This window comes from Marmota monax, unplaced genomic scaffold (assembly GCF_021218885.2).
Source record: "Marmota monax isolate L192 unplaced genomic scaffold, Marmota_monax_Labrador192_F-V1.1 WCK01_AAM20220418_F8-fsc00066, whole genome shotgun sequence".
Taxonomy (NCBI): Eukaryota; Metazoa; Chordata; class Mammalia; order Rodentia; family Sciuridae; genus Marmota; species Marmota monax.
In genome coordinates, this window is record NW_026692805.1 from 3,498,585 (window position 1) to 3,570,673 (window position 72,089).

General features: G+C 40.5%; 1 long non-coding RNA gene across 1 annotated transcript; it reads left to right on the forward strand.

Moving 5' to 3' along the window:
- Positions 1-709: 709 nt before the first annotated feature.
- Positions 710-25,771, forward strand: LOC131424316 (uncharacterized). The gene is made up of 4 exons (XR_009227095.1): positions 710-795; positions 15,902-16,035; positions 19,874-21,566; positions 22,981-25,771. It is a non-coding gene; the product is annotated as an uncharacterized LOC131424316 (long non-coding RNA).
- The last annotated feature ends 46,318 nt before the right edge of the window (positions 25,772-72,089 follow it).

Sequence of the window (72,089 nt, forward strand, 5' to 3'; positions counted from 1 at the left end):
GTTTTCCCATGCATGACTTTTGATTCCACAATTATAGTTCTAAGAGTCTGTGTACATGTGAAAAGATCCTTATAAAAAGATCAAGATGTCAATTTTAGTATAGTAGGAGAGGGGAAAAAATAGCAATGTAAATGTCAATAGGAAATGATTAAATAAAATAAAGAGTGCACAGAGTGAAATTTAATGTGCTATGCAGCTATTAAAATAATGAAACAAACTAATATGGAATTATAGAATATGAAATCATAGCTCCAAAATATGCTTTTTGATTAAAAATAAAAACTAAATAGAACCACTGTAAGAAAAAAGTCTGCTTGAGAGAATAAGTGCAAGAATTTTACAATCAGACTGCTGGGGATCAAATCCTGGCTCTATAGCTTTTCAGCTATTTGACTTGGAACCAACCACTTAACCTCTGTATGCCTCAGTTTCCTATCTGTTGTGGTTTGACTTGAGGTGACCCCAAAAGCTCATGTGCAAGATAATGCAAAAAGGTTCAGAGGAAAAATGATTGGGTTATGAGAGCTTTAACTCAATTAGTGAATTAATAATCTTATGGGATTAACTGAGTGGTAACTGGAGGTGGGTAGGGTGTGGTTGCAGGAGGTGGGTCCCTGGGAGCATGGCTTTCGGGTATATATTTTGTATTTTGTATCTAGTGAGCGGAGTCTCTCTCTGCTTGCTGATCATCGTATGAACTTCTTCCCTCCACCAGACTCTTCCACCATGATGTTCTGCCTCACCTTGAGCTCCGAGGGAGGAGCTGGCTGTCTATGGATTGAGACCTCTGAAATTGTAAGCTCCCAAATAAACTTTTCCTTTTCTAAATTGGTTTGGTCAAGTCTTTTAGGCACAGCAGTGAAAAAACTAACTAAAGCACTATCTGTATACTGGGTGTGTTGGTCAACTTTGTATTGCCATGACAACTACCTGAGGGGACAAAACTTGGAGGAGAAAAGATTTTTTTTGGCTTCAGATGACTCCATCCATGACTGACTGGCTCCATTGCTCAAGGCCTGGGGTGAGACTGAACAGCATGGCAGGAAAGCTGCTCAGCTCATGGCAGCCATGAAGCAGGGAGAGAGAAGAGATGGAGACAGAGAGACCAGAGAAAAGAAAAACCATTCCAGGGCACATCCCCAGTGACAGTGAGCTACCTCTTTTGACTGGAGTCTCACCTCCTCGTAGTCCATTCAGCCATCAATACATTAACCAACCACTGAGGTGAGAGTACTCGTGATCCAATCACTTTCCAAAGGCCCCACCTCTGAACCTGAAACTTCAGGAGACATTCAGATCCAAACCATAAAGATAGATATGCACATAGAACTTAATAGGGTTGTTGGGAGACTAAAATGAGAAATTCATATAAAGGACTTAAAACAGTACCTGATGCTGAGCAAACAACCCCAAAAGGTTATTTATTAACTGCACATATAGTAGATCCCGTTTAAGAAAATGAAAAATGTGTGTGGTATGTATTCCCATAAATTTGGGTATATGCACTTAAAAGAAGCTATATAATATTTTATCTTTAGACAGGTGTTACTGACCTAATATTTTTAAAGGTACATTTTAAAAGGCCACTTTCTTTGCTGTACAAAGAGGAATAACTTCAAAAGCTGTCAATCTGGCTTTGGGATGCAGCCTGCCTGATTCAGGGTCTCCATCAGGTGTCTGAAAACAAAGTCTCTTTCCTTCCTTCCAAGCTCTGCCTTCAGCAGCTCAGCTGTATCTAATCTGTGACAGGGACGTTATAAAGGGCCAACAGGATTAGGAAGTAGGAGTTTTGCCTTCTCTCTTCCCAGCCTCCTCTTCTCCAGCCTGCCCCCCTTCTGTGTCTTGCTGCCTTCAAATCTATTTCTTTTCCATCAGAAAACCTTTCTTGGTAAAGATTTCAATAGACAAGTTTACATAGAGTTTCATTTGGCTGATAAAGTGTTATATTTGTTTTTCAGCAGTGTTGAGCTTTGTCCATGGATGAAAGAGAAGACTTACACCCAAAAGACTTTTTTTCTGTTACTTTAACAGAGTGCTAGGGACAGGGAGAAACATTACTTGGGAGAAACCTCAGTTCAAAAGTAACCTGAGTGGAGCAAACTGGCTCCAGCAGCTCGGGAGGCTGAGGCAGGAGGATCACAAGTTCAAAGCTAGCCTCAGCAACTTAGTGAGGCCCTAAGCAACTCAAGGAGACCCTGTCTGTAAAGAAAATACAAAGAGGGATAGGGATGTGGCTCAGTAACTTTTAAGAAAAAGAAATTTAGTTGGCTCACAGTTCTGGAGGTTGAGAAGCTTAAGAGTACGGTGCTGGCATCTGCTTATCTTTTGGTGAGCGTCTTCTTGCTACTTCATAACAAAGCAGAGGACAAGAGAAAAAGGAAGAAGCCAAATTTACTTTTATAACCACCCCTCTCCTTTGTGGTGGTAGTGATCAAACCCAGAGCCTCATGCATGCTAGGCAAGTGCTATACCACTGAGCTACACTCCAAACCCCAACCCACTCTCTTGAGGATGAATCCACTCCTATGGGAGCTAACTTGCTCTTGAGAACAGGGCATTAGCCCAATCATGAGGGTGGAGCCTTCAGCATCCACACTCCCCCCTCTTTAGGCCCCACTTCCCAACACTACAGCATTTATGAAAATATATACATTTATCCAAGTTCTTTGATAAATCAGGATACCACCAACATGGCAGGAGAGGCTAGCAGTTAGTTGTACATGGAAAAGAGAGTGTGATTAAGGAAATATAGGAAAAAATGGTACTTTTAACTTTGTCTTATAAGATGGATAACAAGAAGTGAACAAAAAACTGTTACACAATGTGAGGAAAGGTCATTGTGTATGTGAAATTGATCAGGTGCCGAAAGATAAATACGCCATGTTCTCATATGTGGAGGTTTTAAAAACTGTGTTATTAGAGAGCAAAATAGGGTCTGGGAAGAGTGGAAGGAAGTGGGAGAAAGAATAGTTGATAGGCTCAGGGGGGTAGTTGGATAGGAAGAATAACTTCTAATATTCTATAGCACAGTAAGGTAACTGTGGTTGACAATAATTGGTTGTATATTTCAAAACAGGCAGTCCAGAGGATTTTGAATGTTCCCAACACAAAGATAAATGTTTAAAGATAATGGATATGTCAATTACCTTTATTTAATCATCATGTATTATATACATGTATTGAAATTTCATACTGTGCCCCATAAATATGTATAATTGTGTGTCAATTAAAATTTTTAAATATTAAGAAGAGCATGGTGGCACACATCTGTAATTCCAGCTACTCTGAAATCTGAGGCAAGAAGATCACTAGTTTGAGGCCAGCCTGGGCAACTTATGAGACCCTGTCTGGGGGTGGGTTCAATCCCTAGTACCAATATAACAGGGTTTTAGGCTGTCAGAGAAAGAAACATGGAAGTTTTTTAAACAAGTGAATGTCTAGATCAATATGGCATTTGAAAAAATGAGTCAAACAATAGGAAAATTTGTTAATTGCTAGTGGGAATTCAAAGTGGGATACCCACATTTCCAATGGGGAGAAATACAATTTTTCTTATCCTTCGTAAGTTCATGGTTAAGACAGTCCCCTATATCCAAAGACAGATTAACAAGAGAAAAACAGGCAAGTTTATTAATATGTGCAATGCACATTACATGGGAGACCTGAGTGGAACAAAGTGGCAATTCCAGCAGCTTGGGAGGCTGAGGAAGCAGGATCACAAGTTCAGCAACTTAGTGAGGCCCTAAGCAATTCAAGGAGACCCTGTCTGTAAAGAAAATATAAAAAGGGATAGGGATGTGGCTCAGTGGTTCAGCACTCCTGGGTTCAATCCCCAGTACCAAAAAAAAAAAAAAAAAAAAAAGTAACCTGATGCAATGGCTTAGTGTCCTGGCTTATAAAGGATCTTGAAGAAGAAAGCAATACATTTTGTAAAAGTGACAGGTGGGAAGAAATTAGTGTTAGTCAGCTTTCCAGTACTGGAACAAATACCTGAGATAAATCAATTTCATATGAGAAGGTTTATTTTGGCTCATGGTTTTGGAGGCTACAATCTGGGGTCAGTTGGCCCCATGGCTTTAGGCAAGTGGTGAGGCAGTGTATCATGGCTGGAGTGCGTGGTGGGACAAGCTGCTCATCTCAGAGCACCCAGGAAGCCGAAGAATGGGAGAGAGACCAGGGTCCCACAGACTCTTTCAAGTGCCCTCTGTGACCTAAAATCTTAGCCCCATCTCTTAAAGGTTCCATTGCCTGCCCATAGCTCCATGGACTGGGGACCAATGTTCCACCCCATGGAGAACATTCTAGACCAAACTACAGCAAGTGCCCAGGTTACCAAAAGGACAACTGAAAAGGAGTAAAGTCTGCTCCCAGATTCCGGTAGCACTGCTGTCCTTGAGCTGATACCCAGTGTTACAAACAAGATTTGCATCTTATCTTTAGGTGGGGAAGAGGGGGAAAAGGTGTTTGTGAATCTTTGTCCTGATTCTAGGCAAACAAGGAGAAGGCAGAGAGATCTCCACATACTGATTGTCTTCAGCTCATCGTTCCTTTATATTTTGGGAGAAATACTTTTGGTTTTCTTCAATACATTTGCCTAAACTCGTTGAATGCACAACACAAAGAGGAAACCCAAATGTAAACTATGGACTTAATAATAATAATATATCAATATTGGATCATCAAAAAAGCAATAAAAATATATATAAATTAGTCAAATTGGCTGGGACAAAGCAGCAGAGGTTGGAGACAGGAAGCACACAGAGAGCAGGTAGTGAGGTACTTGGAAGTGAAGTGGGCAAGTCTTGAAATATAGCGTTGAAATGGAGCTTGCAATGGAGGAATGGATGTAAGAACAATCTGGAGAACTTTCAATAAATGTAGATTCCCTAGGGATTAGGCCTTGGAGCCTGTGTTTTTCTTAAAATAATTCCAGCTGATTCCTATGATCAGCCTCAATTCAGAATTTCTGGTTTTGGGGTTCTTCAAGGTGTTCCCGACTTGGGATTCTTTGACTTGGCTGTTCAGTCCTAAGACTAGTGGAAAAGTCACCTCAAAGGCAAGGAGCTTGCACTGGTCTCCTGAAAGCACTTGCAAGTAGTGTGCCATTTCGAACAGATTTCTTCAATTTTTAGATAAGGACATTGAGTCAATGAAAGATTTATCTAAAATTACTCTGCATTACAGCCAGTGGGATCTACCTTCCCTTGTCACTCAAGCTTGTACCTCTGGGTGGATCTGCCTACCCTTCATGCATCCTCCTCCTCCCTAGGCTTTTGGCCCCCAGTGCGCTGTGATGACTCATGAGTATGTGAGTCAATGACTCACTGTCTATAATTCCCTTGCTACAGGTGTCCTGTGTCTAATGCCAGGATCTCTCACCTGTGCCGTTTAGACTCTTGCTACTCAAATGTGGTCTAGTGGCCAGTAGCATCAATGTCACCTGAGAACTTGTTAGAAATTCAGACTCTCATGCCTCACCCACCTAACAGATCCGTATACTTGTAAGATCTCCAGGTGATTTGTGTGCATTCTAGAACTCTGGATCTCCCCTGCACCTGCCAGCCTCACCTGCTTTTCTTTTTCAGCTTTGCTTTGCATGCCTGTGGGCTTCATTGGCAACTTTCAGGCTTGTCCCGGGTCTCTGGACATCCATCTCTGTGCCAACAACCTCATTATCACCAGCATTTCTCTGATAATCTGCCTGTAAAGACCCACATGGTTGGTGAGCTGGCAGGAAAAATAGCCAAGAATCATTACAGGAGAAAACAGGTCTATTATTTCATGCTTCAGCAGTGTTTGTTTTGATCTTTTCTTTCTCCCTTCCTTCTTCTCTTCTCTCTCTTCCCTCCCTCCTCCCCTCCCCTCCCCTCCCTCCCTCCCTCCCTCCCTTCCTTCCTTCCTTCCTCCCTCCCTTCCTTCCTTCCCTCCTTCTCTCCTTCCCTCTTCCCTTTTTATTTACTTTTGCAGTGGTGTCTGTACCCATAACATCAACATTACAGGGGACTTTGTGAGTAATGCAGATTTTCAGAACCCAGCCCAGTCCCATCAAATCAGAAGCTCAGGGGAGGGCCAGCAGTCTGTATGTTAACAAGCAACGTCTTCCTTGCCATTCAGGAGTGGCAGTGTATGGAATGCCTCTCTGTAAGAGACAGGCCATTTCAGGTGAAGCCACCAGCTTTCTTAAAGTGTCACAATTGTTATATTGACTCCCATCTGTCCCCATGAGTTTATTGACTTGGAAAACAAAAATACAAGATACATGAATGACGAATGACTATTGAACTAGCAGATCGTAATACCTCTGGTAGGCTTTTGGTTCTTTGGTATTAGAATGAAGAAAAGGGTTTCCAACATCTGATCATTGATCTGAGAGGATGAGGAGCAATTTCAGTCCATTGTGTGAATCCGGCTCCCTTTGCCTAAATAGCAGGCAATTCTGTCTTCCAGATAATTACAGGCCCTCCTTCCCATGCAGAACTCACCCCATGCGGTGGCAAAATGATCATCAAGCTGAACATTCTGAGAAAAATAAATATTAGATTCAGAAGCAATTTTTCTATGCAAAATAAATTTTTTGTTTCAAAAATATGTGTCCTTCCAATAACTTCAGGCACCATTTTTGTAAGTCAGAGATGAATGGACAGTGAGAATTTTAAAAGTAGCTCAACACTTTAACTATATAAACAGCAAAGTTTCAAGGTTAATGTAATCAAGGTGATATTACAGTCCAAGTCTATTGTCATAAATAAATGGGGAGGAATGGTTGGGCCCCAGAAATGAAACTTTGGGGTGGTTAATTAATTAAGGCCTCTTTTTACAGACAGAAATCTATGCCAGTGTCCTGGGATATGGAGGAGACAATTAGTAGAGGCAATAGCAGAGGAAAGGGTCAGTTTAGACTCTCTCCTCTGAAACCAGGGAGGCCCCATGCTTTCTGTTGAAGGAATTTACTCTTATCTAGCATAAACTCTTCATGCAAGGCGTGTACTTGGATACAACCTTGTGCCTCTGTGGCCATTTAGCTACCATGACCAATCGCTGGGCCCCCAGGCCTTCCACAACCCATATGTCTTTCTGCCTCCAGAGGCTAATTCCTAGGCATCCCTCCAGTCTTCAGGTAAACTCAAGGATTCTTTGACCTCCCAGACTAGTTGATCCCTTTGCTCAGTTTTCTCATGGTGCCCCTTGTCCCCACTTCCTAATGCAGAACAGGTTGCATTATCTATAATTTACTGCAGAGTCGTTCTGCAGAGACAGTGCAAAATTACTGATATTGGTTACTATAAAGGTGGCCTCTTAGGCACGTAAGGTCATCTCACCAGCAGAAAGACCTGGTCCAAAGTTGACCACTACAAGTGCTTCTCTTGCCTATTCTTGATCAACTTTCCACCCTTCCAATGAGCATATAAAGACTTGAAATTGGATTTTCAAGGTGGAAAACAGTTGAATGCGAGCAGTAAGTACTCATTAGAGGGAATTAGAGGAGGTCAAAATATGTGGATGGGAAAAGATATTCTCACCCTGTAAAAGGGAGACCTGCGGCACTTAATGCTTATAAGCTTGACCCCAGTGGTCTTGTTTGTGACCTTTGTTCAAAGAGGATTTGTATTGCCTGATGCCAACAGAATTCTGTTGAAGGAATTTACTCTTATCTAGCATAAACTTTTCATGCAAGAGGGGTACTTGGATACACAAACTGGGCCTTCATCAAACTTTTAAATCACTTATCTAAACTATTTTGGGCTTGTGAGCTAAAAAAAAAATTGTTAATAAGTGTCTCAGTGTGGGGCCAATTGTGGTGTAAGGCTTGCTTTTATTATAACCTGACAGAGAGGTAGAGGGCATAGCAGCTCTTTAATCACTTTGAATTTCTTCAAGACTGCAATTAGCCTAGTGAAAAGGACCCAAGGGCTACGAAAGACCTGATTGTGATTATTCGCCTTAAGTCTGGTTGTTCCTGGTCAATTGTCAGTTCCAAAGGACAAGAACTGCTTACTAAAACAAGTCATGGGAGAAATGTTCATTCTGGGTGGATGGATGGCCAAAGTGATAGGGCTTGCCTGAATATTTACAAGAAGGTAGCCCAGGAGCATGCCAAAGAATATATAAACAGACATGCAAAGAATAAGTGTGAGAATGTATTTGCCAAGAGAATATGATTTTTAAGTGAAATTTCACAAAAAGAAGGATTTTTAGGATAGCAACACAGCAAGAACTTTTATGTGCTGATTTTCTTATTGACATGGGTTTTTGGTTTTGTTATTTTTGAGTTTTGATACTTATTTTCCATTCTTGAAAGTGCTCTGCTTCCATAATAATTGGAGATTGTGTGCTACTCTGGGGTAGGGTACAGTGATTTTTAATATTTTAATTTTTTAATATTTATTTTATAGTTGTAGTTGGACACAATACCTTTATTTCACTCATTTATTTTTTATGTGGTGCTGAGGATCGAACCCAGGGTCCCGCGCATGTGAGACGAGCACTCTACTGCTGAACCACAACCCCAGCCCAATATTTTAATTTTAAATTATTGAATTTATTGGAAAATTATCTACATCTTGGTTTCTGTTGTTTTTGAATGCTCGTGTAGGAGCAGGAACAAATAATGCATGTATAAGAGAAAACATTTTTTTAATAGAAAAAAGTACACCATGAACAGATGTGTGATAATTATCTGTAGATTAAACTGAGAAAAGCCAGGTTTCTTCCTTCTGGTGGTTATTGTCTTTATCTATCATCAGGAAAAGAGCCTGCAATAACCAAAAGCCCTTTACACTGATTACCGATCCTTCTGGAGGCACAACTTGTTTCATCCTGTGGATCGCTTTCTTTGGATCAACTAAGGATTGAAGTCTAATCACTGTTGCTGCAGATCCCACTCACAGCTCTGCTGTACAGCATGGAGCCAGTGGCCACAGGTTGTCATGGAACACTTGAATGTGACCAGTGTGAGTGAAAATGCACTCACAGTGCTGGGTTTCTAAGATTTGATATCAAAATGGAAAGTAAAATCTCTCCATTGTAATGCTTATATTAATCACGCAAATAATTACTGAACAAAGGCTTTAAGGATTTCTTAGCTTTCATACTAATGAAGTCAGCAAATTCTAGGAGAAAATCATAACTGACTTCATATTAGGTACTTAAGACACCTGAATTAGAGTAGTCCTTTGGTTTTGATTGACTGAAACAGAAGAGCTTCGTCACTCATATTAGACAAACATTACCATAAGCAGTGGTCTCTTGTTCCATCTTGAGTCACTATGGTCTGGGGTTGTGACCCTGAGGTGGTATTGGGGGTCCCAGGTATTTTCCCCTCAAGTTGAGTGGATTGATAGTTGGTGCTCATACCAGGAGATGGAGCCGTATATTTCTCCCTCTGTGGGTTGAGAGGCAGGTGTTTAGCTAGGTATTGCCAGTGCCCTCTCTCATCTGGGCTGCCCCTTGGTGATTTGGTACTCTTTCAGGTCTTACAGGCCTAGGCCTGATCTGGCCATCATACTAGCCTTAGAAATAGAAATTGCTTTATAAAAGAGTATACTTTGTACCCCCTACCCTTGTCCCAACTCTTAATTTGGAATAACGTCTTTGTGTGTGTGTGTGTGTGTGTGACTGTGTGTGTGTGTGTGTGTGTGTATGTGTGTACTGGGAATGGAACCCAAGATTTTGCACATACTAGACCAATGCTCTACCACCAAGCTACACTCCAGCCCAATGGCTGTCCCATAGCAAATAGAAAAGTTTAAAGAATGGTACAATGAATGCACTATACTCTCTTACATTTTGTACATGTCTCTCTTCTCTCTGTTCTCATACCATTTGTAAACTGAAAAGACTATTGTCCTCATTTCTCAGCGTTACAGTATGTGTCTCACAGTAGCAAGGACGTTCTCCTATGTGATCAAAATAGCAAGATCACCACCAAGAAATTTAATTTTAATAATATCAGTACTAACTAATATTAAATCCACATTCAGAATTTTCAGTAGTTAATTAATGTTATTTACAAGCTGACATTCTCTTTAAGTTTTCTTAAATATGGAGCAATAAATCCTTGCCTTTTTTTTTTTTTGGTTGGCTTTTGTCTATTGGATGGACACTAAAATAGGCCACTTTTGCATATTTATTTTTTTGGGGGGGTAGACAAAGCTGGGGATCAAACCCAGGGCCTTGGGCATGCTAGGCAAGTATACTACCACTAAGCTACATCCCCAGCCCTGGATTATTTTGAACTGAAGGCAGTTGAGAAACAGCAGATACAGGAAGCTATCTGCACATTCCCTTTTTGCCTAAAACCAGGGCATAGATTTCCCATGAGAAATACACCCTGCCAATACCCAGAAAAGGAGAATATCCTATCATCAAAGAGGAGGAACGATGTTGAGATGAAACTGCACAAATAAACCTTAGTAAAATAAGCCTTAGTTTCCCTATATATTTTGCAGTCACTTTCCCACAATTTGCCACCCTTTCCCCAAATCCTCTTTTTCTTGTCTTGTCACATCTCCAGAATGTTTCACTCTTCATTGCAATGGTTTATAAGTTCCCCAGTCAAACTGCCTCTCTGGGTTTTTCACTTCTATGAAGCCCCCATGCCATATAAAAATATTAATGTCAAACAGCATTTATATGTTTTTTCATCTTGTTTATCTATCTCTTTTCAGTCCGACTCTCAGGACCCAACCAAAAAACCTAAGAAGAAAAGTCTTTCCTCCCCTAATGACTTTTTTTTTTTTTTTTGAGGAGCTTAGGCTAATTTTTCTCATGGAATATCCACATTCTGGAATTGTCTGATGTTCTCTGATGATGAGGCCTTGTTAAACATTTTTGGCGACAATACTACATGGGTGAATGTGTGTCCTTCCCACTGCGTCTCATCAGAAGATGCATGAAGTCAGTTTGTGAGCATTGTGTGAATTATGTGCTTGAAAGAATCCCAATTGGGAGATAACTCTTAATAGTTTCACCTGCCTGGCCCAGATGCCATGAATAAAGCACCTGAGAGGTCTACATTTGTCTAGTTATTTATTAATAAAATATAACTTAGATGCACAGAGAATAATAGAAAAGAATATGTTCTTTTGGGGATCCTGCCAGTCATGCAAAGAGATTCACCTCTCTCTCTGCCTGTTCCCTTGGGCTGCTAATGAGATGTTAATATTATGTTAATCACCCTCTTGCTGCCTCTCTAGCTCATATTTATGAAATATTCCTCCTAACAAAGCTCTGCCTACACAACTCTGGCCAGGGCTTTCTCTCTTCCCTAGGGAGACATTTTCTTCCTGAACACATGTGGAGTTGAACTTTTCTTCTGTCTTCATTCTGCTTAGTAAGCAGACCCTGACGAACTCCACACCTGCATCTGATTCACTCTACAACCTGAGCCAAAGGGTAAAGAAACTGGTGTTTGAGAGAATGGGTGGGCTGGGTGTAGCCTGGGAGCCCAGAGGACCACTCAGTGATTCTCTTTTCTGCCTCTTTTTCTATGAAGTGAGGTAACTAGGAGGTTTCATAAAGCTCAATATTTCAGACCAACCCATAATGATGCTCACTGTTCATTAATTGATACATACATTCTAGTTAATATCCACTGAGAGTCCATCCTTGTTACCTTGTTACTTCTCTTTTAGTTGAAACACACACACACACACACACACACACCCTTAACTTCTTGTTAGGATCCCAATAAAATGGACTTTGGAACAAAAGAAAAAACAAAACGGCAGATTGTTTGCTTCTCAAATTTAATACTGAACATTTGTTATACTAAAAGCATTCTTATACTGTTCACAAAGAGAGTAGCTATTGCTTAAATAAGCAGACCATTAGTTTGAGAACAGAGTCATCAACATAAGACCAAATATCTGTGTCCTTGCGATTAGTGGACAGGGGCTCTGCGTGCATGCCTATAAACCTTGCCAATTAAGTGTACATTTTCTCAGCTGCCCCAAAATGCTGTCATCAGGGAGCTTGTTAACTTAGAGTTAACATTACTAACACATTTCTCTGATCATATTTGTTTTTCTATGAACTAACATTTAGGTCACATTCTCCCTCCCTTTTTCAAGCTGGGAATGAGCAATGATATTTCTGATGGGGTCACTTGTTGACTAAGAACTAGAGTAATGATTTCCCACATAGCAACTAGCAGTTAGGCCAGGAGGCTGCACATCTCTGTGTGAACATGTCTTTTCTTACTCAAGGGGTACTAAATAAGCTAATGTTTATTGACTGATCATATATTACATTATGAACACTGCTTTTATAGACAGCTTTCTTTATTCTCCATATTTTGAGGTAGATAGCAAATAAGAGGCCAAAAGTATAAATAATTTCCATAGGCAGATGAATGAATAAACAGAATGTGGCAAACACATACCACAGCATACTTTTCAACCCTAAAAAGGGAGGAAATTATGGCATTTGCTACAACATTGGTGAACCTTGAAGATCTTAGGCTAAGTGAAATAAGCCATCACAAAAGAACAAGTAGTATATGATTCTTCTTATGTGATATTTCTAGACTGTTGAATTTATACATACAGAAAGCAAAATGGTGTTCTCCAGGGTCTGGGGGAGAGGGTGATGGAGTTATTATTCAATGAGCACAGATTTCAGTGTGGGAATGTGACAAAGCTTTAGAGTTAGATGGTGGTGATGGTTGCACAACAAGGTGAATATATTCAGTGACACAGAATTGTACACTTAAAATAATAAAAATTACATTTACATTACATTTATTTTGCCACAATAAAAATGTAAACATATTGTTATGTGAGAAGTTGATATTACAAAGAGGTTTGTTTATTTGATAAGTCTGGGAATTCCCATCCAAAAGTGTCTATTTTGGATAGCTCACTATCTGAGCATTTAGCCTTTTGATTTATAATGGTGGAGTTGGTTTCATCTCAACTATGCAAACTTTTATATATGAAACTTTTATATAAAAGTCCTGTACAAAGGAAGTTTCTGTTTTCTATTCACAGCCATATATATTTAATTTGTCTCTAGAGTAATGGGGTAACTTTCTGAGCTCTCTTGAATGTTTATCTCCTGGGTTTATTTTCACTTCCTCCTTAAAAATTCTTGAGGTAAAAGGTTCCAGTCTGTGTATCCTAGAGTAACGTGCTCTAAACTCCCTTTCACTAAAGGCTCTGAAGATGCCCACCCAGTGAATGCGTGGTGGTGCTGTGATATGAAGGTGTTGGTCCCCCAAAATTTCAGGTGTTGGAAACTTGGTCTCCAGTGTGATGATGTGAGAGTTTGTGGGACCTTTAAGAGGTGGAGCCTAGTGGAAGGTGGGTAGGTCTTTGGGGGAACTGCTCTTAGAAGAATTAAGTAGGTCTCCTGGGACCCCAGTTCATTCTCACCAGAGCAAGTTGTTATAGAAGAGCAAGTAGATTCTTCACTGCTCTCTGGCTTTCTATCTTGCCATGTGATCCCTCTGTGATCAGATATTTTCTTGTAGCAATGGAAAATTACCTAAAACAGAGGAGATTTATCATGATGTGGGCATTTGAAACATGGTCTTACATGAAGACCAATGGAACAGAATTTCAAACACAAAGACAAACCCACATAAATACAGTTATCTCATACTAGACAAAGACTCCATAAACATACATTGGAGAAAAGATCGCCTCTTAAACAAATCGTGCTGGGAAAAATGGAAATCCACATGTAGCAGAATGGAACTTAATCCCTATATCACACCCTACACAAAACTCAAAGTGGACCAACGACCTAGGCATTAGACCAGAGACCTACTAGAAGGAAATGTAGGCTCAACACTCCATCATGTCAGTTTAGGAACTGACTTCCACAACAAGACTCCTAAAGCACAAGAAGTAAAATCAAGAATCAATAAATGGGATGATATCAAACTAAAAAACTTCTTCACAGTAAACAATCAATAACGTGAAGAGAAAGCCTTCAGAATGGGAAAAAAAATTTTACCACACACACCTGAGACACAGCATTAATCTCCAGGATATATAAAGAACTCAAAAAACTTAACACCAAAAACCCCCAAATAACCCAATCAAGAAATGGGTAAAGGAACTGAACAGGCACTTCACAGAAAAAGAAATAAAAATGGTCAACAAATTATATGAAAAAATGTCCAACAACTCTAGCAACTAGAGAAATGCAAATTAAAACTTTACTGAGATTCCATCTCTCTCCAGTCAGAATGGCAATTATCAAGACTACGAGTAACAATAAGTATGGGTGAGGATGTGGGGGAAAATGTACCCTAATACACTGCTCATGGGACTGCAAATTGGTGCAACCACTCTGGAAAGCAGTGTGGAGATTCTTCAGCAAACTTGGAATGGAAGCACTATTTGACCCAGTCATCCCACTCCTTGGTATATACCTAAAAGGATTTAAAATCAGCATGATACAGTGATGCAGTCACATCAATATTCATAGCAGCTCAATTCACATAGCTAAGCTATGGAACCAACCTAGGTGCCCTTTAACAGATGAATAAAGAAAATATGTTATATATGCACAATGAAACATCACTCAGCCATAAAAAATAATGACTTTTGCCAGTAAATGGATGGATCTGAAGATCATCATGCTAACTGAAATAAGTTAATCCCAGAAAATCAAAGGTTGAATGCCCTTTCTGAAATGCAGATACTAACACACAACAAGGGTGGGGGAGGAAGAACAGAATTTAAATGGATTAGACAAAGGGGAATGAAGGGAAGGGATGGGAGATGGGAACAGGAAAGATAGCAAAAAAAAAAAAATCAGACATAACTCTCCTATGTTCATATATGAATACACGACCAGTACCAGTACAATCACAAGACTGGGATCCTAATTAGAATAAGTTATACTCCATGCATGTATAATATGTCAAAATACACTCTACTGTCATGTATATCTGAAAAGAGCAAATAACAATAAAATATGGTCATGTATGGAAGGCACTTCTTGGCTGTTTTTCATGATGGAGACCATTTCTGAAATCAGCACCCTAGAAAATTATTACTGGGAGTGCCTGATCTCCTTTGGAGATGTTTTATGTTTTGTGCTGGTGATAATTACATGTTATTACATAATAACTTGCTATTGTCCTTTATTACCTGTTAAGTGCCTTGATTAATTTATTGGAACCCCATTTCTTAGTGGGGTGACTGTGATAATGATTTTTATTATTTGAGGGGTGGTAAGTGGAAGGAAATAAGACCAAAGAAATGAAGAGATCTCTTCTGACCAAAGTTCTCAAATTTGAGTGTTTTATTTATTTTTTTAATTGCTTTTATTTTTTTAAATACATGACAGCAGAATGCATCACATTTCTTATTACACATATAGAACACAATTTAAATTTGAGTGTTTTAGAATCACCTGGAGGGTTTGTAAAAACCCATATTCCTGAACCCCACTCTCAGAGTTTCCAATTCAGGAGGTCTGGTCTAGGGCCTGAGAATTTTCATTTCTCACAAGCTCCCAGGTGACAGTGCTCCTGCTGGCTAGAAGATGCACTTTGAGAAGCCTTGGCCTAAGGTTCCAGAAATGTCTTCTGGTAAAAACCAAACCGATGTTCCTTTCACTTTGAGCACTATCTATTGATGACAATGTGAGTAGAAGGGGTGATGTCAATTCGTAAAACGAACCCCACAAACTATTCCTCAAGGTGATGTCATTGTTTTATAACCAGGCAATATGCTTTAAGTTCCTTGAAGGCAGAGATCTTGTCTTTCAAAGCTTCTAGTCTGGTGGGCCATGAGTGGTAACAGGTTAATATTTACCAAGATAAATAATTTTCAGTTCACTATATTGATTTCTAAGGTGTATTTTTCAATCCCAGATAAAACTGAGGAGCCAAGTCCTCCTTCCATCCACATCCTAACCTGCTTGATTCTTCCTTGTCATGTAGCTCAACTTGGACTTGATGAATTGAACACCCCTTCTTCCTGCCTGCCACACAGAAGGCTCTGCTCCTGGAAACAAGATCTATAATAAAACACTGGAACACCCATAAATCTCCTTTTAATGAATTGGGCCTGCAGGGTGAGTTAAATATGAAGCTGAGCAACGTCTGCTGTGTTAGTAATGCCAACAACAATATGGAGGCTGCTCAGTGTCATCAGGCATCGGGAGCTGCCCAGAGCAGCTCAGGCACTCTGAGAGTCACCACATCTGCACCACATTAATGCTGAGTCCAGACGATTTCATCAGGAATCGCAGTGTGGCTGGGAGGGTTTTAATCACACACACACACACACACAAACATTCATACACATACACAAACATTCATACACACAGACATGCATGTTCACACTGACATATGCAAACACACTGACACACTCGTTCACCCAGATACACAACACACTAACACACACTGATATAAATGTACACTGACATGCATATCTGACACCAAAACACACATACAAACTTGTCATACACATACATGGACACACACAGACACACATACACACTAACATACATTGACGCTGGCACACTGACACTCACACTAACACCTATACACATCGACACACACTTACCCTGACATACACAGTAATTTATTTGTTCAATCTTCTACATAAATACTTTGTATATCCTTGTTGTGGTACAAATCATTTTAACTTCTGTTGTTTTAACTGTCTCAAAAGGGTGAGTTTCCATTACTGTCAAACACAAATAATTACACTCCATGTGTCTGTGTGTTTTGGAAGTGATGGAGAGGTCTATCCAAGGCCCTGGACCTGACAGGAAAAGGGTCTGTTGCTTTAGAAAACCCAGATTTGGGGTTTGTTTGGGCTTTACTTGTGAGGTCCGAGAATCCACCCCGCCATGGCCACAGACCTCCGAGTCTGTGAATGTAGACCTTGATGTGGCGCCATTTTAATTATTTGTTTCCTCTTTCCTTGGCCCTGCCAACAACAACCGGGAGTTCTTTGGTTTATATTCTGGTGAATGTCAAAAACTTCAGTCATACAGAGCCTGTTTTCATTTAAAATGCTGGTGTTTTGTCCACTGTGGATTCTTCAGCATAAGTTTAATATTTTATTTATCTTAATTGGAGTTTTTTGGTGCCCTTTTAAAATTTACATATGGGACCAGGGCCTCTCTTTCTCCTTACCCTAATCCAGCTTGGAGTTTGTGCATAATTTTTATATGGCCACATCCCCAAGTCTCCAAGTTACATAGGAAGTCTAGGGTAATGGTTGGTGGGATGAGTAATCTACTTTAGACCACACACCTTAGATTTGCGGAGTGCTTTGAGTTTGATGGGCACTTTTTATGCCTTCTCCATTAGAGTGGTTGCTGTCTGATTTACTCTTACTGGGTCATATTCATATTCTCCAAAACAAGGATGGATTCTAATACCTAATAGGTGCTCAACAAATATTAGTTGGATGAATTCAACCCTATGAGGTTAATCTTATTATTAATCTCATTTTATAAATGAAGAAACTATTGTTTTGGAGAAATTTTGAAATGGGTCAGATTTATGCATCCAGGGAGTGGTTAAGTCAGTCCACTCTAAATTCTATTCTTCTGACGAGTAACTTCTCTATTTTTTATATGGTCACATAATTCTGAGGATTCCATCCCTCAAATTGTTCTATTGTCTATCTGTGTTGATGGATGTTACCTCTTGAAAAATCAAATAAAATAGCTCTGTGTTTGTCTCTTACTTGTAGAACATAAGCACTTGTATATTGCAGGGAGCTGCAATCCCTCCACTTTTTTTTTTTTTTTTAAGAAATGAGATATTTATCCTGCCTGTTATTAGGAACTAAGATACATGGACATAGGGGTGCTGCTGCTCTCTTCCTCTGGAAGTCAGGCTTTTGAGAGAAACCATATGACAGCATCCCCTTTAAGTACTACCAGCAGCTCTGACTTTGGTGGGATCTGATCAAAATATCCTAAGCATACTGACTCTGAATGCTAATCTAAAATAAAACACCAACATCAGTGGTTTTCCTGCTTTATTCTTGTTTATTCTGTAAGACAAGAATACATAGAATTATAGCTAGTTGCATGTATGTAGCCATAGCTTTCTCTTTAGCTAAGAAGAAGGAAAACTTCCTTTACCCTTTGGACAGAAGGCAAGGAGGAGCTCTGGTCTTGGGATCAGTAAGGCCAGGGAAAAAGAAATTTAATTGTCATCATTAGAAAATGTACTGATCTGGAGCAGAGGTCAGCACATTTTTCTGTAAAAAGCTAAATGCAAGTATTTCAGTCTTTGCAGGCCATAAGACCTCTGTTACAACTACTCAACTCACTATCAAAGGCAGCCACAGACAATATGGAAACAAATAGCATGGTTGTGTTCCAATAAAAATTTACTTACAAAATCAAGCACAGGGCCAGCTTAAGCCCACAAGCCAAGTTGTGGTTTTCCAAATTTGATCTAGAGTTCTGTTTCTCTTTACAGAAAAAAAAATATATATATATATATATATATATATATATATATATATATAGAGAGAGAGAGAGAGAGAGAGAGAGAGAGAGAGTTTATCTTTGTATTTCCAACCCAAATGCAAGGACCATTAACAATAATGGTAGCTAACATTTATAGAGCCTTGTTGTTGACTGCATGTATTCAAAGACCTTCTCTTTGGCCTGCATAAACTAACACCTATCCAGTCCACTCCATCTCCAATCCCACCTCTAATCCAGGCCCATCATCCCTCACCTGGATGATTATGATGGAGTCTTAACTGGGCATCCCTTCCTCCATTTCCTCTACTCCTGCCCTGTCCAGTTAATTTTCTACACTAAATCCTGAATGATCTTTTAAACAGACACTTTGAATCTCATCATCCCTCTGCTTAAAACCTTTCAATGACTTCATGTTGCTTTTAGGATTAAATCTCAAATGGGCCTTTAACCCACAGGACCCTACAGGGCCTGGCCCTGCCTACCTTCCTTCCCTACCACTGCCCCTCACTCTCTGGTCTCAAATCACGTTGGCCTTTCCCAACTTCCTGACTTAATTGTCACCTCAGGCTTCCCACACCACCTCCCTCACCCTGAAATTTCTCCTTCAGCCCTCTTCACGCTTGACTAATCTCTCTGTCTCCAGTTTCACTGTCCCTTTCTCAAGAGAACCTTTCCTGACCCTCAGATGTGGTCAGAAGCCACTATCATCTGTTCACTCAGCTCTCTGGATCTTCATTCCTCTCATTTCAGTTAATGAATTATTTTTCAGTCATCTGTCATCAGACCATCAGCTCCACAAGTGAAGCGACAGTGCCTGCCTTATTCAAGTTATGTCCCCAGCGCCTAGCAAAGACTCTCCCACAGAGTGGGTACTCTGTAGATACTTGGGCAAGGAGCAAGAAATAAATTGAGGCATGAATGTGCCCGATGTAATCAGTTCCCTTACCTAAGGAATCAGATTCAGGCTTAGGTTCCTTTATAGAAAGGAAAGAGTCACCAGAAGGTAGAGGTGACCAAGAGAGTGTCCTTTATCCTGGAGAGAGGTGTGGGAAGTGGACAGCTGTGTGCAAAAGGAGATACAAAATCCAGGCAAAGCAACTGCCCTGAAGGGGAACCAAACAAGCAGTCCTGCCCAGGATGGGGAAGCAGACATCTGGGTCAAGAGTCACAGTGACTACAAAAACACATTTTGTCATAGTCCAGTTAAAAGCTTTCTGCTTGTCATTTCCTGGTCTGTCATGTTGAGATCAAAAGTCTGCTGTCCAGCCCCCTGTGTTCCTAGGTATATAGTTATCCAAAAGAGTTTAGACTTGTTTGTCCTTTTGGTCAACATGTTCAAATACCCATTGGATGGTGTAACAGTTGAACACAATCCTATAGGCAGAGAGTCTTACAGAAGTTTATTGTGTGTGAATGAACAAGTTTTTAAAACTCGAATTTCCCTTGACAGATGGAAGCAGCATGGTACATGTTTGGCATCGTGAAATCTGGAGGCTGCTTACCTGAATATGCATCTTGCTGAATATGCATCTTGCTGAATATGCATCTCGACTCTTCTGTCTGTGGCTATCGACTTTGTGATAATGACTCAACCACACTGTATTCCACTGTTTCCACCTACAAAATGGGGGAAAAAAGAGTGCTTACCTCAGAGAATAGTCATGTGGATTAAATGATACTATCCATGGCAGCAGAGTGCCTAGGCCATTATCAGATGGTGGGGCCATTTTGGCCAAAGGAGACTGGAATGCTGCAGAGGCCATGATAGGATCTGGAAATTTCTTTTCTTGTTTGAATATGAAGTGGTCCTTGGGACTCCTAGCCCCCTCTGGTTCTAGGACCATAACCAGAAAAGGCGAGAGGAATGGAATTGGGTGAAAACCAGTGCACCCTTTTCCCTCTGCCATTGAATTGCAGGCTTCCACTGTCCGGAAGAATCACAGGCTTTCTTTCAGGCTCCAAAGCGACCCACTAACAAAGCATGGGGGCTGGGAGATGTCTTTGATCTCTGTCTCATTCATTCTTCCCAAAATCACAGACCCAGGACCTCCCGCCAATTTCTGATCTTTTGTCCCAAGTCAATTCATGAACAGTCATAAATTGCTTTGAAGATGAAAGCACCACATCAGTGCACCAGGATACCACTATTATTTTAATAAGTGAAGCCTGCACATGTCTTTTTGACGTATGAACTGTTCAAAATATTTGTCTTGTTTTTCAGTTCAGCTGCATGAGAAAAGGACTTGTGTTGTCTCTCGTGTATACTCCTCCATATACCACTCTGCAGAATGAGCACTGTTTTCATAAAAATGTTTGCCTTTTCTCCAACAAAAGAAATTGATGTTTCTCTTGGGACTTCATCTCTTTTAGCCAAAGCTTGAGTAATTATTTTTAGAGATATGTACTTTTGTACTTTTAAAATGTCTAATTTATTGCAATGCTTACAAATGCCAATAAAATGTACTATCATATTCAAAAGGCCAACAAAGGTCAATGCACATTGAAAAAATGAGAAGAAATATATATGTGAACAGAATAATGGATTCATAAGCAAACATAAGAATGGATTCTACTTGCACAGGAGGAAGAGAATAGAGAATTTTATTCTTTACATCTACCACTAATAGCTATTCTACACTCATGCCTTTTAAGGAAATTTCTCCGGGGAACATATTTTACCATGTCATGGCACATGACTTTGACCACCTCTCACGAATGCTTCTGTAAACTTAACCAACATCTAACATATTTTCATGGACTCAGCTTCATTGGCAGTCCCCCGTGAGCTGTCAGGGCTGGCCTGCTATGCTGATATCTGGCACTGGGCAGAGAATAAGGAAGGCTGCTGGAGTGGGTTGATGAGGAGCCACTGCCAGGCGCTCAGAAATGCAGTCAGTTCATAAACTCTGGACCTTGGACTAGCACCTAGGAATGTCCCTCACATCTGCCACAGGCTATACGTTTTGTCACTTGGTCTCCACTGCAAGCCTGACTGTGATGTTCATGTTAGCAGCCTGATTTTGCCTCTTATCCACCCGTGAAGGGACTCTATGGTGCAATCTACTGGGCAATGCCTCAGAGAACAGATGACCTCATAAAGAAGAATGGACCCATTCTTTGGGAGGAAGTTGGAGCTTTCTCAGGTAGCTAGGGCTTCTCCTCTTTGGGCTCAGATGCATGGGGTTCTAACTAGAGAAATTTTTCTAATACTTGCTTCCTTTAAATGTTTTCTCAGAAGCTGATCTGTCTTTCTATAGATCTGCCTCTCTGGGTTGGCCTGGGGCCCTAACGTGGCTCTACAAACTGCTCTTGAACCCCAGTGGCCTCACTGACCATTGATGTCACAGAAGCCCTTCTCTCCCCTAAACACCAAAGGAGCTGCCGCCTGCTTCCTGCTGGCATGTGCTGTACATGGCCTTGTGGCATCTTTGGCATTGCTCAGCACACATTGCTTTGAAACTTTCCCCATGTGCCTTGTTTTGCCAACTAATTTGTGCCCAGCAGGGAAGGAAGGAGCAACTTGGTTAAAACCACTCCTAAGAATTTCAGTCCCAGAACACCTGTGGACTGGCATCCATGGGAGTCAGTTGTCCCTGGCATATGTTAGATTAGATGCATCCTAGACTATCTTAACACACCCCCACCGCAAGGCAAGAATGTGTTCCAGAATACTCCCCAAAATACCTTCTTGGGGAGATCACCTCCATTCATAACAAAATTAATGAATGCTTTCAAAAGTCTTGAACTCACACGAGCAAATGGACCCTGGATGTCCTTGCTCCATCACTACCCCACTTCAGTCCCCACTGCCACCAACCTGCCATGTGAACTGATGCTGAAAACTGAAGCCCTTGAATCAGGCATGGGCATATTCAGGCATGGGCACATGTGGACTCTGTTTTTTTTTTTTTAAATATTTTTTTTTAGTTGAAGTTAGACACAATGCCTTTATTTTATTTATTTATTTTTATGTGGTGCTGAGGATTGAACCCAGGGCCTCACTAGAGGCCTAGACAAGCTAGACGAGCACTCTACTGCTGAGCCACAACCCCAGCCCTCACATGTGGACTCTGTTTGAGCCATGGATTTCCAGGAAGAGAGAGATTTTCTTCTCCAGAACCAAAAGATTGGTCTGGTTTTACTGATAATTTCTGGAAAGCAACAACCTCAATTTTGGGTGCAATTTAGCCTTTGGTATGATCAACACTATTGAGTCCATAAGTGGAATCTATAACTTTCTTGCATCTCTGTCCCACAAGCATGGCTAGAGGAGGAGGCAGCTGCCATCTGTATGTTCAGCCATCAAACTGTTGATGTTGCCTTTTGTATCGCTCTTCCAGGGATGGGTCTGCTTCCTTGATGCACCAAAACTTACAGAGGCAGGATGCCTTCCCCCCCACCCCCCTGGGTCAAACTGAGCTCCATGTGCTGGCTGGATTTGCTGGCAGTTTTGAACCAGAATGGGAAATCTTTATCATTGACAGGTCCAGCCAAGCAATCGGCATGTGTCCCAGTCCCCATATGCTGCAGACTGAGTACACTGGTCTTCTCTTCCAGATAGTCAAATGCTCAGCTGCAAAAGCCCGAGAACACAGACATCCAGCCATGCATAATTGATGACATAATAAAAGCTGCTGTGGCTGCAAGAGGAAATATGATATGACATAAATCTCCCTGCCAGGGGGAAAATGAAGTTGAGATCCAAAATTTTAAAATGATGACTGCTGGTTAAGGCATCATCAGATAAGGAATTCCTCCCATATTACAAAGCCTCTGAGTGAGAAGGGAGAAGCTGCCTTTTCTATCCAGGGAAATTAGACACTGGGGAAAAGGGAAGAAAATTGCTCTTCTTGGGATATTTGGATGTACTGGATACATTGCTGGTGAGTCCTCCTCATTTAACCCTCCTGGCAAGCTAACTGGTACAGACCTCATTTACAAATTGAAGAATCGTGTTTCAGCCAGCTCAAGCTTCTATAACCAAGTACCATGGACTGGGGGCTTATAAACAACAGAAGTTCATTCCTTACTGTTTTGGAGTCTGAAAGTCTGAAGTCAGCATGCAGCGTGGCCGGGTGCTGGTAAAGGCCCTCTTCCTGATTCATCGATGGTGTCTTTTTGTTGTATCCTCACATGGTTGATGTGCTAAGTGGTTTCCCTTGGATCCTTTTTATAAGGGTGTTGTTGATCCCATTCATGGGGGAGTCTATTCTCATGATTGAATTACCTCCCAAAAGTCCCACTTTCAATCACCACACTGGGGGCTGGGTTTCAATGTGTGAATTTGGGGAGGAACACAATCATTCATTCTATAGCAGAGAGGCTCAGGAAATTAAGAAATTTGGATGTGGGCATACTAGGAACATGAATTGCACATATAAATCACAACTAAATCTTTTAAATTCAGGGCCCCATTTTAACACACAGGGTCAAAATAAAACAGGAAGGACCAGGGGCCCAAACTGCTGAGACAAGAAGCCTTGGGGTGGTTCTTGTGAAAGTAGGGTGTTGCTCAGAGAATAGCAGAGCCAGTGTGGGCAGTCTCTCAGCAATTAGACAGACAGGTGGAGCCCTGGCCTTAGGCAGGAAGAACAGAATCTAGGAAACTTATACTTCCTGAGTGAAATGTATAACTGTATCCCCAAATCTGAAAGTATCTCTCTGATATAGCAGGACTCATATTATGATGGGCACAGAAGGTCTTATTAAGCTCTTTTCTCTCCTATAGTGCCTAATCAACGCATTTCACATAGTAGGTGCTCCATAAATATCTGTGTCTATATGAGCCCACTATAACAACCTCCCTTGCTTTTGCTCTATTGACAACTGCTCTCCTGCATTTCAGTGAGATCAAGATGTGTCCAAAGTTCCCGCTGTTACAACGATAATATCTATGGAGACAATGTCCTTAACAACATGTCTCTAACTCCCTTCTTTGAGTGTGTTGCCTCTGAGAAGTGTCTCTAAGATGCTTCCAGCCAAGACCCCCAAAGTCATTTAGACTATGAGGGCTGCACATTCAAAGAGTGCTCATTCATTTGCTGCCCTTTCCCTGTCATATACCTTGCTTTCTTAGACTGGATTCACCTTCTATGAGATAGATCACTGGGACTGAAGAATGAGTTGGACAAGCAATCCTGGCTGATTTGACGACTGTTTTGTACAAATTGAGAGAGGATACCTCTGCAAGGATGAAGACAAGAAGCATTCCTCTAAGTCCAGAGCTTGGGGCCCTTCCAGATTGTTTTTGAGCCACTCCCTGCAGATTCCAAAGAGTCTGAGCCCTGCCTGGCCATGACCAAGGCCTTCCTAGAGTGTCACTTCCTAGAGTAACACCTGCATAGATTGTTTAATCAGTAATGCCTGACTTCTCTAGGGATGACAGACATCAAAGAGCCAAGCAAGAAAGCAATGAGGGAGAAAGTCTTGGCACCAGTGTGGACAGAGGGTCCACAAATGGTTTAGAAAAAGAGAAATCAATCTGTGGGTTGTAACTCCTGCAGCATCATACCAGAGATCCCAAGGCATTCAAAAGAGAAGTCTCCAATTTAAACAAAATGTTTTTCTTGCCTCTAAACATGCCCAGGTATTCATGTCCAGGTTCAAACCTAAGTATCTGCTCATTTTTGATGTCAGTAACAGCTGGAAAGAACAGCAAGAAAAGGGAGGGTACAGCAGACTCACCAGGATTTGTGCCTAGGATCTTTCTCCATAGAAACCATGAGAGAGGAAAGGTAAGGAGCCTGATAGGAGGTGAGAATGGAGTCTGGGTAAAGAGGAGTTCTGCAGCTACCACTGCTGTGATATAAAGTATTTTCCATGTAAGTTGTCTTCGTCTGTTTTGTGTTACTATAACAGAATACCTGAGGCCAGGTAATTTATTTTAAAAATAGATATTTATTTTTTTACAGTTCTAGAGGCTGGGAAGTTCAAATTTGAGAGGCCCGAAACTTTTGAGAATGCCTTCATGCTGCATCATCCTGTAGTGGAAGGAAGAAGGGCAAGAGAGCTCAAGAGAGCAAGAGGAAGCTGATCTCACTTTTATAATAAACTCACTCTGATAATAATAACATCAATCCATTCATGAAGACAGAATCTTCATGATCTTATCTCCTCTTGGAACTTCCACTTCTCAACATTGTTGCATTGGGAATTAAGTTACTAATATATAAATGTTCAAACCATAGTAAGGGCATATACAATGTGACTATTTAATCCTCTAAGAAAGGACATCAAAGTACTAACAATTTGGGGCTGGAGATGTAGCTCAGTGGTAAAGTGCTTGCTTTGTATGTGTGAGGCTCTGGGCTTGATTTCCAGCACCACATATAAATAAGCAAAAAAATAAAGGTCCATCAACAACTAAAAAAATATTTTTTTAAAAAATGCTAACAATAATTATGTATGGATAGAAGAATTTTAGATGATTTATTCTTCATTTTCTCTCTCTTTGGCTTCTTCTCATTTTCTATAACAAATATAAATGACTATGTTACTAAAAGTTATTTAAATTATTATTTTATAACTATTTGAGCCTTAATTAATAAATTAATTATACATTTAAGACATGAGCCCTGTCCTGAAGTTGGAATCTATGAAGGAAGACAATACTGACATTAGGAAAATAGAAAACCAATTTACGCCACGGTGAGCTCAAGTTCCGAGGCAAGCAGTACGCAGCCTACCTTTCAGATACTAGGAGACGGGGGAGTGTGGGGCGGCCATGGTCTAGGTGACTGAGAATCTTCCCAGCATGAAGAGCACATTCTTGTCCTCTTTATCTTGGTGCCCGTCATGGTCACCTACACCCTCCTTTCTGACTCCTGGGTTAGTGTGTCACACATAGTGTTTGGTACGTCCCTCCCAATTGGAGCGGTTTGGCTAGATGGTATGGAGGGGTGGACCCTTGGAGGCAGGGCTTGGAGCACTGAGGAGTGCCTCACTTATGCCTCTTCGTCACTGAGTCTGACTGATCCTCCCCAACAGGGGAGTAAAAATGCCTGAATTAATTAATTAATCAATTAAGGCTCAAATAGTTATAATAATTTACACCAAACTTTGGGGATTCTGAAACTTCCCAAATGGTATGTGGCACTCTACATTGAAGGGGATCAATTTCTGGATTCTCAATCTTTGCATGTAAAATATTTGCAGGAGAACACGCTTGGTAGAAAAAAAGCCAGCTCTGGTGTCTACCTCTCATTTTCAAATACCCTTCTCTTACTTTATAAGAAGAGATTCTTGCCTTCCCCTCCCAACTATTCCTACTGTGCCAATCTTGAGTGTGTCCTCTCAGGAGTACAAGCATGGCCTAGCTGAGTCCTCTACTTTAGGGTCTCTTCTGAAGCTGCATCCAGGAGTCATCCAAAGCTCAGCTGAGAAAGGATCCACTTCCAAGCTCACAGGGTTTGAGGAGGGCTCAGCTCCTTGTAGGTTGTTAGACAGAAGGCTGCCCTGAGTTCCTGTCATTTGACCTTCTGCACAGAGTGCCTTACCCCATCAAAGCCAGCAAGGGAGAGAGTCAAGAAAGTCTGCTAGGAAGATGGAAGTTCTATCATAACCACAAAAGTGACATCCCAGGGTCCTTTCTCTATCCTGCTAACGAGAAGCAAGTCATAGTTTTCACCTGCAAACACACAGATCCCAGGATGTGGAAAAAATTGGGGGCCATCTGAGAGCTTGTCTGCCATAGTGGACATTCCAAAGAAAAGGGTCATTAAAAATATTGGCATCAGAAATCCATCCTTTAGTGAAGACACCATGACACGCCAATCATTTCATTAGAGACACATTTCCAACAAAAGTTTAGTGTTTATAGTTGATGATTATTTTAATCAAAATTTAATTTTTATCAAAATGTGGGCCAACATTAAAAAATGATACCCAAACCCAGAAGAAATAATTTTTATAATTTTCATTTTTATATGCATCTCTGTGGCAAAGAAGATAGGTAATCAATAAAAATTTTAAATCATATAAATGCATTTTCTTCAAAGAAAAGTTGGTATCAAAGAGGATTGGAAATGCAATATAAAGATTAAATTTCTAACAGGTAAAGAAGAGAATATTATGCATTTTTAAATGTATGATAAATGGTACCAAACACTTTTGTATTTATAATCTAATAATACACTTTAAAGAGTAATAAAACATTTTAAATAAAATTTTAATATTTATATTATGCAGAAAACTCTACCTTTTGTAGCTATTTGAATTATTGAAGGAAAAAATTTTAAATGTCATCTTAAAAATGTGCAAGGAGGAACACACAGTCTTTCAAAATTCCTTGGAGTAGGTTAGAAAGATTGGAAAATGGTAGCTTTGCAGAATTCAATGTTACTACCTTTGTGGTATTAAAGAACAAACATCTGCTTTGGCCAGGGTATCTTACTAAGAAAAATTCCAAGAATTTCATATCAAATTAATTATTTTTGCATGTTTCTCTACTTAAAAATTCCATGCACCATTCTAAAACAAGACAAATCACTCAGTGCTGTTTATTTCCCCTAAACTTTATTTATTTATTTATTTTGGGGATGCTGTGGATCAAACCCAGGACCTTGAGCAGGACAAACCAGTGCTCTACTGTGGAACCACACCCCTAACCATCCCCTAATTTTTGATCATCTTACCATGTTTGGGAGTCAGGCAGTCTGGAGTGAGGGTGGCAACATCAACTCAGTTCCACTTATCAGCAACATCGAATATATACAACTGAATATATCTATCACCCAATGTAACATTCACATTTGCCTGTCCATGGACAGAGACAATGAGTGTTTGACCATCCCCTTTAGAAAAAAATATAATTTTGATCAAGCTGAACAGAATTGTGGCAAATTTTCTTTTGTCACCTGATTTTGGGGGAAAATACCTGTTTGGAAGTTTATGTTGGACCAGGGTTGGATCCTCTGCCCAAGTGGCATGGGCTTTAAATAAAATGGACAATGATTGACAAAAAGGAAATCTGGAGGTTCTGGGTTTGAATCTTTGCTACCACATCTCATTCCTAGGTTTCTATGAAACAGGAGGAGAAAAGACACAGAGGCCAGAGCAAAGGAGTCCCCTTCTCAGGAGGCTGTGGCGCTTGCTGTCTCTCCAACGGTGGCCTGTGTTTGTGTTGGGAGAGCTACCATGCTGCTGTGTTTCTGTACTTGTCCACGCCCACTGCCAGAGGTGACTGTACTCATCTACCCCCAGGACATTTGCACAGCAGGTATGTGGAGTCATTGCAGAGAGCTTCAGGAGGCAGATCTTGGTCCCATACATTTCAAATGCATTAAAACTACAGGGACTGGAAGATCCCGTACAGTCCTAATTTTTTTTTTGCATTTTGAATTCCCATTCTTTTATTTTACTTTTTTCCTTTTGTTTTACTTTTCAATAGACTTCATTTTTTAGTGCAGCTTTAGGTTCACAGCAAAATAATTCTCATCCTTTTTCTATACCGACTGGCTGACGGCCAAGTTCCCTTGTATTCATCGCCTTTCAATATATTCATCTGCTGACAGTATTCAGTAAGAGATGGCTTTAGACCCACATTTCTAAGAGAAAAAATGAAAAGAAAAGGAAATTAAACTATATGCCAAGGGGGATAAATGCTGAAGGATGCGCAGTGTGGAAAGCTGTAACAGAATGGAAGCAGTACTCCAGAAAATCAACAGATTCTACAGAACCTGGGCTGACATAGTTCTACGCAGGAACTGGAATTCTCCTTAGCCCTCAGGGTGGAACATGCCACAACTGCAATGAACTGGATGTGGTGTTAAGAGGTCCTGAATATTACCTCAAGCATCAGCCATACCTAGAGCTGTCAAAATCCTCAGCTATTGTGATGCTGTCAAAACCTTAAAAGTGGGTAACAGCTCCTCTAGAATCCACAAATTATTCTTCCATTTCCTTCTATTCTAATTCCCCTTATTCTTGTTTTACATCTGCAAGAATAATCCTGAGTGTGTTTCCACAGAAAATGTGCTTCCATTTTCCTCCATTTAGCCCCACAAGAAATCAAACACACACTCAAAAGTGGGTGGACAAGGCAAACTTTTACTCCTGCCAACAGAAGAGTGTGCTACCAGACCCTGGCTACTAGCAAATGCACCTGGGCAGGCAGTCCACCTGCTCATTCCCTAATGCAGTGCTGTCCTTTGCCCTGATTGCAGGAACTTGGGAGGTATAATCCAAGTGATTGGGTAATTTTAAAACCGGGGCAGGCAAAGGGAAGAGCTATAATTAAAATAGGTACAATTGGATCCAATTACAGCTATATTCTGAAAATGGACCACAGGCCTTTCTATTTTCCACCGTATCTATAAAGTCTTGAGTTGAGGGCAATCATTCCTGACCACCACTACTCTCCAGAAGTTTGGCATGTCATAAGACCTTCTCTTCCCTGGTTTATCCTTTTTTTTTTTGGGGGGGGAGTGGAGATGACCTCTCAGGCCCTTATGGCTTCACTGGAGAAGACTGAGTCACTTGAACCTCTGTTGGAAAAGGATTCTGCCTATAGTTTGGATAAGGTCATTTCCATTCAAGCATGCATTGGAGTGGTTTACAGGAATTTGTACCTATTATATTATAAACAAGCCTCAAAATACCAGAGTCCAACATTCAAGCACTACAGGGGCTTTGGTTTGTTTCAAATGCTCTGCACAATGACTTGACAAGGTTTTAAGGTGTTGTGTTGTCCCAGAGATTTCTCAAGAAAAGGAAACCACAAATTTTGCTGAGGGGGCAGGGGTTGAGGCTCCTGGGTTAGTTCATCATAGCAAAAAATAAAATAAAACAAAATCATGTTGAATATATTATATGTGACATATTTATCATAAACATGATATGAACCCAATGCCTTGGTCAAGTTTTTCTACAAAACCCACAATATTTCATAGAAAAAAAAAAGCACACTTTTGAGTGGAGCAAAGGCTAAATGTATTGTTTTATAACAAAGTTTGAGGGTCTGGAATAGATTTGGGTGAAACCAGCTGAGGTTCTTTGCTATGCTTAGACCTGGAGTGGATAGAGCTTTCAGATTTCAAAATGAAAACTGGCCCAGGGACAAGGCTTATTATGTATCATTTAGAAACATGTCTTCAGACCCGGAGGCCTCTTCAGCATGACCATTGCTTGAAAATACTCTAAAACCCACAGAGAACATTTTCCCAATGAATCATAATCTGTCTGGGTAGTAAAAGAAATCAATCAAATAAGCATCAGATTTTCCTTGGACCATTTGGACAATTTAGATAACGACATATTGTGGCCACAATCCACATTCTTTTAGACCTAAATTTGAATTTGTTATTTGAATTTGTTTGAAGCAGGAAGTGAATGCCTGCAAAGATAAATGAAAAAGGGAATGATTTTAGCAAACAAACCTTGGATACATTTTCTAAGTGATTTTTCCAAGATTCACTGGTCCCAGAATTCAGCAGTCCCCTAGCCAAATCCCACTAAATGAGAAATGTCCAAATTCTTTTGCCGACTAGTCCCTTATCCTTTCTATGAGTGCCAAAGGAAGAAGTTAATTAGGCTAGGAGTACCTCTCAGACTTCTGATCAAAACAGCCAGGGGCAAAGAATTGCAAACAAACTCTGTGAATTTCAAGCTTCTACTCTCCAAACCACACTGTGGCCTGTGGAATCCATGTTCCTCGCACCTCATCAAAGCCAGCTCTACAGTAGCTGCCACTGGGACTTGTTTTCATAGATCCTGCCTGGGACAGGTTTTGTTTGGCCTGGCCCAAGCCATGTGAGCAGATGGTTCTATGCTTAGAATTTCCTGAGCATAGAAAGCTGGCATCTTTCAAGTGGAGAGAAATCAGTGTATGGAAAACCCAAAAATGATAGTTTGGGGTAGCAGCTGGACTCCTGTTAACCTTTACAATGTGACAGAACAAATTGTTAAGCAGGTTCAGAAGAAGAACAGAATTTAAGCATGGGTCAATACATTTTCCAAGCATTTTTTAAAATACCTCTGTATATAACTAAAAACAACAACAACAACAACAAACAGCTTAGTACAAGTGATTCTTCTCCATGTGCCAAATCCAGGTGTATTTTATTACATCTGTGTCTCCTGGCCAGGATCAGGGGAGCCTGGGTGACTGTCAAGTCATTCAAAAAAGGGTCTGGAACTATGTTGGAAGATTTCTTGCAGGAGATATGAGGGAGGTCCAATAAGTGGAAGTCTTTGCAAAAGAATTTGAAACAGTTACCAAGGTGCACATGTAAAATAGGAGGAGGGCTATCTTACAGTAAGTATGAAAATATCTAAGCACAGAAGGATTGGCCAAGAGAAGATGAACACATTAAATGAACCTGAGGACTCCTCTGTGTTAGAGAAAGATATAAATCAGGCTCTGAAACTTCTAATAGCCAGTATAAAGAAGAAAATGTCATCATTCCACTAAGCTACTGTGTGCACAAGGTATGTCATCAGTTGAGGACAAAGATAGCCATTTGGGCTGGTGGGGAGGGAGAAAGGACACGTGAATCGTTTCCAGGAGCTAGAGGGTTTAGTGACCAGTTGTCTTTTATCACCTAGGACTGAGGGCTTCACCTGATGTGACTCTTTCAGTGCTAAAACCAAGAAAGTCTCAGGTAAACCAGGAAGAGTTGGTGACCCTAACTGGGAATGTCTGTCTGCCAGGCCACTCTGGCATGAAGCCCTCTGCCTCCATCCAGCAGACAGACCCCTGTTCAAGGACACGTATTTATTCTATGACCCACAGCTGCAAGAGGTGACAGGTTTCATGAGCACTGACCTTGAGGTTCTGGCAAGTTGTTGACTCAGTGTTTATAAACCATGTCAAAGCCACAGGGTGTAGGGGACTGAAAGGACAGTACAGAGAAAGGGGGATACTTTCCCTTGGAAATCCCAGCAGAAGCCATGGCTTTGATTTTGCTCAGGCTGCAGCTGCATGAAGAGGAATGGGTGAGGGAAAGGTGCCCATAAAGAGACTTGCAAAACAGAGGCTCCAGCTGCCTGCCCCAGTAGGTCAGATGACTCATTCCAAACACCTCCTGGGCATGTACAGCTGGTGTTCCCAGAGCAGGGGAGTCTGCATTGCAAACCGGCTTGGCTCCTGTCCTGACTCGCTTGCCTTACCTCAATCCACCTTGGACTTTTCTGATTAGTTCATGAGAAAAATCCTGAGTCTGATCATTGGCAATGAAAACCGGAGATGTGGAACCTCAGACTAAATACACTGCTTTCATGGTGGCTTTTTATCTAGTGTTATAGTTAAGAACTGAGCAGCCCGCATAAAGGACACTCCCTTCCTTTTATAACCAGTGCTGAAACATAGATATCCTGCACTGGAACATTCTGTCCCCTGCCAGCACAGCCCTTCATCTCAGCAGAGTGCATAAACAGAGGGACTCTTTCTGCCCTGTTCTAGGAATACAACACAATTCTACCCATCCCTTCTATAGCCATCCTCCTTAGAAGCTTGAAAGTCACCCAGGCTCTCCAGACAAGAGAATGCTGTCTCCTGGTAGTCATTTCATCCTCAGTCCCACTCTGGATGCCACTGTTGTTTCTTCTACCGTATTGACAGGCAGAAGGATTATACTCCACCTTACTTGTAGAAATTTCTTGCAGAGGTCCCACTAATATTCTGGATCTCTTTTGAGAAAGTAACAGACCTCGCAATGCTGTATTGCTTCAGCTGGCAAGACTCTGAGACTGTGAGACGGACTAGGGCAAACTTGTTTTTAAAACCTTGCTTTTTATCTATTGTACTCTTGAAAACATTTTTTGCATATAAACATTTCCTTCTGATTTTTAATTTTTTCCAGATTTTTCACTGATGCCTTATAGTTGGACATATTGATGGGATTTGTTATTACATATAGTTGTACATGCACATAATATAACAATATAATTTAGCCTATAACATCATTTTCCCCCTCCCTCCTTGTCTCCTACTTCTTGGTCTCTTTCCTCTACTGATTACCCTTTGATTTTTAAGAGATCCACCTCACCTTTGTTTTCCTTTTACCTCTCTAGCTTCCTCATACATACAAACTTTTTAAAAACAAAAAAAAAAATCAATCTATGTTTTTCTTGAAATAAGCTTGCTAAATTAAAACAAATTGGGGGTGAGGGTGTTCTCAAATGGTTGTCCCAGGCACCATGTCCACGGATCTCTAAATAAATCTGAATACTGAATACTTTTCACAATGTGTCTTGGATACAGAAGTTAAAGGCATTATCCAGGCCCTTGAGTAACTCACAGTTTATTCACAGAGAAAGATAAACAAATGGTCGCAATAATTCCCATTAATGTTATAACAGATACGTTGGTGGGGGGGGGGGCGCTGTGGAGACACACAGCAGGGCACATGCTTGTGACAAGGGACACAATGAAGGAAGACTTCTCAGAAAATGAAGGCAGGGCAGACTCTCAAAGGCCAGGTGGCATTAGCCATCTAGGAAAGGAAGAAAAGATATTTGATACAGGTGGCCTGTCCCTCAAAAGCAGAGCATTAGATTGAAAAGGTAAAGCAAAGCCAGCTCCCACAGGGCCCTGTGCACCACGTTGAGGTATCTAAGCTTTATCCTGTGGGTAGTGGGGATTTATTGTCAAGGATTTTAGACAGGGAAGTAACATGATCAGATTTAGATCTGGTATCTCTACAAAGAAAAGATTGGGGAGAGCAAAATCTCAAGGCAAATGAACCAGTCACAGACCTTCAATATGGTCCAGATGAGGAGGGCTGGAACTAAGTGCTGGAGAGAAGGCAGCAAAATCATGTGACATTGAGAAGGCAAAACTCATAGGATTTCTTGAGTATTGGCTATGAGAGGTGAGGAGGAGGGGACATTGGGAAACACCACTCTCAGCAAAGGCAGCATACTCTGGAAGCACTCATCAGCTCTACAGGGTGGTAAATCCTGGGGGAGATTTTTCTTGTATGTGTGGGAGGTCAGACTGGAGCCAGGTGCATATGAAGATGGTGAGTGTTCTCTTGTAGCTCCAGACTGAGGGGTAAATGGAGGAGAGACAGGACTATAAGACAAAGCTCCACATTCAATCTTCAATATCCCTGTTTGCCACAGTCTGGCTGGGCACACAATCACGAGCCACCACACAGCTTGTAGATTCAAACAGCAACTCTTTATTCCCGAACTCACACCAGCCGTCTACAATCACGTTCTGGGGAAATCCACGTTCTCTGCCCAAATCCACGTTCTCTGCCCAAATCCACCTCCACTGGGCTTCTATCTCCAAAATATACTGTCTGAATCCCGTGAGAACTCAAGGGGAACTCAGGCAGCAGGATACGCCCTATTCCCAGCAGGAATAATCTTAAACCTTAAACCTGGAACCTAAACTGGGAACGCCCTAAACAAGATTATCTTAAAACCGGGAACACCCTAATCTGCCTTGGTCCTTGAGCAAGGTTAAGTACATTCAATGTCACTGCAACATGGGGTACGCTGGCAAGGAAATTGTCATACTTACTTGGCTAATGGCTCCCAGCATCTCCCCCCTTCTGATTAATTAAACAACAAGCAATGTGGCTTAAGGACCGTGCCTGGTAGGTTGTCCAATTCAACATATGGTTCTTACCCGTCATGGGAAAAACTGACCTTTAGGCGTCAGCCTCCTGTCTTAGGTTGATACCACTGCAATTGAATCATACCCGTCACTGACTACCGGTCCAGCATACAGCCATACTTGTGGATAGGTCTATGCACCAGTGGGGGGGTGAGGTTCTTTGCCTCACCTCTGTTGGCCCCCAAATTTGGCCTTGGTGCCAGTGGGCGAGTGAGGATAATGTGGCTTATGGACCGTGCCTGGTAGGTTGTCCAATTCAACATATGGTTCTTACCCGTCATCGGAAAACTGACCTTTAGGCGTCAGCCTCCTGTCTTAGGTTGATACCACTGCAATTGGATCATACCCGTCACTGACTACCGGTCCAGCATAAGCCATTGGCCCCCAAATTTTAGACCATCACTAGCAGAAGGGAGGAGGATACAGAAATGCCGACACCAAGCCAATTGACGGCTCCTTGGGAAAAATTGCATCACTGGTGACACCATCAGCAAAGATATGTCAGCACTACCACAATTAACATGGGGTGCGCTGGCAAGGAAATAAAAATTATATCACTGGTTAATCACTGTCGCAGATGTAAGAATGGCCAAGCTGGAGCTCTGGATATCAGCTGTTATGGATTTGCGTCAAATTATCTTCTTTTCGATCTGTAGAAATTGTTTTAGTTAATCTCTCTGGAATCCAAATCGGCTGCTGTTCTCCCTGTGGAAACACACAAACAAAACCCCGACTCCAGACAATCACTGGGTCAGGACCTTTCCATTGTCCTGTTAGAATATCTTTCCAAAGTACCTTAGGCTTATGTACATTTTTTGGATACATATGTCTTTCCGCAGCACTAAGTCCTGATGAATCCAAATTTAAAAAGTTTAGAGTAAAAAGGGTTATGTTAAGTTTATCTATGGGGGATATATACCCCTTTCCAATTCCCTCTTTTTGCTTTAATAAGTATATGTCTGTATCTAATAGTTGGTCTAGCTTTTTGCATTTTTCTATCTGAAATACCTTACTTGACATTTTCATCCATTTTTTCTTATTTCTATCTTCTAGTTTTTTTTTCTAAGGTTTATATATTTACCCTTAGTTGCTTATTTTCCTCCTAGTTTTTTTTTCCTATTTTGTGAGTTTAAAATTATTGTCTTCCTACATCTTTTCTATCTTTCTACATCTTTTTTATCTTTTTTTTTAACTTTCTATACTTCTGTCTTTAAAGTTTTTCACTTCAAATTTTTAATCTATCTTTCTACATCTTTTCTCTTTTTTTACCTTTCTGTACTTCTGTCTTTAAAGTTTTTCACTTTAAATTTTTAATCTTCTTTATCTAAATATCTTTTATCCTATTATCTTCCCATTTTTTTTAAGTAATGCCTTTAAGATTAACTAGGCTTCGAATGATGCATAAGCAATCTTTTCTCCGCCATGAAGGTATCTCGACCACCTTCAATTTAACCTTTTAAAGCCTTTTAATTATCATCTATACTGTACTTTTAAATGTACTTTTTCACCACCTACAGCTTCACTCTTTTAAACGAGGCTTAGATTCTGTTTAAATCGCTTCAATGTTAGTTTACATGGCTGCCCTTCAACCAAAGGATTTTTTTTTTTAACTCCATTGAGAAGCTTTGTCTCAATCTGCCATGTACAAATACCTTTTTCTTCTTTCTTCCTTTCTCAAGCTTTTAAAGTAAGTCTAGTTTCCTCAAAATCTTTTTAAATGGCATTTTACAACTTTTTACTTTACCACACAGAGATTATCTCATCTAGAAACATTTCTTTTTCCTTTAACCTTTTATATTAAAATATATTTCCACATCTTGAATCTTTTTCTATCTCTTTTTTAACCATTAACCCTTTTTATAAATTCACATTTTGAAACAACTCTTATAAAATTTCTGATTTAGACAAATTACTCCACTTTAATAAGATGAAAGACTTTCATGTTTTTTATGATACTATAATACTATAATTGAAACCCAACTGAAAATTTTTTTACTCTTTGTATATAAATTACACATGATAGAATCTTAACTCTTAGTAACCTTGTTTTAGCAAAGACACAGACACAAAGCAATATTAAACTTTTTCCATTCACCAATTTATGAAAACACACATAATGTTTAAATATATTACCTTATGGAACTTAATAAGTAAAGAGTACTTGATTTCATATTTAGTGGTTGATATTTTAACACTTTAGCTTTGTAAATTAATCAGATGTCTGTAAAAACCAAGATCTTAGACAAATGTAGTAAACAGAACTAGCCATCTCTTTCTTGTTGAAGAAAAATCCTTCTACAGGATACCATGATGGTCCCATTGATATACTTAATAACTCGTCTTTAAAAAGCCATGTGCTACATTTTTGTATTGTATCAACATATGCCTTAACTGTTCTTGGTCTTACTGGGGTGCCTCCTTCCTCTAACAATTTCTCTTGCTCGGAGGCGAATAACTTCAAACCTTGAGTCAACCATTTTCCCCAGTTTGCCTGAGAAAGTTCTAGGAACAGGCAACTTGAAATAAAAACAAAATAAATCAAAACAAGAACACATTGTTTTTTGAATTGGTCACCCATTCTTTCGCTCTTCTTCAGGGGTGAGAAATTTCACTTACCTTTAAGCTTCAGAAGCTCCCCGTACGGGCCACCAAATGCCACAGTCTGGCTGGGCACACAATCACGAGCCACCACACAGCTTGTAGATTCAAACAGCAACTCTTTATTCCCGAACTCACACCAGCCGTCTACAATCACGTTCTGGGGAAATCCACGTTCTCTGCCCAAATCCACGTTCTCTGCCCAAATCCACCTCCACTGGGCTTCTATCTCCAAAATATACTGTCTGAATCCCGTGAGAACTCAAGGGGAACTCAGGCAGCAGGATACGCCCTATTCCCAGCAGGAATAATCTTAAACCTTAAACCTGGAACCTAAACTGGGAACGCCCTAAACAAGATTATCTTAAAACCGGGAACACCCTAATCTGCCTTGGTCCTTGAGCAAGGTTAAGTACATTCAATGTCACTGCAACATGGGGTACGCTGGCAAGGAAATTGTCATACTTACTTGGCTAATGGCTCCCAGCACCTGTTGGTTCTCCCTTGCATGTGGGATGGGGAAGTGGTCCACCAGGGGTTCTGGACCCACTGATGTTCAAACCAAAATTCAGGAAATGTGGGGATATATCTAGATTCAACAAGGAAAGGTGCTAGGGAAGCATATTATACAAGAGTCACTCCAGAAATTTCTGTGCCATCTAGAGTGCCAGCTCAGGAGAAAGAACTAGGAGGTTAGGTCTAGCAAGTGTAAAGACAGAAGTCACGAGGGAAATGACCTGGTTACAACTGTGTCTATATTGCAAACCTAACTAGAATGCAGAGAGAGCAGTTCTTTTGGGATCCTCAGTATTCCTACCATCTTAGAAAACTTGCTCTATGGAAATAGTTCCATAACTAATGTACAGATTGGGTGGTTTGAAAAAAGGGATTTCCAATTGAATTTCCACTGTTTGCACATGGGCTGAGGTTCAACAATCCTACTTTCTTTGCAAAACTTAGCTTTCACTTAATTTACCAGTAAGGTAGAAGCTCCTTTAACCAAGTTCCACCTCAGACTCACTGGATAAACTACATATACCTCCCCTTTTTCAGAAGAACACTCACACTGAAGCTCATGCTTCACTGGCCACATGGGTTGATTAGCAACCCTCCAGGAGACCTGTACCCTCCTGTTCTTAGCAGCCGAGTTGTGTGGGTACCAAGAGTCAGAGGTGTTTGCTGCCAGATGGGTTTCTGCCAGTTGCACTTGTGATAAAAATTCTGTAATTTAATAATATATAAACTGATGAAATATGACTACCGAAAAGAGCAATTTCTATGAAAATGAAGCTGAATGCCTGAGAATACAATAGCAAATCAATGAAATGCTTGTTGCTGAATTATATATTGGTGAGAGAACTGTAAGTAGACAGAAATCACAGAACACTCTAGAAGCAGGTTTCACTCAGATTGTTTCCCCCAAGATTATAAACCCAAATTATAGGGGAAGATTTCTGGGTGTGGTTTATATCAGAAAACTGAAGACAAAAGCTCATTCAACCAACTCAGACTCAGCCAGCTTGGGCCCTTACACCCATGACCTGCTGATGAAGGTGCTTTTGTGGTCACTTAAAGTAAAATGTTTAATGAATATATATTTAGCCATTGTTATATTTTATGATGATTATTTAATTATTAAGGATCCCCTGTTTTCACCTCTTGATGCAAAGGCAAACCCAAAGTCTTTACCCCCTTGCCCTACAACACAAGACTCACTCTCGTCTTTCTTCTTCTGACTATGGACTCTGAATTGCCCTCCAACTTGACTGACCCTTCTTCACCTTTCCAGAAAACCAATCTCCACACAATCTCTTTCCCTGGGTACATGTACTAGCTGTCCAGGACTCAACAAGATCAAGATTTGAGGACTAAAACTTACACAATTAGGGACCCTCTTTAAGAAAAGTTTTAAATACAAAATTCCAATGAAAGCAAAGATTTATTAGGATGATAAAGAAACAATTTCAAATTATAAATTTTAAAATTCTAACAAATCCATAAACAACAAAAATTCCAGAAAAACAACAGGATATTTTTTTATTAATTAGGTTCCCTATCCAACTTCATAATGCTTTCTTCCAATTTTTTTTGCAATATACTATTTTTTTAAAGACACAACACTTTTGTAATATCATTTTCTGCAGAAAAACATAGAAAACTAATTTAGTCTTTCCTCTGACATGGTTTATCTTTAAAATTTTATTATGGATAGTTTATAAAAGTTTGTTTCAACTTCACAATTCTTTATGGGTAATGTTGAGTAAATTGTTAGAATTATGTCCAATTTTGGAAAACATGTTTCATGTTTCTTTTCTTTAAGAGCTGGAGCATTGCAGGCCATTTCTTGGCAATGCCAATGGTACAAACTAAAAAAAAAATGACACACTTATGGACTGGTTTGATATCTTTCTTTAGGGGCATATTTTTCTTTTTTTTCTGTGAGAATATATTGTATTTTAGTATCATCATATTTCTTTTCTTTTCATTTTTTAGGGGACCTATTTCTGAGTTTTATATATCATCATCAATATCTGCATTTCAGGTCAAATCAACAAGGAGTTAGTGGGGACCTCTGAAGATGTGACTGGGTAAGGTCATTTTAGTGAAGGGAAGGGCATGAAGAAAAGAATAGACCAGCAGAAGCAAGGAGTCCAGTTTGGGGGGAGTTATGGACAGTAGGTAACAGTGGTAAGAAAGTCAGAGACAAGGGGCAAAGTGCAAAATGATGTCAAATAAAGTCATCCTCGGGTCTCTTGGTGTCCAGAAAATGGTTCCTGGACCCCAGGCTTTTGCTATCAGGGACGCACAAGACCCTTATGTAAAATGGCAGTCTTTGCATATAACCTATGCACACCCTCCCACTTCCTTTAAATTATCTCCAGATCACTTGTAATTCCACAGAATGTAAATGCCATGGAAACGGTGGTACATGGTATCATTAGAGACTGATGGTAAGAAAAAAAGAGTCTGCTTTATCTGCAACAGTTATTCACTGAATTGGAGCTCCACCTCTTTATATGTAAAGTTCCCATATATATCAGGATTTCTTTATAGGGTCTCTTCCATTCCGCTTATTGACTTGTATATTTTTTGTCAAATTCAGTAGAGAAGGTGGCAAAGTCCACAGGGTTCAAGGGATGACAGTCAGAATTACAAGAAAGAAGAACCAAGGACAAATCCTTTAGAATTGTTGTGAAATTAATTCTATTCTCCTAAAGATATTTCAAGTCCTAACCCTCATTACCTGTGAATGTGACCTTATTTGGAAATAAGATCTTTGCAGATATAATCTAATTAAGATGGGGGCATACTAGATTAAGGTGGGCCCTAAAATCAGTTACTGGTGTTTAATACCAGAGACACCAGGGAGTTTCAAATATTGATTTTGTTTTTATCAGCTTTCTGTTGCTGTGACAAAATAACTGAGATAGTCGATTTATTAGGGTGAAAGGTTTATTTTCATCCATGATTTTAGAGGCCTCAGTTCCTGACTGGTTGGCCCTATTGCTTTTAGTACTGTGGAAAGGCAGTACATCATGGCAGAGGCATGTGGTAGAGGAAGGTACTCACCTCACAGCAGCTGGGATGTAAAGAGAGAGGAAGATGAGTGGCCAGGATCCCAATGTCCCCTTCAAGGGCAGCACCCACGATGACCTAACTTCCTTTCCTAAAGGTTCCACCACCTCCCAACAGTGCTGCGACTGAGGACAAAGCTTGCAACACAGGCGCCTTTAGAGTGACACTGCACAAGGGCAGTGAAGGGAAGAAGGCCATGAGATGTGAAGGCAGAGATTTAGGGATGCAGCTACAAGCTGAGGAATAGCAAGTGTTGTCAAGAGCCATGGAGAGCTGGAGAAGGGGCAGGGAAGTGTTCTTCAGAGACAGCAGGGCCACGATGACACCTGATTTCAAACTCTTAGCTTCCAGAGCTGAGGACAGACTCCTGTTGTCCTGGTACTGTAACAAAGTACCACAGACTCCTGTGGTACTTTGTTACAGTAGCCCTGTGAAACTAGCACAGGGACCTTGAACACTTCAGGGGTAGAGACAGAAACTGTAGGGGGCGTGAGAAGGGGCTAGGCAGCTGAGTCAAATGGTGTTGAGAGACTTGTGTTTGGCGAGTAGATTTGTTTAGTGGAGTGGTGAGAAGAAACCAGGTTATCTAGAGTTAGAGAATAAATAGAGGATGAGAAGATACTAAAAGTTAGTGCAGATTATTCTACCAAAAACATTTGAAGGGAACAAAATAGAGCTCTCTGAAGTTGGAAAGGGAAAAATCCCCAACCAGGACACTGGCTCCCATGGGGGTACTCAGATTCAACTAAGCCTAAACTAAACACACCACCTGGAAAGTTCAGCCTGGATCAAAAGCCCCTCTCCAAATGAAAACAGTCCACACAAGGGTGGCCTTACACTTATCTTTCAAAGTGTTATGAAATCACCCAGTAAATTAATACCAAAAATTGAACTAATGCTCTGTGTATCCTTTCCCAGTGCGTCCCATGCTCCCATTGGAAGTTTCTCTACCACAAGTTCCCAATGTTTTTCTGAGAGCTTCCTCCAATCCTGTCTCATGCAGAAAGGCTAAGTCACATCCCCCTGCCTATTTCCCTTTTGGAAAGGATTTGCCTCTAGTCAATCAAGTTAGAAACTTTAGAAAAATATGAGCTTGGCTTACATGAAGCAGATGCCAAGGCCAGGTGGCTAGAAGACTTCTCATGGGAACCATTGGCCACGAACACCGTTTTTTGGCTCATATCCTTCATCTGCCCTGGACACCATGAGTCCAGGGTTTTCCACGTCACATTCTACTTACCCCCTGTTTTTGTCTGGATCTGGAAAGTCCCTAAAGGCTCACGTGATGATCCCCAGCTGGTGGTGCTATTGGGAGGTGGTGGAGACTTTAGGAAGTGGGGCCATGTGTTAGAAGTAAGTCACTCAGGGGCTTGTCCTTGAGGGTGTATCTTGCCCCCAGTGCTTGACTCTCTCTCTCTCTCCCTCTCCCTCTCTCTCTCTCTCTCTCTCTCTCTCTCTCTCTCTCTCTCTCTCTCTCTCTCTCTCCTTTCTGTCTGCCTTGAAGTGAGCAACTTTTGCTCCACCATACCCTTCTGCCATAATGTTCTGCCTCACCAACAACAATGGAACCAAGTGTAAAACAAAATTGAACAAAACCTCTAAAACCATGAGCCAGAAAAACTTTCTCCTCTAAGTTGATTTTTTTAAGGTCTTTTGTCATAGCAGGGAAAAACTAACATGCACACACCACCTGTCCCAACCCATTATGGTACACTGTGTCCTCAGTTCTCTTGTTAACTGCTTCTTTTATGACATGTTCTAATAGCAGGAAAAAACAATCTTGAGAAGGAGGAGAGTCATGAATTGTCAACAGCTGGCAGTAGATGGGACAAGCTTAGAAGGGTCTACCAAATACTATACTCTTATGGGAGGTTGTCTGAAGACAACCTGAAATACCGTAACCATGGCTCCGAAAGGACCAATATTGTCCATTCATCTTGTCCCCTCCCTGTTTTGGCCAAGCAGAAAATTGATGAATTTTCCAGAGTTATGTGGTGGGTAGTACCTAAGGCTCAGAGTTCACCCCCCAGCAGATCAGCTCCGAGAAAGTGTCACACTAACTGCAGGGACCTGTGGAAGCCAGGGTCATTTGCTTCTGGAAATCTGTGTTGCTAGTGCTGTTGGGAAAACTTGTGTTTTTTCCAAATGAGCATATTTGAAAAATATCTGTAAAATTAAGCTTTATTTAGCTTCAATCGATTTCCTTTGTTTTCTTGTCTTTTTAGAAACATCAAAATAAAATTAATCGGTCAATCAAACTAGCAAAGTCCCTCATAATACTTACAATAGGTACTACAAAGGTAATCCTGTAGGTTCCAACTGGTGGTAACTCTTACAATAATCAGAATGGCTACTACTTATGGATTCTTTAAGCCACACACTAAGTGTTTCACTTATCTTATCTCATTAAGTCCTCAAAACAGTCCCAAGTACATGTATGACTGCACATATGGTGCGATGCTACATCGTGTACAATCTCCATTGTTGAGAAAGGAAAAGTTGTGCTGCAATTGTGTACAATGAATCAAAATGCATTCTTCTTTCATCTATACCTAATTAAAATAAACAAATAAATTTTTTAAAAAAAGAAAACAGACAAAGAAGTCAAGGAATCCATAAACAGAATGTCTATGCTTCAAAAAGAGAGATCCCTGCTTTTAAAAAAACACCAGATGCAATACTTCCACTTTTCTGATATTTGCATCATGCTCCTCACCTCATTGCACACTCAAAACTCACTTTCTCCACAAAGAAATCTCCCTGGCTAATCACAGAAGGCCACCCACTCGGTGGTGAGGTTCCTAAAGCCAGGCACCCTGTCTCATTCATTGACATACCTCCCTCCCACTCTCCAAACCCAATGCTGTACCATCAGTAGCATCCTTATTAAAAGTTCAACTTAGTAATTAAAGAATATGAATAGGAAATGACAAAAACCAAAACCAAAAACAAACAAACAAACAAAAACAGTCCCAATGACATAGCAACAAACAAGATTCCAGTGAAGTTTTTTCTGTTTCCCAAAGGTTCACTAGTTTCTGAAAGGGCTTCTGAGTCACAGTCCTGTAAATGAAGAATAGATTTGAAAGACAGTTAGCATTTATATATGCATAAAATTAATTTTATTTCTTTATTACAATATATGCTTATTGAACAACGAAGGCTAGCAGTGGGAGCTAAAACAGAAATCTCCCACTGCAGAGAGTGATGAAAGGTGGCATGACGGGCTGTGGGCTGTGTGTGCACAGAGGGAGAGGAGGAGGAGCAGCCTGCAGAGAAGGCGTGAGAAGGGAGCAGACTCCCCCAACACACACACACACACACACTCACTCACTCACACAAAGAAGCAGAAGCAGGGGTGCTCTGTGAGATGCCTGGAGTTGTACAGGTAGAATCCTTCAGACCTGACTTGCTGAGTCCCAGTTTGTCCCTGGATGACCCATCTGAACCAGAGGTCTTGGCTGTGGACAGCCATGAGTCTCTCTTTGGCCTTACAATAATTGCCCCTCTCTATTCTTTTTTTCTTGAATAACTTTTTTCATGGGTTTTTGTTTCCTGAAAAATTGTTAGATGTTGACAACAACATCTAACTACCATAACATCTCATTTATAGAGATTTGATAATGGTCAAGATTATCCATTCCAACCTCTTCATTTTGCAGATAAGATTTGAGGCCTAGAGATGGCAATGCATGTAGCCAGACCCCATGCCTGATTCAGCTCAGACCCATACAACATATTCTCTAAGACCTCCTGCTGCCTCTCACTCAGGGAAGTGTTGTTAAACACATAGAAGAATCAAGAGTTTTCAACCTGCACATTGCAATGACTTTTCTTGATGAGTGAATAAAGCTACTTTTTAGTGCTATACCTCCCTATCCATTGGACCCCAATCATTAAAAGTTGATGATAATTTCTCATTATCTTGAGCTGTATTTTTATTTTTTAATTTATTTTAACTGATATATAAAAACTTGAAATTTGTATATCTTACAAATATAATGTATTATATATATATATATATATATATATATATATATATATATATATAGCATATAATGTTCTGATATATCTATACATTGTGTAGTATTTATATCAGGTTAAACATATCTACCCCCTCAATCATTTATTATTTACTTATGGTGAAATTTTCAAAATCTCTTCTTCTATCTTTTCTAAATATACAGTACATTATTGTTATTTGTATAAACTACATTTTATAAAATGCCAGGCTGACCTGGGAAGAGAAAATTGTTTTCTACCACTTTTTGCCCATCTATACATTAAGAGAATAATCAATGCACTAATTACTTATCATCCTAGTTTTTCTATCCAAATAGAATTTCTATCCAAATAGATTGTGTTCATAAATATATGCTATTAGTAACAATATGCAAGGGGAGCAATGAAATTCTAACCTTCAAAGATTTCATGAGTGTGCATTTGTATTGTGAATGTATGTGCACGTGTCTTGGGTATTGTTATGGTTTATATACAAAGTGTCCCCCAAAAGCTCTTGTATGATACAATGCAAGAAAGTTTAGAGGGGAAATGATTGGGTCACAAGAGCCTTAACCTAATCAGTACCTGAATCCCTTTGAATAGATAGATAGGTAACTGGATGTAACTGGCCGGTGTGGCTGGAGGAGGTGGGTGCCTTTGTGGTATGTATTTCGTCCTTGCTTGAGTGGAGCAGTCTCTCTTTCTCTGCTTCCTGGTGGCCATGTCCTGAGCCACTTTCCTCAACCACACTCTTCCGCCATGATGTTCTGCCACACCTCAGGCACAGAGCAATGGACTGAGATCTTGGAAACCATGAGTGCCAAATAAACTTTTCCTCTTCTGAAATTGTCTTTTGTCAGGTCCTTCAGTCACAGCAACAAAAGAAACTCTTAAACAGGAATTTTTGTATGTTTAGTTTTGTTGTTGTTCATTTCAATTTTTATTATTTCTATGTGGTCTTCTCTTCAATATATGTAAATACAATTTTTATTATTTCTATGTGGTCTTCTCTTCAATATATGTAAATAATAGCCCCAAATTGGAAACCATAGAATGGATAAACAAGTTGAATTATATTCATGCCAGGGAATACAATCCAGTGATGAAAAGAACAGCTCAGATGAACCTCACAGCCGTCGTGCTGAGAGGAAGAAGCCTTATATGAAAGAGTATAAACAGTACTGTTGCATCTATATGATATTCAAGAAGAGAGAAAAAATAATCTGTAGTGGAAAAAAAATCTAAAAAGAGATTTTCTTAGGATAGCATAGGGGCAGGAAGTGGCTGGGGAAGGGGCACATAGGAATCTTCTAGAGTGAAGATAAAGCTCTGATATTGCTGAGGATTGGGTTACAACACTGGATACATTTCTCCAAACTCAGCCAACAAGATTTGTGCATTTCGCTGGGTGTAGATGTTTATATATATATATATATATATATATATATATATATATATATATATATTTTTTTTTTTTTTTTTTTCTCATTAATGAGACACATGCTGGAGTATTTAACTGGCAGTGTACCATGGCTGTGATTTACTTCAGAGTCCATCACATAAAACAAGAAAGATGGGTGGGTGGAGAGGGAGATGGAAAGGTGGACAGATATATCATATCATAAAGCAAGTATAGAAATAGGTTAATTCTAGAATCAGGATAGCAGGGACCATTATAAGATTCTTTCAACTTCACTGTATTCTTTAACATTTTCGCAATAAACTTTTATGGGAAAAGCTATATTCTCTTCGCTTAATCTGTGCTGATGCAGAGCACAAGAGAAAAGACATCCTTGTCCTCCTTTCAGAAATTCTCTGGGGACACGGGCTGCATACCTGTGCTTCCAGTGGATTATGTTTTGATACCCAAGAATATTTCTATGGAAATGAACAACAAGAACAGGAAACAACAATACATTCCCTGCTCTAGCTTTGGAGGGAAGAAGAGGAACAAAGCTCTCAAGAAGAAAAAAAACAGAGAGAGAGAGAGACAGCAAGAAAAGCATAAGTGTACCCCAAAGCCCTCACAGAAGTAGCGCATGCTGTCAGCGTAGACAGCAGTGTTGGGGAAGAGATGCCTGGGCCAGGATGGGAGGCTAATTAACCTCTCCTGAATTAAAACTTTATAAACTTGTTTTCAGCATTTCTCAGGAAAGAGCCACAGATTTTGAACTTTGAGTGTTTGAATATTATTTCTTCTTATCTCAAAGAAGGAAGAAAACTCAACTAACGGTCCCCAGTTTGCCCAGACACCAGTGTTTGGTTCATAACAAAGACCTGGTGCTCACTGGTATTTGGATCTTTTCTCTTACTGACAACTTCCTTCCTCCTTCATCTGCCTCAAGGCAGTGTCTACCCACACGTAGGGCAGAAACACTTTTTGTTTTTTTTTTTAAATCCTACTCCCACGCCTCAATGTTGCCTTTTCCCTATTTACTTTTTTAACAAATCACCAGGGAAAGCAAAGATTCCTAGGAAGCACTCTCTGGGCTTTGATCTGGGCTATCCTCTACCAGGAAAGGAACCACCACCATGTTCCTTGGCAAACACGCAGGAGTGACCTTGGGAACACTGTCACCACTTGTGACATTGACTGTTCTGGGCCTTGCACTATATGAGGGACTTCAGGAAGGAAAGCAGAGGCCAAGGATTCTTAGGAAGCCCCAAAGTCCCTGCTCCCAAAACAAAAGCAAATTTCCTGGTCCTTCAGGAGTCACACTTTATGCATTGTCTCCTACCCACCTATGTCCCATCAAAGATCTTGAGGCCACGGTTCTACAATAGTGTCAGCATAACTTATAATTTTAGGAATTCCCCCTTTTCTAAGATCCCACTTCAAGTGTTTGAAAAATGTTTTCGAAAGGGTACAGAGTTGAAAGAGCTGGGAGTTCTGAACTGAGAAATCCTGAGTTCCAGTCTCCATGGTCCTTTCTGTCTGGTGTTAAGACCTCAGACAAAGGGTTCCATTTTCTGGAGGTGACCAACAAAAAGCTGTGACCAGGGGGGTGGTTCCAAGTGTTTGATGGCACTCCATATGTGAGAGTCCCTGGCACATGGTGATACCCAGTGAATGTTTGGAGCGTGGGCAAGGAGGCAATGGTGAAAAGAGAAATCATAGTTTGATCAGGAATGTCCTCCCCAAAGCTCATGTGTTGAAAGTCTAGTACCTAGGGTAGCAAGGTCCAGAGGTGGGACTTTAATTCAACGATTGGACCACAAGGTTCTGATTTCATCAGTGGATTAACTCATTTGATGGATTAATCCATTGATAGCTGAATGGACTACTGGGAGGTGGGACCTAGTAGATGAAGTTGGTTACTAGGGGTGTGCCCTGGAATGGTTTCCTTTTCTCTGGCCTCTCTCTCTGCTTCCTGGCTGCCATGAGGTGAGCAGCTTTCCTCCACCATGTCATCCCACCATGATGTTTCTGTCTTGTAGCCAGAAAACCATGGGCTGAGATCTCTGAAATCATGACCAAAATATATTTTAAGTTATTTTTGTCAGGTATTTTGTTCACAGTGATGAAAGGTTGACCAATACAGGCATTTCCCAGTTCGAAACAGGTCTCCCTGCGAGATTTGAGGCTGGGGGGAGGGTGAATACTGCTCGGTTATACTAATCATGAAGGTGAGGTTACCTTTTTTAAAATTTTTTTTAGTAGTAAGTGGACAAAATATCTTTATTTCTATTTATTTATTTATTTTATGTGGCACTGAGGATCGAACCCAGGGCCTCACCCATGTGAGGAAAGCGCTCTACCACTGAGCCACAACCCCAGCCCTGAAGTTATTTTTTTGACTGATGCTTTCCTCTTCCTATGAGGCTGACAGCCAAGGTGAAGGGAGAGATGTGGTATCTTAGGCTGAGACTGAGTTATCTATAAACAATTCAAGTCTTTTGTCTCATGGTCCTGCAGGCTGAGTTGGAGAACATGTCACCAGCATATACTCAGCACCCTGTGAGGGCCTACTTACTATATCACAACATGTTGGAGGACACCACATGGTGAGATACCAAGTATGCTAGCTCAGGTCCCTCTTCCTCTTCACATAAAGCCACTAATGCCATCTTGGGGGTCCTACTCTCATGACTTCACCAAATCTGCATTTCCTCCCCAAGGCTTCAATTTCAAATTCCATGAGCATATGATTTGGGGATTAAGTTCTAACACATGAACTTTTGGGGGATATATTAAACCATACTCATTTTCCATTGCTAGACAATACATTGCCACAAGTTGTTGCTTAAACAACACAAATATATTCTCCTAGTTTCTAGGGTCTGGAACCTGGACATGGTGTATCTGTGTCCTCTGCTCAGGTCACCTTCTTGTCCTAGTCCTGTGGTTCCCACACTGTGTGGACACTTACTTCTCTAAAGCCAGCTGGACAATCGCCCACTCTCTCTTCAACTCTCCCTTTGGTCTTCTAGAAAGAAGACACATATAATGTAAAGTGTCCTATCACTTTACCCTTTAATGCAGCTTAATCCAGGGACTTGCATTCTCTGTATATTCACAGGTCCCACCTACACTCCTGGGAGGACAGACAGGACATGTACCCCGGGGGCCAGGAGTCTTGGTGCTACCTTAGAATTCTTAGAATTTGACCAGAGGGAAAGGGGCCTGTGCGGCCCAGTTAGCATGAGGCTAACAGCATCCCAGCTGTTAGAAGACACTTTTAGAGTGAGGAAAAATTTCAAAAGAGAGGTGGATTAAAGCCAGAGTTAGGCCCATCCTGGTACATTTCCCATTTCTTTGAGAATCCTATATATTTTAATGACTTTAAAAGGATTGTGCATTAAAGAAGGAGATTGGGGCAAGGGATTCTTTTTGCCACTACTTCTCTAAATACTGTGGGCCCAGATCTATTTTTTGAGCCATGTGGTTATCTGACAGAGAGGCGTACAGAAATCATGGCAGTCAACACAGAATTTTCTTTTAGGACATGCTTAGAAAGGGCCTCCTCGTGCTCCTCAGGACTCTATGGCACTAGTTACTATCTCTCACTGGTGAGACTGACTCTTGAAAGCCTTCAAGCTGAAGTTGCTTCTTTTTATAGCCTCAGTAAAGAGATAAATTATCCACAGATTCATAGATAAGGAAGAGAGAAAGACCCAGAGGCAGAGAGAGACTTGTAAATCATCTATCCTTCATCCTAAAGGCTAAAAAAGTCTCAGATTAAGGGTTGGGCTTCTCCAAAGACCAAGTCCCAGGCTAGGCTAGTTCTGCAGGTGTTGGGAAACGACTCAAGCAGAATGAGACGGTCTGGTCATCTCTGAGGAAAGGAGAAAATTAAGGTGAGAGGGGAAGCTGACAGGAAAAGGCCTTGCTCCTCTGAAAAAGGGTTCCAACCCCAGGAGGCCACAACAGCATGCTCTAGGTCTTCAAAATCTTTGCAGTCCTACCCAGGATGGTTCAAAGCCTTCCCTGTCTACTTTTCATTAAGGTTGCCTGGAGCAAAACCATTCCGTGGGAGCTATTTATTACGGGCTTACAATGTGCTAGACTCAGTGGGAACTCAATAAAGAGGCCAGACATAAATCTGTGAAAAATTAAATGGCAGGACGAAATGCAAAGAAGACAAGAGGAAAGATACCAGGGGGCGGCGAGTGATTAATTGCCAGATGGTGAAGATAAAAACCTTCAAGGAGTTCAGAAGGGACCGTGCTGGGATGTTAAGCAGGAAGCTGACTTGATTAAAAAATTTCAGCATGGGTTAAATCCAAACTTTTTTTTTTCTTTCACCATGCTCCATTCATCTCCTTGCAGATCTTTTGGGTATTTGGAAGTTAAGGTGTTTTCCAGAGCTCTTAGAGAAAAGTTGCTTATATTGACTTTCAAAAAACAACAAGAGATTCAAAGAAGTAGCAATTGTAAAAAATAATAATTATTTTTTATTCGATGTGGAGCTCCTGATCCTTTAAAGAGAGTAAAGATAAACAACATGATTTCTGTCGTCACTGTTTCCCTTTCCTGAGATCTTCCCTTTTGTGGACTCCTCCGTCCTTCCTTCTTTATACAATATCTGTCTTAACTTTAGGATGTTTCATTCTCTTTAAAATTATGGTCTTCTACCATAACATACAAACATCTCCCAGATACAACTCCAACAGATCAAGTCTATTTTAAATAGTACCTTACCTCATCCTTGAGGCAGCCAAGCCAAAACAAATTCCAGAGTGAAATGCCACAAAGAAACAAAGTAATGAAGAAGATGCTTTTTCCCAGAGCCTCTGCTAAACTATATGGTAACTTCAGCCCTCCAAGAAAAACATGACCCCTCCAGATGAGCCATGTATTAAGTATTTGCCCAGTGGCAGGTACTTTGGTGTGAACCCCGTATTAATATTTTTGTTGCTGTGTAACAAATTATCACAAACTTAGTGGCTCAAAACAAACTCATTTAATAGCTCACAGTTCTATGGGTCAGAAATCCAGATGGACTCAACTGGGTTCGCTGCTCAGGGTTTCATAGAGCTGAAATCAAGGTCTATCCAGGCTGGGACCTTTTATTTGAGAATTCTTGGGAAGGATCTGCTTTGAGCCTACTTAGAATGTTTGTAGAACCTAGTGTCTTGCAGCTCTAGGACTAAGGCATTTGTTTTTTTGCTGTTGGCCAAGGGTCTCTCTCAGCTCCTAGAGGACATTCCTGGTCTTGCATATGGCCCCTCTGTCTCAAAGCCAACAACAGTATATGCTATCCCCATGATTCAAAGCCCTCCGATTTCTCCAGCCAGAGAAAATTTTCTGTTTTCTAGAGTGATTGAAGAGACATTATGAGATTATTAGACCCTGGCTCTTCTCAGAAAGTTGGGCAGTGTCCATCCCAGCTTCCCTGGCAGAGCCTGTTAGTAGTAGGTGTAGCACTGGAGGCTGGGACAGGCTCTGAGGCATGTCTGAGCTCCAGCAGGGGTGCTGCAGTAACATCATTGTATCCACGACCTGAGTGCTGTGGAAGTAACAGAGTAAGAACTGAGGGGATGTGTAGAAGGGAAGAAGGGATCTTATGATGGCCACCCACATGGATCAAGTACAGAGGCTCCAGTGAGATACTGGCATTCTAGGAGATAATTATGTGAGCAGATGACAGTTGGGCCAAATGATGCCTACCCACCCTCTCCTTGGTGTGACAAGTGCCCTGCACTTAGACATTACCTCATGGAAAAGAAAGGGTGAGATTCCATTATCCTGATAGAAAATGATCTTGAAACAGAAAACTAAGTTGAGATGGAGGCAGGTAAGCTGGATGTCTTGCACACTTTGATTTTTGCAAGGTGGTCTTAGACATGAAAAATCACTTGAAGGCAAACGCATGAACTGGGTGATCTTCCTAAGGTCATCCCAAGTCCCTTGTGCACTCCTTGCTTCCAATGATGTTGGTCTTTCCCACTGGGCTTAGAGAGACGGGGCTTTAACTGAAAGGGACACATTTATAAAACAATTATTTGAGCATTTTCTGGGTCCTATTCTAGGGCTTTGTGATACAGCAAGGAACCAAAAATAAGAGGAATTTATATTCTAATAGGAGAAAAAGACACAAGATTAATAAAGAAACATATAGATGTTAGACTGTGTGAGGTGCTAAAGGGAACAATAAAGCAAGAAAAAGAGAGTGGGAGGTAGAGAAATGGATGTATAATTTCAGATGGGTTCCTGGTGAGTTTCTCACTGAAAGGAGGACATTTAAACATGACTCGAGGAAATGTGGAGGGGGGGGCGCTTATGGATATCTGAGAGAAGGGTCTTCCAGAAAGAATATCAGTGGCCCCCAAATGGGTGAATAGCTTACAGCTGGGGACAGCCAGGAGGTGAGGGTCTAGAGCAGGGTGGCAGTTGGGATAGTTATAGATGATGTTCAGCAAGATGCAGGGACCCAGGTCGCAAAAGGATTTGCAAGCCACTGCAAAGACTTTGGCATTTACTCCAAGTGTTATGGGGACCTCTGTCAGGATTTGACCTTTAGAAATATAAGAGGTTGATATTGAAAGGAAACAAGAAGGACTAAGGAACATAATCATTAACCTTCTAAGAGTCTAAAAGAGATATTTCACCATCTCTCCTCCAAGAGACCATGTGATAATCAGAAAACTCACTGCATATCAGCACTTGCACAAACCAAAACAGCCCCCTGCTGGCCTTCAGCAGTTGCAGAATAACAGGCATTTTTCTTAGACCTAATTATATAGCCTTATGGCCTATCTCATTTATATCAGGGTGGTGATCCTGATTCTAATAGACCTGATAGGGCAGGTGTATTAGTCATAGTTGCCTAGAGAAATAGCGCCATTAGGACATATCCTATATATCCTTATCCTGGGCTGCCAAATTACTGATAGCAGATCATGGGAATTCTCAGCCTTCATAATACAAATCTCTAGAAAGCAATTTATTATGCAAATACAGAGGTTGAGCAAACCTATAATCTGTTGTCTGCATGCTGGAAAACAAGAAAAACCAATGATATAGTTTGAAGGCCTGATAATCAAAGGTGTCAACAGTGTTGATTCCCGTCTGAATCTGAAGACCTAACAACCCAGAGCACCAAAGACAGAAGGACAATATCCCAGATGGAGCAATCAGGTACAGTGAAAATTTGATCTCTCTCTGCCCTTTTCAGGTCCTTGATGGATTGATGCCCACCCACACTGGGGGAGAGTCATCTGCTTTGCTCAGTCCACTGACTCAAGTGTTCATCTCTTCCAGAAACAGCTTCATAGACACACAGAGTAATAATATTTAACCAGCCTTCTGGGTATCCCATGACCCAGTCAAGCTGACTCGTGAAATTAACCATCACAGTAGGGTTCTGTTACTTTCCATTTGATTTATTCCCCCAAGACTAACAACCCTCTAGGGTGCATTGAAGTGAATGTCTTTGGCAAGAAACTCTGATCCGTGCCTCTAACTGGCTTCTCCTTGAGTTTCTCACAAGGGACTCTGAGATCCAGTAACCCCTACTATACTGGGAGTGAGAGAGGAAAGCCCAGGGCCTCCCCTTCAAGAGCCTTCCCAGGACATCTCCCAGGAAGGTATGGAGGGTCCACACTGACTTGTTCTGGTGGGGTCCAGACCTGGGACTGGTTGGAAGTCAATTCCATGTTCAGTGGTTTAGCTACCTGTTCAAGACAAACCATATTCTCAGGAGGAGGAATGGAAGAGATCAAAGGGTTAGAAGGGACTGGATTCCTGTCACTAGTTTATCCACTACCACAAACATCTCCCTCATTGGCCCTCTTCCTCCCATTCTGCTGTCATTCAAAGTTCTGATTAAGAGGGCCAGTGTGCGGCCACTGGGCCTTACTCAATGCTGGAGTCACTGTACCTCCCATCACATGTCCCTACCCACCCATCATCGTTATCATGTGTCACCATGGGGTCATGACCTCAGTGCTGAGTGGCCCCATCTTGATGTGCTGTTGCCTCTGTGTGAGCCTACACTTATGGGAGTAGATGTCATCTATAAGTTGTGCCCTGTCAGTGTATAAGTTCAGGAATACCTGTGTACCTGTTCGAGGGCATCATTTAAAAGTTTCTGCTTTATACTTTTGTGTTTGTATAATAGGACCTTTACAAATAGTAGGAGATAAGGGAGGGGACATTCTCTTCCAAAGCATTCTTACCTTTTAGTAAGACAGAGGCTGAAGTAAGGTAGAGTTGGTGTAAGAAACAGGAAGTGAGACAGGGACAAATGCTATTCAATTTTGTCATGATCATACAGGATTTTCAAAATATAGATTGCCATTTCTGTTCTGCGTTACTTAGTTTTCTATTACTGTGACAAGATATATGAGAAAATTGACTTAAATGAAGTCAATTGGCTTATGTTGGCTCACAGTTTCAGAACTGTGCTCAGTTGCTTTTGGTCCTGTGGCAAAGCAGAAAATCATGACAGGGAATAACATGTGATGGACCAATGCTGGTTACCTCATGGCAGCTTGGAAGCACTAGAGAGACAGAGAGGAAGGGGTCCCAGTGTTTTCTTCAAGGGCATGCCCCCAGTGACCTAACTTCCTTCCTCCAGGATCTGCCTTCAAAAGGTTTCACTATCTCCCAACAGCACCATAGGCTGGTGACCAAGACTTTAGCACCTGGCATTGGGGAACATTTAAAATCTAAAACGTTACATGCTCCCTTTCCCTAATCATCATCAGGAATCTGTAGCCTGATTAAATCTTCTTTAATGGCCTTCCATTCACCCAGAGAAAGCATCTCTGCTAGGAGCTTATGCAATTCATGTTACCATTGAAACTCTCCCCAGGCTTTGGACAAGGGCTCATGGTTGAACACCTACTTTTCTTATGGAGTCTGAAAATGCTGGCGTCCCAGGCAGGCAGGCATTAAGTTGAGACCAGGCACAAATAGCTCTCTGCATTGTTCTACTACAGCACAGCTCCATGTGTCTTTTAAAAATAGCGGTGTTGAATTTGAAATTTTTAAGAGAAGACACATTGTGTGTGTGTGTGTGTGCCCACGCTCACACATGTGTGCACACAACACACCCTCATCTGTCTGTTCTAAGGAGCCTCTAAATTAAAACATTTCCCAGGAAAAAGGAGAAGGAAAGATCATTAATAGATACCCTTTCCCTCATTTCACAGAGAAGTCCTCTCTGTTAACCCCCACTTCCACCACTCCGGAGACAATGCTTTCATACGTGCTTGTTTTCTCTAAGCCACTAGGATTAATCCATAGAACAATTTGTTTAAAAACAAATAGGCAGATGAGAATCTGCCTTATTGGTTGAGATCAGTTAGGAAAAAACATCACTGGGTCAGAGAGAGAAAGAGAAGAGTATAGTGATTTTACTACTGGATTAGATGTGTTTTTCAAGGGCAAAATTGCTCCTCTCCATGCTACTATAAAGCCACCTACTTGGAGGACAGGAGGGAAGAATGCTGGTAGCTGAAGCCAGTACAGGACTCTCCTCTAACTCTGCTCTGCAGATCCAACTTGGCACAAGGCAGCATGTAAATAGCACCAGGGGTGTGCATGCTTGGAGTGAAAGGGGACCCAGGGTGCGCTAGCCCTTGTTAGTGAAAATATGGTGCTTGGAAGTGACAGCTGGGATAGTTGGAATTGCTATGAGAAATTCCAAGAAGGCCAGACGCTTCTAGGGGGACTGCAAATTGAGATGGGAAAGAATGTTCCATCTAGGGAAAGAAAAATGTTTAAAGAACCCTGTCAATCCCAACCATCAGCTCCAAGTTCCAAAGTCATGAAAATGCTCATTGCCTTGGAGACCCAAAGTAGAAGCTCTCTGTACCCACCCTTAGTGCAGGAAGTAGCTGGCAATCACTCCCATAGAGGCTCTGAAATCTTTCTACAAATCAAACCACTTTAATCTCTTCTTCTCTCAGCATCAGTGCGGATGCTTCTAGAAACAGTTCTCCTTACAACCCCAGCTGTTCCCAAAGCAAGCTGTCTTCTGCTGCAGATCCTTCGTGCAAATAGACAGATTACAGGGGCTAAGGGTCAGTTCCTTTATCTACTCGCTGATATTTTTGCTAGTTTCCTTCCCATTAGTGGCTACTGTTCACAGCTTCCTGCTGCTTTCTCTTTTTGGCTTTCTAAGGAAAGAGTCAATTATTTAGCACTTACTATAACTGTATACTATATTCTGGGTAAGAAATGTGCACACTTGTTCTCGTTTGATCCTAATTATCACCCTCACAAAGGAAATCGTGTTACCTCCTATTTACAGAGGAATAAATGTGGGAGCAGAAAGAATCACCCTGACCTTGCTGACCCTGCACAGCTAAGTGCCAAGGTGAGGGCAGGAGCCTTCTCATCTAGCCTTAGAGTCCTGCTCTTGTCTAAACCTACATCTCTGCCCACAGCCTCTCTAGGCCAGCCAGTGGAATCAGGGACTTGTGGGGGAGGTTTGTAGTGCCTTATAGTGGTCTCAAGTCAGTCTGGGCAAGGATCAGCTGCCAGATTTCAAACCCTTACCTTGGAGATTTCCAAGTTGGCTGCTGCTACCGCTCCCCAGCACCTATGATTCCTTGGGTTGTTATTGCAGAATGAGGTCCCTACTGTACTGGGGTACTCTGCAGTCAACATCTCCACAGACTGCAAGAATTTGATGAAAAGAAAAATAAGGCTTTTTACTGAAATGTTAGAGGCCCAAAGAGAAGAGCAACAGGAGAGCAGTGGGGAGGTAAGGAGGAAAAAGAGAAGAGAGGAGGAGGAGGAAGAGAAAGGGAGAAGAGAAGGAAGAGGAAGAAGGAAAGAAAGGAGGATAAAGAAGAAAGGAGGGGAAGAGAAGAAGGAGGAGGAAGGCAATTTTTGCTCTTGAAACCACTGGCTTTCAGCATGCCAGTAAAAATGGTTTTTACCAGCCAGCAGGAGGCGATTACATTTTTTACAAGGCCGGACAGAATGTCAGCAGGAGCAGCACCTGCAGGCTGTTTGTTCAGGTGGCCTGCTCCCTCTCTGAGCCAATGCCCAGGTCACACATGATTATCAGCTGGCGGGAGCAGTCGCTCTGTGAAAAGCGGCAGCTGGCCCTGATTGGACGCTTGAGCTTCTTAAGCAGGAAAACTAGATGTCAAATTTAATGAGTGTCTTTTGGCTCACCAGTTGAGGCAGAAAATGTAGTGCTTTTGTTCTAGGAACTGCCATTATGCTTGTGGATGAGGAGGAAAGTGATCACAACAAATAAAGCCATTTCTGTAGGAAAGACATCGGCTACGGGATGGTCTTAGGCTGCACACTGAGCTTTTTATTATTATTAATAATATTATTAATTATATATATTATTGGAAACCTGTGTGATATTTCCATAATTCCTGTAGAATGAATGCATGGATCATAGCTAGCCACCCTTTTCTACCCCACCCACCTTGGACCTTCCCAATCCCTTTGGTCACTATTCTACTTTTGATTTGATGTTTTTGTTTTGTTTTGTTTTTAATTTTCCATGTATGAAAGAATGATGCCACAGATGTGACCCAGGCCCCCATGGCTGTGGCCAATTTGGATATTTTACAATGACGTGTTCCACCTCATTTGCTGAAATGCAAATTTGATCAAGAGGTACTGAGGCTGGCTTCTCTCAGGGCTCCAACACTTTCTGTTATTTCATGTGCTGGGTTGGAACATATGCTTAGAAATGTTCAATTTTCTGGGTAACGAAGGAAAGACCCTGCTCAACAAATATTGCTATGAAGATTGATATCACAATAATGTCAAGAAAAATAAGATTGCCTTATCTAAAACTTCCCTGCTTCCTTTCCAAGTCATTACTAAGACCAGAAATGAAACAGATTCCTGTCACTTTAACCATCACAAAGTACTATAAACTTGGCCAATCTGTCAAGCAAATAACACAGTTATTGTGTGCCTTTGGCTGAGTATTACTGGGCAAATACCACAGAAAAACGGCACTTGGTCCCAGGACATGGAACTTTCTGTGTTTAAACCAAGATAGTCCTGGGCGAGTGGGGACAGCTGGTCACCCAAGGTTAATACACTACGTTAATACACACTACGGGCTCAACACAGGCATTCTTTCCTCTCCAGCTAAATGACTCCTGCTGGCTTACCAAGGCTTCCTTAAGTTTTTTCCATCGCAACACCTGCAACTCAGGGATTTCCCCTGCTCTGAGAATCCCCAGGGCATTATGATTTATCTGGACACTCTCCTAGTCAGCCCAGACATGTGCTGTGCTCTTGTGCTTTGCTATTCCAACTATGTCCCTGAAGCACTGCATCAGCCTCACCTGGGAGCTTGTTAAAAATGCAGACTCTCAGCTCCTGGCCCCAAATCTGCACTTTTAACAAGATCCCCAGGAGGTTGGTATCAAAATGTGACAAGCAGTCCTCATATTGTTTCATTTGGTTATTTAGATATGCTCCTTCCAACTAGGATATGAACATCCTCACCAAATGAAGGTTTGCCTCCTGCAGTGCCAGGAATGTAGAAGATGCTCAAAGCCTCAGTGCTCCCATGGTTTGGGAGGATCTGGCCCAGGCTGGGTGGGGATCACACTGTTTTTCATCTGCCCCATCCCAATTTCTATCACAGACTCCCTTCATGGCCTACTTCAGTTTTCCCTCTTCTTAGCCTCCTCTCCTAGAGCTCATCTCATTGCTTCTTGTAGGAGTTCACAGACCAATAAAGAAAACAGACACACAAAGGCAACACTATCGTGTTGGGTTAAGGAGTGTGTGGACATTTGTCAGCCTTGGCAACTTTGCTTCTGAGCCCTTTCCTGTGTGAGGAAAAGTCCCGCATCTTCAGTCTTAGTGGGAGGCAGATGATGCCAGATTTACAGTTTCCTTCATGGGCCATACTTGGAGTCGTAAAGGCCCTAGGAAGAGCACGTCTTTGATGGAGCACAACGGGTTCAGCCAATGAGCACCAGGAGATAAAGGAAGGAAGAGAGCCTTGTTACTTGCAGGAGCAGGGAGAGTACCAGATAACTCCCAGAGCAGTGCCTCTCCCCAAACACTTTGAGGCAAGGGGATTTTACTAGGGAAACTTAAGCATATTTATGTTGGAAAGACTTCTCATCATAGTAGAGGTGGGTACATTCCAAAACATGCTCCTTTGAGATCATGCTTCCTTCACATTCACATGTTCAAAGATGGCAGACAGAAATGCCTCCCAGGTGGAGAATTTAGCATTGTAATGAGTAATTATAATCAGCAGAATTCTCTCTAGGTCACTAGAAGAGTGACTCAGAATGACTCAGTGATTTTTGGCTAATAGTACCTGGGGGTTTTCTCTGGAGGACCCCTGTCTGAAACAAAAGGACAACTTGAAGAAATGTTAATAGTTATTTAAAGGGTCAGCAGTTTTTTTCTCTCACAAATATTAGAGCATGCCCTTGAAACTTCCTGCCTAGCAGCTAACATGTCCTCAAGTGCTAAGAGTATGGGTATTCACTTGGCTTTACCATTTAGAGGCTCCATGCGGGACCTTGAAGGTAAAGTGAATTTTTCATTGATGGCGGCCCAGCCAATATTCTCACTCTTAATGTATATGGTTGAGCAGCAGTCTAGGGGCAGAGGAGGAGTGATGTGAGCTGGATGTGCAGAGCCAGATGTAGCCCAGCAAAAGAGATGGTGTTTCCCTCTCTAGGCTAGTTCATGAGGAGGGGCTTTTCTGGCCATAAATTCTTTCACCCTGGTTCTCAGATCCCCAATCTTGTAAACTACTCAATATACTTTCAGCAAATTGCATTTCTGCTTAGATAGCTTCTTTTAAGAACACTTAACTCACACAGAGAGATAGGCATCCATGTGTGAAGATAAGAACCTTCCATCTGGACAGAGAGGCACAGGTATCAAAAAGGCAGGAAAAGCATGGGATTCAAGAAGAGTAATTAGTTCCTAAGACTCTATTTAGAGAGATTATGATTTCCTACTATATTTTCTAAGTGAGGACCAATCCATGACTTGATTGCACTTGAAGATACTCAGTCAAGTCCTTGGGATATAGTGTACATATATATTGTACTTTACAACACAAGAAAAGAAAGAGACCTAATTTTTTTTCACTTTGGAAACTGCTTGATCTGTGTTTTACTCAGTTTTTCATTGCTTTGCCCAAAATACCTGACATGAACATCTTAGGGGAAGAAAGCTTTACTTTGGCTCATGATTTCAGTCCATGGTTGGAAGCTCCCATTTCTTTGGGCCTGAGGTGAGGCAGATCATCATGGTGGAAAGGCTTAACAGAGGAAAGCTGCTCAACTCAGGGCAGCCCAAAAGCAGAGAGGAGAAAGGACTGGGAACAAAATAGACTCTTCTAGGGCATGCCTCCTGGCATGCTTCCTCCAATAGGAACCACTTCCTTAAAGTTTCCACCACCTCCCAATAATCACTTTGAATTATTAATCCATCAAATGGATTAATCCACTTATGAGGGAGAGCCCTCATGGTCCAGTCATTTCCTAAAAGTCCCATCTCTGAACATTGTTGTATTGGGGACCAAGCCTTCAACACATGAGACTTTGGGGGACATTCCAAACCCAAACCATAACAATCTGGCACAACAGAACTCAGTCAATCCATCAAAAAACTATTCACTGAATGCCTACCATATGTAGAGTTTGGCTTGGCTATAACTTTGCCCAGTCTGCTTGGCACAGAATATTCAAGCCTAACTTAATATCACCCTAGAACTGGAATCAGTTAGAGTGATTTGTAGCCTGCTTTAGAGAATTTTGAAAAATTAGATGTCTTGGAAAATTTCCATTCATCCTGGAGTTCTTCTTTGTTGTGGGGTGATGTGAGAAGAGAAGAAAGAAAATGGTGTCCTCAGAAAGGCTTATTCATTGTAAGCAGAGCTTCATTGTTTAAAAAAAAAAAATCACAAAGAGAAAAAAAATATCCTTTTTTTGTTGTTGTTCAGGAATTTGCTACACTTAACTTTTCTAGTGAAACCTGGCTGTCATTGACTAGAAGCATCATGTTGGTAAAGCCCACAAGGGAAAATTCTTCATTGGGCAGCAAATGGAGCTGTTCCTACCTTGAGTCTACTTGGGAAACCTCACAAAAACGGAACCGCTAGTCCATGGAACTGATCCCACAGCAGAAACACAGAAAAAGTCAGTGGACAGCATCTGTTCCCGAAGACGAGTTAAGGACATGTGGAGAGTCAAAAATGAAATGAGTCTGCTTCATTCTTTCTGGACACAAAAATTTTGGTTCTTCTCAGTAGCCAATTTCAGAATATGATCTTTACACCCAGGTGAATGCTGCTGAATGTGATGAAAGTGGCATATGCTGTGCCATTTTCACACTGGGAATTGGTGTTCAAGGAGTTTATGTCTTAGCAGTACAAAATTACTGGTAGAGTGATAAAATTTGGTCTATTAAGAATTTTTTTTTGGATGGTCAATTCTAAAATTTATTTGGAAATGCATAAAATTATAATACTAAAATGATCTAAAAGACCAAGTTAGAATATTTTCACTTCCATATTTTAGATTCATTAAAGTTATATAAATCAAGTATTAATGTTAAAATAATTGAAAATATTTTAATTGAAATTTTCTTAGATCTACAGATGTTTGTAGATATGTGGCATCTTACTTAACACTATTGATTTTTCCATACCATTAATATGGTATTTTGATTTTTAATTTCTCAGAAATCTCTTGTGGTTTTCAATGTAAAGGTTTTGCCCAACTTAAATTTACATCTAAGTATTATAATTTTGTTGCTATTGTAAATGGAATTTGGTTTTACATCTTTTCATTTATGAAAGCTACATTCTATGGGGTGAGGAATAAAATTCCTACAGTATATAACAAAAAAAAATAATTTTTTTGAACCTACACGTAAGACAGAAGTAACAAGTAAGTTAAAATGCTTCACTGAATTTGACTATTGTTGAATATCACCATATATTTTTAGTAGCCATTAAAATACAGTTTATAACTAATCAGAACAAATTAAAAAACAACTAAATAAAGCTTTGGATAAATTACTCAATTAATAAATAAATAAATATAATACAATCAATTTGGCATTTTTTTCTTCCTATGTGGAATTTTGATGGAACGATTATAACCTTGAGGATGAAAACCATGTGCTGAAGATGGTGGAGCAGAAATTCAGAAGTAGATTGTGTCCCTGATGACTTCATAGAGCTGCCAATATCTGGAGTTTTGTTTTTTTTTATAGAAGAGAAGAAGCATTGTGTGTTTAAGTAACTGTAACCAGGTTTTTATCTAAGTTTAATTCCTAAGCAATAAATTGTTCACAATAGCATAAATAAAGGCAAAACAAGAAAACTACTTAAATATGCATCAACACAGGACTGATAAAATTCACTTATAAAAGTACATAGTTGACTACCAGGAGCCATTTTACCCAACACTCATTCATTCATTTATACATTATTTACTAAGTTCCTACTGTGTGCCATAGCACTAGACTTTAGAGACATAATGGTAAACAAGCAGATATGGACCCTGCCGTCAAGGAATTGTAGAGGAATGTGCAGTGGCACTGAAATATGTTCCTGTGTAGGCTGTTAGATGGAGCTTTTAAGGCCTGTCCTTTAAGGTAGGGCATCTTGAGTAGCCTCCCTGGACCCCTCAGTTGTGCAGATGTTTCATGCTATGCCTCTTTCTTCTTTTCTGAATGTCATTAAAATTAAATTTTGAAATTTGTTTCTGATAATATCCCATAGCACCTGTGAAAGATGCTGCAGATGCAATGTCTCTTTCAAGCATGATAGTTTTGGGCAGGCCTCATATTGGTTGAGCAACCCGGACCCTGTATCCTTCTAGAAACAATCCTGTTGCTTCCATGGGTGTTTATAATAAGAGGAAAGGAAAAAAGAAATTATCTTTTAAAAACTCTTTATAAACATACAGAATCACGAACTTTTGCAAATTGTATGGCATGTAACAGCATCAAGAAATAACATGAATAACCCCCAAAGACCCTTTTACCTCCTCCTACTCATGATCCACCAAAGGTTAATTTTTATCCTGACTTCTAACAAGTATGTATTAATTTAGCTAACTTTGGAGCTTTGTATGAATAAAATCATGTTATTTTCTGTCTGGTCTTTTTTGTTCGACATTTGTTTGTGAGATTCACCCATGCTGTTGGACACAATGTCAGTTCTTTTATTTTTAACATTGAATGATGTTACAGTGGGTAATCAAACTTCTAATTACTTATCCATTCTAATTTTTATGGGCATTTGGAAAGTTTTCCCTTTAGGCTATTACAAATAGGGTTGCTGTGAACATTCTCCAGCATGTCTTTTAGTGAACAGTCTTGCATTCCCGTTGAGTATGTACCTACAAGTAAAATAGCCAAACTATAGGACAAGCATCCTTAGCTTCAGAAGGACTTTGATTTTTTCTTTCTTTCTTTCTTTCTTTCTTTCTTTCTTTCTTTCTTTCTTTCTTTCTTTCTTTCTCTCTCTCTCTCTCTTTAAAAAAACACAAAACACAAGTTTATTTTCTCCCACAGTTTAGAAGGGCTAGAAAACGAAGGTCAAGGTGCTAGCAGCAGTGGTTTTTCTCCCTGGTACCTTCTCATTATGTTCTCACATGGTATTTCCTTTTCTGTGTCCATATTTACCTTTCTTTTAGGGACACCAGTCAGGTTGGAGCAGGGCCCATCATAATGGCCTCATTTTAACTTAACTACTTCATTACAGGTGCTATCTTCAAACACAGTCATGTTCTGAGAGGCCAGGGATTGAGCTCCAACATATGGCTCTAAGGGTAGGAGGGAGACACAGTTTGTCCCAAAACAAGGACTGTAGACATGTGGTGCCACTTCACATGGGCATGCTGGGTTGGGTTTGTGGGTGCTGAGGGAATGGTCTTTTGTTCCTTGACACTCTGGTCAAAGTGTGAATCAAGCCTCAGTTAGTCCTTCATCGACTAGAGATTGCCAACAACACATCAGATGAATCAGCAGGAAAGAATCCCTGGGAGAAATCTATAAGAAGATAATTTCAGAAATTCTTTCTGTGGTCACACATGTGGGTAAGATTTGCCAGTACAACTCACCCATGGTCAGTTCCTATCATCCTCAGGCTGGTTCCTAACTCTTCTTTCTTAATCAATGAAGCATATTAAGTGCAAGTGAATGAAAGTGATATTTTATAAGGAGATAAATCTAATTTATATTAAAACATGAAATAAGTTTTAAATTCAAATATTTCTGTTTTATTTTATTTTTTAATCCAGCAATTTATTGCCTGAGGATCTCCATATTCTCCAGCCTCAGGAAATGTCTCTTCCTTTAATTCCTGTAGAATTGCTCCAACATGAATTCTACATGGTGGTGTGAGGGCAATGTGCTCTCCAGAATGCCCAGAGACCTTCAGAAACTTTTATTTCTTCAGATCATGGTTTCTTGCTTCTTCTGAATCTCCATTCTCCACACTGCATCTGGGCTTCTGTGGCCCCCATCCTTCTTTAGGACTTCCAGTTTTCCAAAGCAACTGTAACAGGTATTACTTTTGAAATAAAAAAGTAATTTAAAAATGATGGCACAATGCTATATCTTCCAAAATATTTTCCACATATGTTTAAATCCATTTATGATAGAACTCTACTGAGAAATCTTATTTCCCAACTAATCAGTTTCTGCAAATCAATTTACTGAACACTAGAAGATAAAAATATACTCCAAATAGAGTATTGATTTCAGGGAGCTAATAATCTAGTAAGGGAAGGTGAGACTGCAAGTAATTACATAGTGCCCAGCATGACAGGTGTGATAGTCAGCTTTCTAGCACTATAACAAATACCTTAGGTAATACACTTATAAGGAGAAAAGGTTTATTTTTGGCTCATAGTTTTAGAATTTCAGTCCATGATCCGTTAGCCTGTGCTTTTGAACCTGTGATAAGCCAGCACATCATGATGAGAAACATATCATGGAGAAAAACTGCTCACTCTAGGACCAGGAAGTGAAAGAGAAGAAGAGGAAGGGGTTTCAGTTTCATTATCCCTTGGAGACATGGACCCAATGACCTAAATAGCTCCCATTAAGCCCCACCTCTTAAAAATTCCACCACCTCCCAATAATGTCAAACAGAACAAGCCTCTATCACATGGGCCTTTGGGGGATACTTAAGATCTAAACTGTAGGAATAGGTAACCCAAATAAGGAGCCTAAGAAGTGATACAGGAATTAGAAGGTGAGACATGATGACCCTCTATCCCTTGTATTGCTTCTTACACTCCTGTGGAACAGGAGAAATAAAAAAAAAATGTTTCTGCTAGCCAAGTATAGTGGATTACACCTGTAATCCCAGCTACTCAGGAGGCCAAGGTAGGAGAATTGCAAGTCTAAGGTCAGCCTGGGCAACTTAATGAGAACTATCTCAAAAAAATAAGATTAAATGGGCTGGGGATTTAACTCAGTGCTAGATTCTTGCCTAGCATGCTTGAGGCCCTGGGTTTAATCACCAAGAAAAGAGAGAAGGGGGGTGGGGAGAGGGAGAGAACATCATTATTTATCTAAATAATGATGTTTGAGGTCATGTTTTAGTCAGCTTTTTCATTTCTGTGACAAAAGATCTGTTAAGAACAATTTTAGGGGAGGAAAAGTTTATTTGAGGGCTCACAGTTTCAGAGATCTCCATCCATAGATGGCTACCTCCATTCATCAGGGCCCAAGGTGAGGCAGAACATCAATGCAGAAGGGTGTGGCAGAGGAAAGCAGCCAGAGACATGGCTCCAGGAAGTAGAGAGGGAGCTCTGCTCAACAAGAACAAAATATAAACCTCACAGTCACACTCCTGGGGTCCCACTCCTCTAGTCACACCCTACCTGCTCGCATTTACCTAGTTAATCTCTATCAGGAGATTAATGCACTGATTAGGTTAACACTTTCATAACCCCAACATTTCACCTCTTAACTCTCTTGCATTGTCTCACACATGAGCTTTTGGGGGATATCTTATATATAAACCATAAAGGGCAGTATTAGGGGATGGTTGGATTTTGACTAGAGATGTGGAGACTTTGCAAAAGGTATTTAAGAAAAGGGTATTGTGAAAGTAGAGGCATGGAGAGAGTCTCAGGAAATGTGATTGATCCAATTTAGCTAAGGTACAGTGTGAGCTAAGGTACATCCTGGGCAAGAAGGCAGAAAATCCAGATTAGACTCACAGGTCCTTCAATGCAGTGTTAAAGGGTTTGGACTCAAGTATCAGGAAGTCTGTAGGTCAACTGCATTACCAGTCAGGAGGGGCCTACTATAATCAACAACCACAAAATCACAATGACTCAAAACCAACCAGCTTGGCTTATCCATGTGTATCAACCTCATGGGTCAGCTGTAGGATGCACAATATCCTCACTCCAGGACTCAGGATGATGGGGTTGCTACTATCTGGGGTATACTGGTGAGTATGGAAGAAGGGAAATGAGAAATAGGAATGAAAAGAGGAAGACAAATATACACCATATTACAGAAAAAGAATTTATAGATTGATTATGTAGGTAATGAGATAAAAGGAAGATTGAAAGATGGTTCCAGATCTCCAGCCTAAGGATTCAGAGGAAGTAGGTTCCAGGAGGTAGAACATGAGGTGACCAGGAGGAGTATTTCTATGGGAAGAAGACAGTTATGGTGGAGAAAGAATGGTAGTTTCACAATTTTTTGTTATACAAAAGCAAGCACAACAAAACCGATTCAGCTGGCAAGCGCTTTGGGAGCCCCTGCCCTGAGCTCAGCATGGCATATTCTACAACCTCATTATCAAACACTGCTGAGAAATAAGCATTCTTCACTCCCTCTTACAAGTCATGAGTTTGAGTATTTTCAAATTTAAACTTGGCTCGTTTGAAGTATTTTGAATGGAATATTTCCAAGCTTTATTATAGAATACCTAACATGATGCAAGTCTGTTTAAAACAGTGTTTTATTCATCTGCACAACCCCCACTTCTTTCATACTGCTTTGAATACAGAAGATGCTCAAATTGAATGAAAGAATTAAGCCTTGCCTTTTCATTTCAACTTAAGGCCACTTTTATGCACATTGCATGCTTATGTTTTCAAATACAGCCATGTGTGCTCAGCCTATTTAGACACACGTCTGCTTTGTTGTCTCTATTGTCCCTATGTTGGCCTCTTGACAATCATTTATGATTTCTGGAACTTCCTATGATAATCTCCAAATCCCTACCTTAGTATGCCAAAACCAAACAAGCAAAGTAATTAAAAGTTTCATAACAATAGAAAGCCTATATACTCAGTGGGAAAATAAGAACCTGTCTTTTGAGAAAAACCATGAACATTCGTAACAGCACTGGCAAGTATCTGCTCCACCCATGAAGACAGGCATGTTCTCTTGTGAACTGGGCCACACACTGAGTGCTTCCTGCCCATTTTATCCAGCGCCTATTTAGGGCAGGCCTTGCTATGAGGCCCATTTTGCACATGAGGAAATAGGGGCTTAATGGGCCCCATAGCTAATGAGTGACAGAGTCAGAATTCAAACCTAGGTTGTCTCCTAAGTCCACGCTTTCTGCTAGGGTTTTCCTGATCCACACAGCCTTTTCTGCCTGCCTTCTTCTCACCTACTCCAACTGTTTCTTTTCTCTTTCTTATTTATTTTGACATTTAAGGTTTTATTCCAGATGGGAAGTTTGCTAGAAATCAAACTTTCAAATTTTTGTGTTTTTGTATTAACCTTCAAGGATTAAAAATATTGTTGAGGATTTCGGGCATGAAATACAATGGGAGAATCATAGAAGATAATTTGTAACTCAGTGATCAATTGGACATAATAACATGTTGGTAAGTATTTAATTCCAACCTGTTTTTGTCCTCAATGTCCATCACTTTATATCCACCTCTCCCAGTTTCCAAGCGCTAATGTTTCTGTCTTGCAGAGTCCTTCCACACTTTCCTGTTTACTGAAATTATACCTAGTCTTCCATACACAATTTAGGTGGTTAGGTCAATATGGAAAACAGTATAGAAGCTCCTCAAAAAATGAGCAACCATATGATTCAGCAATCCCCCTCCTAAAAGGTATATATCCAAAGGAAATGAAACCAGTACCTCAAGGAGCTATCTGTACTCCCATACTCATCGCAGCGCTGTTCACAATAGCTAAGAAGTAGAAAAAGCCTAAGAGTCTGTTGAGGGATAAATGGATTTAAAAAGATGTGACGCATGCATGCATGCACACGTAAGCACACACAAACACGCACACAAAATGGAATATCACTCGGACATTAAAAAGAAGGAAATCTTGTTATTTGCAACAACATAGATGAACATGGAGGACATTATCTTCAATGAAATAAACCAGACAGAGAAAGGCAAATAGTGCAGATCAAATTTATGTGTGGAATCAAAAAAAAAAAAAATCAAAGAAACTCAGAGTGGAACAGAAAATGATGGTTGCTAGAGGTGGGTGAGTGGTAGGGAAAATGGGGAAATGTTGGTGAAAATGTACAAACTTTGAGCTATAAGATGAATCAGTTCTGAGGATCAACATACAGCATGGTGACTATAGTTAATACTACTGTGTTATGTACTTGAAATTTACTGAGAGGAGATTTTAAGTTTTCACACCAAAATCTAAAAAAAATGGAAGCAAGAAAGCAGAGAAGGAAGGAAGGAAGTAGTTAACTATGTGAGGTGACAGATGTGTTAACTTGACTATGGTAATCATTTCACAGGTGTAGGCCTGTTCAATCAATATACCTTAAACCTACAATTTTGTCCATTAAACCTCCAAAGGCTGGAACAAACAAGGTACAGCCAAGGTGAGACATTCTCCAGGTCCTTCCACACTCTCCCTCTAAGCTTCAGCTGCAGTCAGGAGCATCCTTCTGCGTTCCTCCTCTACTCGACTGAATCTCTCCACACAGCTCCTGCTCTTCTTAGGGTTTGTGATGGCACGTTCGTTCCCACTGGATTATAGGTGAGAGGCAGGAACAACGTCCCTAACCTGTGCCGAGTCTACAAGGTGCTAGTGCTCTTGTTGCAGCCTCGTGGCTGAAATTCTCATGTGGGAAGAAACTACGTCTTTCAGCAGGATTACGTGTAACCTCAACACAAGGCAGTTTTGGGGGAATTCTGCTAACTCTTAACCCGTCAGTGTTATCACCAGTAGAAAATGTCTTCTAACACCATTAATCTTGGGATGTACTAAACTAAGTTGACTTTTTTTGTCCTTTCATGCTAAAATATGGGATGCATTTTGATTCCTCCCGATAGGCTTAAGCTATCTTACAATTTAAATGAATAAAATTGCCAAAATAATTTTACTGTGATTTTTATGAAGCGTGCCTAAAACTAACAAAATAGCCATTGTAAGTGACTTTTTAGATTATGTTCTTATGAGCATGATCTACACCAAAAGTTACAGGAAAGGTCAACAAAATAAATCAGTGGCTATCTTTAAATGTATGTAAGCCTTGATCAAGAAATCTCAACAGTAATAGGGACAATAATTTTATGACTGCTCAATCAGTATGGAAAAAATTAACATATAGATCTTTCATAACTTGCATTGAAAGTAATTGTCACTTATTTTCTTTCACACATAAATATATTTCATATTCAGTCATATGAAATGCAGACATAAGTCAAAGACAACTTTCAAGAATTTGGTGTGTTCTAGTACTTACTTAATTAAAAATTATTTGTAGAGTGCTTACTGTGTGTCAGACATAATTCTAGGCATTAGAAATACAATAGGATGTAAAGCAGACACAAATCTCTGTCTTTGTGGACCTTTCTTATCACCTGAGCACTGTGCTGGTATGTTCACATTCCTGTAAGGAGCATTTTATTGTGCTAATTTTATTGGAAAAAAAACAAAGTTTGGATTGAATAGGAAGCTCTTATCAAAATCAAATAGCTTACCATATGGAAAACAGTATGGAGACTCCTTGGAAATCTGGGAAGGGAACCACCATTTGACCCAGCTATCCCTCTCCTCGGTCTATACCAAAAGGACTTAAAAACAGCATACTACAGGGACACAGTCACATCAAAGTTTATAGTAGCACAATTCACAATAGCTAAACTGTGGATTCAACCTAGATGCCCTTCAGTAGATGAATGGATAAAAAAAATATGGCATATATACACAATGGAATTTTACTCACAGTAAAAGGGAATAAAATCATGGCATTTGCAGGTAAATGGATGGCATTGGAGAAGATAATGCTAAGTGAAGTTAGCCAATCCCCCCCAAAATAAATGCCAAATGTTTTCTTTGATATAAGGAAGCTGATTCATAGTGGGGTAGGGAGAGGGAGCATGGGAGGAATAGACGAACTCTAGGTAGGGTAGAGGGGTGGGAGGGAAAGGGAGGGGACAGGGGGTTAACAAGGATGGTGGAATGTGATAGACATCATTATTCAAAGTACATGTATGAATTGGTGTCAACATAATTTATATACAACCAGAGATATGAAAAAATGTGCTGTATATGTGTAATAAGAATTATTATGCATTCCGCTATCATTTTTTTAAAATCAATAAAAAAATAATGAAAAAAAAAGATCAAATAGCTCAGCCAGTAGGCAAGATAGCATTCATATCAGTTCTCTGGTTGCAAGGCTTACTCTGCTATATTTACCTCCCAAACTGGTGCTCTATGACTACTTTTCCGAGGTAGATGTTTCATAAAAATTAACATTCCATATGATATATTTGGGAAATACTTTATTTTTATTTTTTTAACAAAGGATCATTATATTATTATGAACAATGATGCAACAACAAATTGAATAACAAAGAAATGGTTACTTCCTGTAACTTACCAGATTGAACAATGAAGAAATAAGAAATCTGAACAGACCAACAATGAATAAAGAGATTGGACTTGTAATAGAAACTCTACCATCAAAGAAAAGATCAGGACCTGAGGGTTTCACTCTGAATTGTACTAAACATTAAAAGAAGAACTAACACCAATTCTTCTAAATTTCAAAAAATTTGAAGAAAAGGAAATTTTTCTGAATTCAATATTTTCTATCACAGGTTAGTACTTCTAGAAGCAGATACTGAGATGCAATTTTGCATGGGTCTTTAGGACATGCTTTTAATATCAGGACATGGAGAAAAAAGCAGGATTAGTCAGAGAGGAACTTGAGTTGGTATGCAGTCTAAATAGAAGCCTCAGCTGACACAGAAGGAGCTCTGAAGATGAAATGACCTTTCCACACTGTTCTGAATTGGAGCAACATGGCCAGGTCTCTATATCTTCATGTCAATCAGTTACTGGATGTGGTCCATCCCAGGAAGGGGTCATGACCTTGACTTTGAGTAAGGTGGCTCTGTTCAGAGGAGTCAATTTTTGAATGGGTTGAGAGAGCTGAGTGGTGATTACCAGGAGCACTACTGAGAAGCTGGAGGCAAATGATCCCTGCATTCCTAAAACAGTATCTGGGAGCTACCTCACAGCATCCATCAGACTGTGATATTTGTAAGCATTAGATTAAATGAAATAAAA